The 72,089-nt window shown below is 40.0% G+C and overlaps 1 protein-coding gene, 1 long non-coding RNA gene and 1 other non-coding gene across 3 annotated transcripts; 1 reads left to right on the top strand and 2 right to left on the bottom strand.

The window, feature by feature from the left end:
- Positions 1-37,157: 37,157 nt before the first annotated feature.
- LOC141616157 (small nucleolar RNA R71) lies at positions 37,158-37,265 on the bottom strand. The gene has a single exon (XR_012530525.1). It is a non-coding gene; the product is annotated as a small nucleolar RNA R71 (small nucleolar RNA).
- A 7,252-nt stretch (positions 37,266-44,517) lies between these two features.
- Positions 44,518-46,612, top strand: LOC141614899 (uncharacterized). Its single transcript, XR_012529452.1, has 2 exons — positions 44,518-45,929; positions 46,411-46,612. It is a non-coding gene; the product is annotated as an uncharacterized LOC141614899 (long non-coding RNA).
- An 18,339-nt stretch (positions 46,613-64,951) lies between these two features.
- Positions 64,952-67,330, bottom strand: LOC141613498 (uncharacterized). Its single transcript, XM_074432238.1, has one exon. The coding sequence runs from the start codon at positions 67,328-67,330 to the stop codon at positions 64,952-64,954; it is 2,379 nt and encodes a 792-aa protein (XP_074288339.1).
- Between the last annotated feature and the right edge of the window lie 4,759 nt (positions 67,331-72,089).

Below are 72,089 nucleotides of genomic sequence, written 5' to 3'. Positions count from 1 at the left end.
GCCATTGGACGGGTCTCGTGGTGAGACGACTCATAAGTAAAGACCCATAAGTACGTTTGCTTCGACTCGATAGACACGAGGCGGAATTGGAATTGTGGACTGAAGTTTTCGAAAATAGAAATTTTCAAAAAGATTCATTTGTCGCTTTGTGGACGGCTTCCGAAGATAGAGATCCCCGCAAGTCGGTTAATTGAAAAGGGTTGTCTTAAATTTATTTGCAAAAGACGGTTTTGAGTTTGAGTCGGCTCGGCAAACAGTGTATTGTTTCCGAAGACGGTTTTTGAAATTCAAAATTGTATGTTTTGAAAATCGGGTTTAAAATGTTTGAAGAGGTCTCGGGGACGGTGTATGGTCCTCGGGATCTCAAAAGTGTCTCGAGAAAAGGGCGTGTGCTTTTCTCGGGTTTTGAAAGAGCCATTGTCGGCGCGAAACGGGTTAAAATCCGTGTCTAGACGCGGCGATTATAACGGCGTGAAAAGTTGATTTGAAATGGTTGTGAAAAAAAGCGGGTTTGAAAATCGTCATTACGACGGCCTAGAAAGGCGTGTTGAAATGGTTATAAAAGCCGAGTTTGAAAATCGTCATTACGACGGCCTAGAAAGGCGTGTTGAAATGGTTATAAAAACCGAGTTTGAAAATCGTCATTACGACGGCCTAGAAAGGCGTGTTGAAATGGTTATAAAAACCGGGTTTGAAAATTGTCATTACGACGGCCTAGAAAGGCGTGTTGAAATGGTTATAAAAACCGGGTTTGAAAATCGTCATTACGACGGCCTAGAAAGGCGTGTTGAAAAGCAACGGCCGGCAAAAGACCGAGGTTTGAGACGGCCATTATTACGGCGTAAAAAGGTGTTTTTGAAAGTTTGAAAATGACACGGAAGGACTTATGATCAAGTAGCACATAAGTACTTACAGTTCATTATATTATGCATTATGCTGACACGGGTTTTGGCTTAAGAGGGTGGGTTACACACCAAGCAATCAAACCCCGATTTGCGAGATGGATACCAATCCAAACAAAATGTGTAAGGAGGGTGCCCTAGCCTCGTGCTCGAAAGTGATGAAAGCTCTTTGACGAAACAGAAATGTGTAACGTCAATAGTATGCTTGACTCAATCGGGATTCAAAACGCGGGGATGAGAAAACTCACGCCGACGAGACGAGCCAATTGGTCGAAAAGGGTTAGGTTGTGGGTCCGGACAAGGAACCCGACCGTGACCGTAATATCAATTAATGCAATCCAACCAATACCTCGTTTGAGTCTCACCATCTAGGGATCACAAAGACGTAAGTGTCCTAGTTCTCCCCAGCGGAGTCGCCAATCTGTGGACATGGCCCACCTGCAAGCCCAGCCGATCTGTGGACATACAGCGGTCTTTTGAAAGCCACGCTCGGCGGCGTAAAAATGCTTTCGACCGGATCGTTTTAGATCGGTCGGTTTCGTCTCGGTAAGGGTCTCGAAACGATTACAGATGTTCGGAGTCGCCACCAAGCATTTGTGGGATGCTTGGAACCCGTTCGAATTCCACTTTATACCTCGGTCAAATCGAAGCACAAAGCAGCGTTTGACATAGGTACTAAAGATAAGGAAATCGTCCCTCTTTAGCATCCTATCTCTAGAATGACTGTCGTACGCCCTAGATAAGGTCGTCCACTATCCAAATTTTCTGAGTAAGAGGTGAATATACGTATTGGGAAGCCCTTTAATCAGACACCCAATCCCGCCCGCGGTAGCGGCCTCTCCTGATCGATCTTGGTTGGTTGAATGCAAAAGTTGATAAGACGGTTTAAATGCATGAATGCGCATCCAATAATTTAAACCTAACATGTGAGAACTTTCTAAGTCGGTTGATTTAATCCAAGTATCAAGTATAAGATGTCGAGTTGGATTAATGGTTGATTTGCATGCAAGACGGAAATTAAACATCCATATACCGTATTAGGTTTAGGGTGCATAACGTGATCCATTTGTCTTAGTAAGACATTTTTCAAACGTGATTTTGAATAATCAAATAGTCGTCTGATCCGTCCTATATCCGGGCTAGTCGGAGTCGGGATCGTCCTTGACTAATGCTGGAAAGGGAACAGGCCCTGCACCAGACGGCTACATGAGGCGCGAGCCAGCCGGCGATACAAAGGGCCTCCCCCTGGTTTTGAAAATGAGAAAGAAAAGGCCTGCTTGAGGCGCGAGTCAACCAACGGTTATATGCCGTGTTCTGACTGTTTAGAAAACGTTATAAAACGTGTTGACAAATGGGTATTTGGACCCGGTTTGGTTTGAAAGGGTCGTTTAGACCGCATTTGTCGATTTGAAGAACTAGACTCGAATAATCATCATTATTTTGATAATATTCGATGTCGGGTTCGACTTGACAAACTTGACATGAATAGTTTTGAGAATGATTATGAACTAATTGTCTTAAGTTCATTTGAATATAATTAGCCGATACTCATCATCGTACCCGGGTTAAAATCCGGCATGGTATGTAGAACCAAGGATGACTTTGTGTTGGTGACTAATACATTTATTAGAAAATGTAAAGAAATGATAAAAGGCTTTAAAATACCTTCCAAAATGTAAAGAAATGAAATAAAAAGGTTTTAAATGCCTTTTAAATGTCATTAACCAAATATTATCACCGAAACACGGATTTAACCGTCATGGTATGAGGAACCAAGGGTGAAAAATGCTTTATGGTTAAAACAAGATAAAATGAAATAAAAGGGTTCAAAAATATTTGAAATGGTAAAAACCGATTACAAATATGAAAATGGATTAAAGGGGAAAGACGAGAACAAACACGGTTGATCTCTGGCCTGAACACCCCATTTAGGCGCGGGTAAGCCTGCAACCTAAGGGGCTTCTGTCTCAGGCCGAAAATCAGTTTTGGCTCGTTTATCCCATGTTTCGGTTCATGTTATGCACGTTTTAACATGTTATAGTCATGAAACAAATGAAAGCATGATAAAAAAGAGGATTTATACACCCTCATACTTACATGTTTGGTTATGGCGAGTGACCGACGTAAGTGTAACAACTCGTTTGGTCGGAAAAAACTCGGTTTAAAACCGTTTTGGTAAGTAAAAAGAGTGTTTTAAGATTAGTGACGGTGTAGTGGTCGAAGTGGTCGGTCAAGTGATTTAATGCACGATGACGGTTCTAAACAATGTGTAAGGCTTGTATTTACGATCGGTAGGTCGTAAATACACGTCGGATTGTGACTTAAGAAGTCGAGTCGAGAATTTTAAGAGAGAAAAGAGGGGGCGGAGGCATTTGAGGGGTATTTATAGGGAAATGAGTGGTTGTGTGAGTTTTGAGCGACGTGGCCACCTGGGCTGCTCAAAGAGGCGCGAGCCACGTCGCGGTTCTTCGAGGTGTCTTGTCGCTTTCACAACAAACGCAATCATGATTTGTTCTATCCTAGGTTTTTTAGTCACATGTTTGGTACTTGACCATTCATGAATCCGGGAAAACTTAAGATAGAAGGTTTGAAATGTTTGTTTTTTGTGTTTGACTCGGTTTGACTCGTTGTTGGAGTCGGGATTTGAATTTTTGAGTCGGTTTTTGGTCCGGTGTCGGTTTTGACTCTAGTTAGTGTCATTGCGACCCCGTCGTCGTGCATTAAACACTCCAGGTATTTTGAAATGTTTTATTTTCGAAATCGTTTTAAGTTTTCCGACGTAAAGTTGTACACAAACTGTCGATCGAACGCCGCGATTCAAAAACATGATATAGTCCGATAATCATCGGGTGTTTGTTAGAGTCTCAGAAGATACTGGGTATCTACAAATATGCCGGATACTATGATAGAAATGCCTTTATGAATCGAACGACGGTTAGAACCGGCTTATGTGCACCAAATCACAGATGAAGAAGAAATCACAGAGGAACCTTGGTTCCAAGCAATCCTGAACTTCAAACTCAACGGCACCTATCCACCGGATATGGACAAGAGGGGACAACGCGCTATACGCTTACTAGCTTCCCAATACGTCCTCATGCAAGGAGAGTTATACAAAAGAACACCTCTTGGTGTAATCCTGCGTTGCCTTGATCATTCACAGGCACGGAAAGTGATGTAAGAAGTCCATGATGGAGAAAGTGGTCCCCACATGAGTGTGTTGGAATATGTGTCCTCCGACAATAATGCGATCACAACTGTTGATCATGATGATCACATGTTTAAATCTCATTTTAAAAGAATACGATTGGGAAGTATTTATACTGTCAACTGGTCCACACATATCGGTAATGATTGGCTGACTAGAGTTTGACATTACTGTCGTGCGACGGTGGTGATCAGTTGATCCCCTAGGTCATACCTAAAGGATATTACTCTTAATTGATCATTTAATTAATCGTATAACGTTACGAGTTAATTAAATTACTTGAAAAATTGACGGACGATTTTGGAAGTAAAATTTACGTATTTCATTATAATCTGATTAAATGAGATACGGTCTGAGTAATCGAATTGTTTCATTACTCAGATGAAATTATTGTTTAAGGAAACAATTGAAATTGAATGAATTATTATAAATACAAGTTATTGTGATTTATAATTGGTAAAATATTTTGGTACAAGTAATTATGAATTACTAAGTCGATTTTTGTATATGACGTATTTTTAATTAATACGTTGATTTTTAATATGATAAAAATACATAACAATTTTATGTGACATGTGACATGTGACATATTGACAAATTGACAAAGATAAAATGGAATCCATTTTATCTCATTTTGGCCGAAATATTGGGAGGAATTAACATATATATTATGTTGATTAAAGTTAATGGTAAGCATAATGATGTTAACCTATTGCTAGCCATGCACACCTACACATTCTTAAAAAGAACACATTGTGCATGCATTGGCCACACTTCCCCCACCCTACCCGGTTTTTGGACAAAAGAGGAGCCAAGGGTTTTCTCTTATTTTCTCCAATATACACTACATGATATCTAGTGTAAAGATAATTCATTCTAACAACACACAAATATTTTTAGTGAGATAAAAATATTCTCTTCCTCCTTCTTCCTCCTCTTGACCGAAAATTAGAGAGGACCAAATATTTTTGGGTCATTTTATTTAAAAGATTAATGTTATTCTAGTATTAATAATATTAATTTTATTAAGGGTATATCTTGGGTATCATTCCTTGGGAGGGATTCTACATTTGAGTCCTTATTCATCCATTGAGGAAAGCACAAGAACAAAAGAGAAGGAGATCTCTTTTGTGCCCATATAAACCGAAAATCCAATGTAAGATAAAGATTTCTTTCTTAAATTGTTTATAGTTTGCATGCATAAGATCACTATTTAATTTTATGAGTAAATTAACAAAAACATATATGAATATGTTAGTATATAGATCTACTTTTCCTTCAATCGGTATCAAGAGCCTTGGTTGTTTGCATGCAAATCGGTTAAAAGTTTTTCCGAGTTATACGATTTACATATAAAACTTGTTTAATTTGTGTTATTATGATATATCACGAAAATCATTATGCATGTTAAAATTTCTGGTCCTAAAATGTTTTTAGGATATTTTGGTTAATTTATGAATTTTTTATTGTTCATATTACATTATAATGGCATTAAAAATATGATTTTATGAATAAAATGTCATTTTCGGACTAAAATTAGCTAAACTTCGAATTTTTCAGTGATTTTTGGATATGATGTCACATATATTATTTTGAGATGACCTGTAAAGTTTCATAATTTTTGGACTTCTTATGCTCGAAAAATGGATTTTACATTATTAAAATCGGATTTAGATGAAAAATAGGTTAATATGAGATAAATTTAGAATCTGGTCATAGAAATTTAGTATGTTGTCACATGAAATTTTATAAGATGTGTGTAAAATAATAGGCTATATTTAAGTCTTTATGCATGATTTATGATTTTTTGAAGAAAAATAGCATAAATAGTGACTTAATTAGTGAAATATTAATAAAACATACTCTATGACTAAGAAAAAACATCATATGTTGCATTTTATTATCTTTTTCAGATCTAAAATTGAAAAGTTAATGAATATAATTTTTCTCATGTTTTTATGATTATTTTTTGTTAAAAACCGATAAACCGCAACATTGTTTTTCCGGATAAATTTCGAAATTTTCAACCTAAGTTTTTGAACATTATGAGTGTCATGGTATTTTTCCAGAATGTTCATGAGTTTAAATTTCAAATTTCAAATTTATTTGAAATTTTGTGATTTATTTGAAGTTTATAGCATTTTATTATAATTTTAAGTCCATTAATGAACAAATTTTAGAAATATGAGTTAATTATGGTCAAATAATTAGTGAAGACTAAATTTTAAGTCCTAAGAGGTTAGGGTAATTAACTTATGCATAAATATGAATTTATGTAATTTTTTGTGATTATAAAATGTTGAATCACGCAAATCCGTAAAAACCGAGTAATATACGATATTGGCTAGTTAAAGGCGATTTAGCATAAAATTGGGCATGTTCATACATATTATAATGCTGCATTTTCTTTATGATTATCATAAATTTTATTTTATGTAATTTTGAATTATGTAATTTTACTTAGTATGGCCTTAGTTTTTAATTGGTATTACCCGAAATGTATGGGAATATCGATTCGGTTGTAATTTATTGTGATCTCGTATCACCGTTTTGTAATTTAATAGATTTATTTTATTTTAGTTACAAATGTATAATAGGAAATTGTGTAATCTATTATGTAATTTTATTCATTTCGGAGTTCCCAAAGACGGATTTCTTCAAGATGGCGATACATAAAGACGGTGTTACCTCGAGATGCGTGCCTCAACTGAAGTTCAAGGGCCCAATGGAGTTGGTTTCCGAATATGTAATAGTTAAATAGTTTTTCTATTTTAGGAAGGCCATACTAGGATTTTTATTATGCTTTGCATTTTATTTATATGTTGCATGCATCGCTAAATCGCCATAACTAAAACATGCATTATCATTATATCGAGTTTATCGACCGTGTCAATTACAATTATCGTAGTTCACCGCTTTAGTTCACTTAAAACGTGATAGATAATAAATTGACATGACCTCTCGCTAAAAAAATAATCAATTGAGACATAGCCTTACCAAAGAGTAGAAACCATGAAAACCTATTTCGTGAGGGAGTGCACTCGGCCACACCGGGGTACAAACCTTGTTACGTAGGGGAAGTGGGTGATAAATGTCTATCCACCGAATTCATGTTGATAAGGGATGAATCGGCCACACCGTGCCCAAGTTAATGTGGGTTTGGATCATGGACACATTTATTCGAAATTTGGATTGAACTAAACAAAAGTTTTTCGATAAGGGTTTTATCGGCCACACCGTCCCCTTGTTGAATGTGTTTTGGGCTAAAGATAAATGTTAATGTAATATTATCGACCAAGAGTTCTAAAAGTAGAATCGATTAAACGTTAATCCACCGAGTTATATTGATAAAGGATGAATCGGCCCCACCGTGCCTAAGTCGATATGAATTTGGGTCTTGGAATCATTTATAATAGTTGGGTAGAGGTCACTATATTAATGCTCATATCTTGTTAATTATTTAAAAGTATGATATTAAAAGACAAATGTTAATATTTCCTTTTCCTCCATATTTGTAGTTCATTACAATGAATCCATCAAATGCTACCGCACCGATAACTATTGAGTCTTACCACAATGTTTTTGACGACGTTTGCTCCAACAATGATTTCGACACTACTAGAGAACTTCATTTTGGGATAGGTTAGGATGGAAACCTTAACTTCATCACTTCTTCTAAACCACCTACTACTACTAGATCTCGTGTGAGCCCGTCTCAGGAAGACTACCTCATACAATCTATAGGGTCTTTGTCTCTGGAAGATAAAGATGCCAAAACTAGTGGGAGCTCAAGCAATCAATTTGCTTCAAAGGGCAAAAAGTTCAAGAAGAAGGGAAAGAAAATCAAAAACTTCAAGCAAGTTAATGATGAGTGCCATTATTGCTATGGCATGGGACATTGGCTTAGGAATTGTCCCGTATATTTGCGAAATATAAGGGAAGGAATCATCGTTCCAAAAGGTAAAATTCCTAAAGAAATTTATGTTATTGATATAAATTATACTTCCACTACGACATGAGTACTAGATACCGGTTGTGGTTCTCACCTTTGTAATCATTTACAGGGTTTAAGAGATATGGAGAGGCTTAGCAAGGGAGATGTGGATCTACGCCTTGGAAATGGAGCTCGAGTAGCGGCCGAATCCAAAGGAACTTATGTTCTAGCTTTGCCTAATGGATTTGAGTTGTATTTACATAATTGTTTTTATGTGCCTACACTCTCTAAAAACATTATTTCAATCTCCATGCTAGACATGGACGGTTTTTGTTTTGTCATTAAGAACAATCGTTGTACTATTTCAAAGAATGATTTGGTTATAGGCCAAGCTTCTTCCATCAATGGCATTTACATTTTAGAGACCTCAAATCCGACTAATGATATTTATAACATTCAATCAAAGAAACTCAAATCAAGTGACCCAAGTGAAGCGTTCATTTGGCATTGTCGATTAGGTCACATAAACGAGAATCGCATCAAAAGATTAATTTCGACTAATGTGATTACACCATTTGATTATCAATCATATGGTACATGCGAATATTGGCTACTTGGCAAAATGACTCGTAATCCTTTTAGTGGTAAAGGGACACGAGCTAGTGAACTATTGGGACTCATACACACCGATGTATGTGGACCAATGAGTATCACCGCTCGTGGTAATTATGACTACTTTATAACCTTCACCGATGACTTGAGTAGATATGGGTATATCTATTTAATGAAGCATAAGAGTGAAGCATTTGAGAAATTCAAGGAATTTCAAAATGAAGTAGAGAACCAATTGAACAAAAGGATTAAGGCACTACGATCCGATCGTGGTGGAGAATACCTTAGCCTTGAATTTGATTCACACTTGAAAGGTCGTGGTATTATATCACAACTTACTCCACCCGGAACACCACAACTTAATGGTGTTGCCGAAAGGAGAAATCAAACCCTACTTGATATGGTTCGATCCATGATGAGTCAAACCGAGTTACCAAACTCGTTTTGGGGATTTGCGATTCAAACCGCAATTAGATCTTTAAACAATAGTCCCACAAAGTCCACTGAAAAGACTCCATGTGAGATGTGGATGGGAAGGGTTCCCAATATATCCTATATGAAGATTTGGGGATGTGATGCTTACGTCAAGTCTAAGAGCGACAACAAGCTTGCCCCAAGATCCGAAAAGTGCATCTTTGTAGGTTACCCCTTAACCTCACGAGGTTACTACTTCTACAAACCTCAAGAAAACAAAGTGTTTGTGTCTTGCGAGGCTGTCTTCTTAGAAAGAGAATTTATTTCTAAGAGACAGAGTGGGAGAAATTTTGAACTTGATGAAGTTCAAGAGCCACAAACCGAGGTAGAGACGCAAGAAGATGTTCCTTCGTCGTCTAATGCGGTTGTCCCTCCTCCACTTAGAAGGACGGGCCGAGTTATACGCCATCCCGATCGATATGTGGGACTTATCGAAGAAGATGGAACACTCGATGTATTGCTTATAGAAAGTGACGAGCCCGCGACCTACAAGACTGCAATCTCTAGTCCAAATTCCTCCTTATGGCTTGAAGCCATGAAGTCCGAAATGGATTCTATGCATGAAAACCAAGTTTGGGACTTGGTAGATTTGCCTAAAGGGGCAAGACCCCTTTAATGCAAATGGATATTCAAAGTCAAGAATGGCAGAGAAGGACATGACGATGTCTACAAAGCTAGGCTAGTGGCAAAAGGATTTACCCAAGTCCAAGGTCTCCATTATGATGAGACCTTCGCCCCCGTAGCCATGCTAAGATCCATACGGATTTTGTTAGCGATTGCCGCATTTCATGATTATGAAATATGGCAAATGGATGTCAAAACCGCTTTTCTAAATGGGCATTTAGAAGAGGAGGTGTACATGATACAACCCGAAGGTTTTGTTGATTCTAAAAATCCTAACAAAGTGTGCAAGCTTAAGAGATCCATTTATAGTCTTAAGCAAGCATCTAGAAGTTGGAATCATCGATTCAATCATGTTATAAAGGAAAATGGTTTCACTCGAAGTGTTGAGGAACCATGTTTATACATGAAATTTAGTGGGAGCAATGTTGTGTTCCTAATCTTGTATGTCGATGACATACTACTCATTGGAAATGATATTCCGATGTTGTCTTCTTTTAAGAAGTGGTTAGGTAACCACTTCCAAATGAAGGATTTAGGAGAAGCACAACGCATATTAGGTATCCGGATCCATAGAGATAGATCCAAGAGGATATTGGCACTAAGTCAAGAGTCTTATGTTGATAAGATTCTTCGACGGTTCAGCATGGACAAATCCAAAAGGGGATTGGTACCTATGGTAACCGGGACGATATTGAGCAAGACTCAATCTCCCTCCGAACCCCATGATGTTGAACGCGTGAAGACGATCCCTTATGCTTCCGCTGTTGGATCAATCATGTATGCCATGATATGCACACGTCCTGATGTCTCGTATGCCTTGAGCATGACGAGTAGATATCAAGGAAATCCAGGTGAGAGTCACTGGATAGCCGTCAAGAACATCCTTAAGTACTTGAGAAGAACTAAGGAATCTATCCTAGTGTTTGGAGGAGACACTGAGCCGCGTGTTAATGGATACACGGACTCAAGTTTTCAAACAGATAGAGATGACATGAAATCACAAGCTGGTTTCGTTTTCATGCTCAATGGTGGTGCCATAAGCTGGAGAAGCTTCAAGGAAGTCAGAATCAGCGGATTCTACAACGGAGGCTGAGTACATTGCAGATCGGAAGGCGCTAAGGAAGATGTTTGGATCGAGGCAATTCACGGAAGGTCTAAGAGTAGTACCTACCGCCAATGATCCCATCACTCTCTATTGTGATAATAGTGGGACGATCTTCCAAGCTAAGGAGCCGAAGTCTAGTAATAGATCTAGACATGTACTTAGAAAATATCATGTAATAAGAGATTTCATTGAAAGAAAGGAAATTGCGATTTGTAAGGTTGGGACGGATGACAATATAGCCGATCCGCTCACCAAGCCTTTATCGCAGGCTAAACATGATGGACATATGGCGTCCATGGGACTTAAACGTGTACCAAGTCTATGTTAGATTTTGAAATGAAATAAAAGTGTTGTTGTTGTTCATGTTCATAATCACATTTGTCTTTTATCTTTAATTTATACATTGTTACATCCAAACGGGTTGTGGTGACAATTGAACCCCGTTAAAGTGAACACGGATTAACATAGTATTTACCCATAGTCACTTGTATGAGGTGACGTCTCGAAGTGACTAGAGTGTGATGCGATTGATGGCAAGTTCAAGTGCCATAGAGTCATGTGAGATGACTAGTCGATCACATAGGCAGACTGTTTGGAACATTTTGTCGGGCCTAATGACTGCTTATAGAGTTCTGGCAAATTTATATAGCCTGGTCGTGGCGAGAGCTGCTATAGTATTCAAATGAGTCGATTCTTTTGACTAAAGACTATTCGCCTAAGATGGCACAGTTTCAGATTAACTTTGATTTGTGTTACTACGACCTTCGTAAATGGAATCAAATGGGCATATTTTGGGTTATGATGGCTGTGGCTAGTTGAAAGGAATGAGTGCAATAGGAATTGTCCACCCCTAGTCAGGGTTATGACAATATCTCAGGGCCACTCGAGGAGTAATGAATTGGAAATGCGTGGCCACGCTCGGAATGTATCCATGGTGGATAAATCCGGTCAATCAGTTATTCTCCAGATCGAGGAAACCATTGTCGATATGATCACTTGCAAGTACGACCTGAAAGACACCTTGCATTGAGTGGGAGATAGTAATAGGACAAGAGAATTGGTGACGCACACTTGTCGAGGACAAGTGGGAGATTGTTGGAATATGTGTCCTCCGACAATAATGCGATCACAACTGTTGATCATGATGATCACATGTTTAAATCTCATTTTAAAAGAATACGATTGGGAAGTATTTATACTGTCAACTGGTCCACACATATCGGTAATGATTGGCTGACTAGAGTTTGACATTACTGTCGTGCGACGGTGGTGATCAGTTGATCCCCTAGGTCATACCTAAAGGATATTACTCTTAATTGATCATTTAATTAATCGTATAACGTTACGAGTTAATTAAATTACTTGAAAAATTGACGGACGATTTTGGAAGTAAAATTTACGTATTTCATTATAATCGATTAAATGAGATACGATGCGAGTAATCGAATTGTTTCATTACTCAGATGAAATTATTGTTTAAGGAAACAATTGAAATTGAATGAATTATTATAAATACAAGTTATTGTGATTTATAATTGGTAAAATATTTTGGTACAAGTAATTATGAATTACTAAGTCGATTTTTGTATATGACGTATTTTTAATTAATACGTTGATTTTTAATATGATAAAAATACGTAACAATTTTATGTGACATGTGACATGTGACATATTGACAAATTGACAAAGATAAAATGGAATCCATTTTATCTCATTTTGGCCGAAATATTGGGAGGAATTAACATATATATTATGTTGATTAAAGTTAATGGAAAGCATAATGATGTTAACCTATTGCTAGCCATGCACATCTACACATTCTTAAAAAGAACACATTGTGCATGCATTGGCCACACTTCCCCCACCCTACCCGGTTTTTGCACAAAAGAGGAGCCAAGGGTTTTCTCTTATTTTCTCCAATATACACTACATGATATCTAGTGTAAAGATAATTCATTCTAACAACACACAAATATTTTTAATGAGATAAAAATATTCTCTTCCTCCTTCTTCCTCCTCTTGACCGAAAATTAGAGAGGACCAAATATTTTTGGGTCATTTTATTTAAAAGATTAATGTTATTCTAGTATTAATAATATTAATTTTATTAAGGGTATATCTTGGGTATCATTCCTTGGGAGGGATTCTACATTTGAGTCCTTGTTCATCCATTGAGGAAAGCACAAGAACAAAAGAGAAGGAGATCTCTTTTGTGCCCATATAAACCGAAAATCCAATGTAAGATAAAGATTTCTTCCTTAAATTGTTTATAGTTTGCATGCATAAGATCACTATTTAATTTTATGAGTAAATTAACAAAAACATATATGAATATGTTAGTATATAGATCTACTTTTCTTTCAGAATGGACCAATAATGGCAAAGAAAATCACACGTTTGGGGTATTATTGGACCACAATGGAATCCGATTGCATCAAATATGTAAGACATTGCCACAACTGTCAAATCTTCGGGAATGTGCAACACGTCCCACCTTCATTACTCTATACCATGACATCTCCTTGGCCATTTTACGGTTGGGGAATTGACATCATCGGAAAAATCACTCCAGCGGGAACAGGAGGTCACTGTTTTATCCTGGTGGCAATCGATTATTTCACCAAATGGGTAGAAGCGGCTTCCTACACTAGTCTCACAGCCAAGAACGTGGCAAAGTTCATACAAACCAATATCATCTGTCGATACGGTTGCCCACATGAGATCATTAGTGACAATGGGTCACATTTCCAAGCTGAGACTGAGTAATTGCTAGCCAAATACAATATCAAGCATCACACCTCCTCGCCTTATAGACCACAAACTAATGGCGCGGTAGAGGCGGCAAACAAGAACGTGGTCACAATCCTCAAGAAAATGATTGATAACTATAGAGATTGGCCAAGCAAGATACCTTTTGCTTTATGGGGATACCGTACATCTGTTAGGACGCCCACTGGGGCCACCCCTTTCTATTTGACCTACGGCATGGAAGCCGTACAACCAGTCGAGCTAGAAATACCATCCTTGCGTATTTTACTCGAAAGTCAGATCCCAGAAACCGATTGGAAGAGAGATATATATGAAGAACTCATCCTCCTGGATGAACGAAGATTGCGCGCATTACATAATGTGCACACATATCAGGCACGTATCAAACGAGCCTTTAACAAAAGGGTTAAGCCAAGGAACATCAAAGAAGGAGACTTGGTCCTAAAATCAATTAGAGCTCTTTTACCTGTCGATCCACGAGGAAAATTCAAACCCAACTGGGCCGGACCATTTCTAGTCAAGTCCATACTTCCAGGGGGCGCGGTTAGAATAACAGACTTAGATGGGAATGAATTTGCCAACCCAACAAACCTCGACCAATTGAAACGTTACTATGCCTAGAATAGGACCAAAACGCGCCTCGCGTAACCTCACGTGTCGCTCTTGTGGCACGAAATAAACGGCCCCTGGCCAAGCTAAAATAAAGCTAAATGTCACCTTGCTCTTGCATTTTGACAAATTGTCATCCTCGTATCATCAAATAAACTGAATTGCACTTTAGGAGTAAGTAAAAAGCTCATGCTTATTTTTTAGTTCATTATAAGCTCTTGCTTAGAACAATTATTCTTTTACATTTACTTGAACTACGCACAAGGGTTTGATTTCATTTCTAAAATGAATACGTAGGCAATCCTTCACAGGATACAACCCATTATTTTAAATGTAAATAGAAGGACGTTTGCATATGCATTTGGAATTTAACAAGAATAATAATAGAAAATCACAACGGTTTCATAACCAATCAACAGTTTCATAGGCTAGGATTCTAAAAACCCCACCTTATTACAAACAATAATAATAATAATAAAGACTTAGGCTATTCTTCCATTTTCCCTTTGCCTTTGTCATTTTTATCATATTTCTTGTCTCGACCTCGAGCTGGGCGCTCCTGCGCCACCTCTGACCTAATCACCAACGGTCTCTCTCGTGGTCTAGCCTTGCCATTCTTATCAACCACCTTTTCAACGGCAGGAGAAGTCTTCGGTTTGTTCGAAGGATGAACAACTCGAAACCCGACTTCTTCCTCTCCCTCAGTCAGATGCTCCTCTTTCTCCTTTTCTACATCACGAACCTTGTAGTCAACAGGCTCGCGCTTCCTCAATCTCTCGCGCTCCTTCGGAGTATTAGCTTTCCTCCACCGCAAGTAGGAATCCGACACCCATAGAGCACTAACAGAAGAATTCAGGAACCACACGTTTCTTTGAGCCCATTTGATGGCCCAATCTCTTCGCCTCTCAGTGATAAGCGCCATAGCAGTCTGCGGGACGGTATCAAGCTTCGGAATCGTCTGCTTCAATCCCACCTGCCTCATCAACCTCTCCGGAAAAATGCATATCATAAACTCCAAGCCAGGAATGCGCACCGATCGGGTAGGATCCAAGGACGATACTCCAGTGACAGATTTGAGATGCCACCATGGTACGATCCATCTAATCAGGGGACCAACATCACTCTTCAGTTTGTTCTCCCAATAGTTGCCGACTCGAGTGAAGTCCACCATGTAAAGTCTAGTCCTCGTTGCAATTGAGCGATCATGATAAGCAGAAACATTAACTGGGGGCTCGATCAATCGAAGACGCTCCATAAGCCAGACCTACCAAAAGCGGGTTGGCTTCGTTCTTTTACCTGTAAGATGATGGGACTTCCCAAAAAAGGAAGATCGCGGTTGGCTTTCCTGTTATCTAACCCCAACAAGATCTCTCCTAAACACAGGCAAGCTGGGCTCCTGCGCAGCTCCATTTGCTCAATTAAGCTCAAGTAGCGAGGGTCACCCCTCAGATCCTCATCAACATGCCCTTGAAGGACATATACATGCAGTAGGCAAAACCCGAATGCCCTACGCCTTGCAACATAAGATATAGTGGGATCTGCCCTATTGATGAATCGATCAATGAAATCCAGCATTCGAACTCCTTTTGAGGTCACGAGACGGTCAACCTCGGCCCGTGTTAATCCAAGCAAATCTCTGAACTTGTTCTTATACCCTTGAGAAGTGGAGGGTATAACAGGCAAATGTTCCGGGTCCCAACCAACAATCGCAGCAATTTCTTCGGGAAATGGGCAAATATCGCCTCCAGGAAAATAAAAAACGTGATAGTTCGGGTCCCAATACTCAAGACAAGCATCTAGGAACGGTTTGACTACCTTGATCAGCTTCAAACTCAAGATCGATCCAAAATTATAGGCACCCATGTCGTGTTTCTCCACATTCGAGAACTTATTTGTCCACTCTTTCAGACGGATTTCGAGAGTATTCATAATGTATGATTAGAGAGTTTTTATGTAATAAGACGGAAGAAAGACGGAAGAATTATGTGAATAAAACCTCCCTCGACGTCTCTATTTATACTAAAAGCTGTTTCCTAAAATCACAGACGGACACATCGGGAACAGCGCGGCACTGCCGCGCCTCTTCAAAGGGACGCAGCTCCTGCTGCGCCTCTTCCTCAGCCTTCTTTCTGTGATTTTCCGCGTTGGATCTTTCCTAAATTCTCAAAGAATAATTTCCTATTCATACGGGTTATTATTTTGGTAAATTCGTCCAATTACCATGTTTCGTGTTTCCTAATCCCACAGGCACGCATTTCGAGACGATATCGACATTTTCGTCATTCCAGCACACTTATACATTTCATTTTAATTTTATTTTTTGGGGAATCATTTCACTCCCATTCCATATTACATTTCAAACTTACATGTTTCTATTTTTTTTTTGAGGGGGTAACCCTCCCTACCGTCCGGTCATTTTGAGTCATTTTCAGTAAATTGTTTGCTTTTTTTGCATTTTCGAGTCATTGTCTTGCGCTAATTTAGGCCATATGTACAAATGTATTTTCTATGTGAATTTCTGTGTAAATTTCGGCAGCATGACGGCATAGACCGTCATCTACCAAACCTGTTCAAAGCAAACCTGCAGGTACAAACAAAGCAACCCAGCAGCAAAGGCACTCAGGCCGTCGTATATAAAACCAAAAAAGGGAATATGTACACCAAACTGGGGGCTCAAGCCCAAAACAAAGTCCGAAAGTCCAAAATGAAGGTCCTAAAAATGTACAAAATGTATTAAATACAGCCAACAACAAAAAAACAACAAACAGACTACTGCTGGTCGCCGCCTAGCTCAGCAACTCTCGCCTCAAGAGCAGCAATCTCGGCGTCGCGGACCTCTAGCTCCCTCAGCAGGCGAGCCGTCTCCTCCCGGGACTGGCCTAGCTCTTGCTCCAGGTCGCTCTCTCCCTGCAAATGCAAAATCGGCTCATGTCAATCATTTCAAGCAATAAAGGAAGTTCGAAAATTCAAAAATGAAATAAACGGAAGGTTCATACCTGACGTCCTCGACCGCCAACAAGTGCCTCGATGGCAGTAGCCCGCAACCGGTTGGCTACCCTCCACAAAGCCAGGAACCGGGATGGCACAACCTGCATTTCAATAAACAAGAATTCTCAATGATTGGGCAAATTCAAACAAATGTGTTCTTACACAGAAATGTATACAAATCGGGGAACTTAGTCTCCGAATCAGATGCTGCCACTCGTCCAAGCCAGCATCTGTCACCGCCACACCAAAGTCGCGCAGCTTGGAGATCGTCGTCCTCCCCGTCGCGTCAGTGTACTCAAGGGTCGCGGGGTACCCTGGGGGCTCGATGCCCGCCACCTCGACCTCCTGCAAAGTCAAATGGTTTCCATTAACCGATGATCATTCATCGTGTTTTCAAGTTAATCAAAAGAAGAGTAAAACACTTACCACGACTGGCCAGTACGCCAACCTCCCGTAGAGGAACGCCGAGTAGTCGTCGCCAGGAAGGAGGAGGGCGTCACCGCCAACGTCAGCCTCTCTCTCAGCATCGGAAGGCTCCCTGAACATCGTCCGAGGAGGATCGATAGGAACCGTCAAGACGTCTCGGGAGCACTGACGAGCCAAACGCTCGCCCAAGTACCACACAGGACCCATCGACGTCCTCAAAAGCAACCGGCTCGAGCTCTTAGGTCGAAGGACCTCAGCCACAAAAGGAGGAGCGCCAGCGTAGTCCACCCAAGGCCTGGGCACCCACTATGAAAAGCAAACAAGAGGTCATTCTTATGATCAATTCTGAAAGAAAGCAATGAAAAAGTGAACAAAGAAAAGTGGCTCGAAGGTACTCACGCCGTCCAGCTGCAGAGCGTTCACATCCCGTCGACAGACGTCGTGAAAGGAACGCTGGCTCTTCGTGCGGCACATCACCCAATCCCTCACGACGGGATAGGCCCTTGCCACCGGCTCTGTCCTCTTGGGCGCAAGACTCGGAAAGTAGGAGTACACCCACGCCTATAAAACAATATAGTCAATAACGATCTTTCTTGATTCGATAAGAAAGGAAGTGATCTTTCATGGAACGAAATGGAGGTTCATACCTCAAGCAACAGTCCAGGACCAACGGTAGCAGGAGAAGTCCCCTTCTCCATCAGCTCCGGACGAACCATGGCCCTCATATAGCGAATGAGGACCGCAAAACCAGCAGTGACCCAGTCCCAACGGCCTAGGTCACCCAGGTCAGAAAGAAAGGGAAGAAGCTTTGTCGACAACCTCTCTCCCTTGTCTCCGAGGTAGATCGAAGACAAGAACCACCAGAGCCACAAACGGACTCTCTGCTCTGCAGTACAGGGAGGAGGAGCCATCTCCCTTCCATCGATCACCACCAACGTCGGTGTCTTCCCGGCAAAGTAATCCCGAACGTAGGTACTAGGCACTAACCCGGGCACCGCGGCAGCTTTCGGCATCAAGTTCCAGCCGATCAATCTCCTAGCCTTGACCGAGTCCACCCTCATGGCTTTCTCCGGCCACTCCGCCACCTCGGTCCCGTACGGCAAGCCAGAAATCATGCCGTAGTCCTCCAACGTGACCCCAACCTCACCAAAAGGCATGTGAAAGGTAGAGGTCGTGTCCCAAAACCGGTCCAGGAAAGCTCGAACCAGGCTAAGGTTAGCCCGAAGCTTCCTCCTCAGTTTCCCTCCAAACCAATTTTTGAAGATTCGTTATAAGTTCGTTATTTGTGGGCCCATCTTTGGTGCGCCTCTTCCTCGATACCATATGATACGTGCAAATTCTATACACTTTATTTGCAGTTTTGGCACGTATTTCTATGCTTATTTGTTAGCTTAAAGCTACTATTTCTCCCGAAACGGTTTACTTTGGAATTTCTATGATTTATTGTAGGAATGAGTGGAAGTAAGCTAAATCAAGCTTAAATCGTCCTCCGGAAGCAACTTTATGGAAACTTGGAAGATGGGAGTTCGGACTTGTTCACCTCGGGATGCGTGCATGGAGTGAAGAGGCTATTTGGAAGAGAAAAGAAGCTATTGCACAGTGTAGATGGTCGATCGACCAGCATCTGCAGTCGATCGACCGTGGAAATTCAGCAGAAGAGCATCACTATACTGGCTGGTCGATCGACCGTCCCACTTGGTCGATCGACCAAGCCGCGACCTGTGATTTATTTTTACGCATTAGACTTTTGAAAGCCCATTTGTAATGAACTTTTGGGGAGAACGTTTATCAGTAGTACGCAGCAATAATTTAGGTTATGCTTTTCATTACTCAAGAACGGAAGTTTAGATCTAGTTTTAGAGACAAGAAAGTGAGACGACGGATTCCAATTTCAATTACTTTGTTCATCAATTCTTTAGTAAGCTTTAATACAATTTCCTTCTCCTCTTATTTCTTATCAATTTAATTCTTGTTTATATTCAAGCAATTCCGTTTTAATCTCTTGTCTTAAATTAAATTTCAATCATGTCAATCTTATTCCTTGCCTTTAATTTTGCAACTGCTATAGTTTTAATCATGCATAGCTAATTATCTTGGTTGGGAACTAGGTGAGCCATGGCATAAATTGTTGGGAAATGTGTCCTCAACAATAATGCGATCACATGATTTAAATATCATTATTAAATCTCATATAAAGAATACGTAAGGGATGATTAAATTATATAGTCAACTGATCAACATTAATCGGTAACGATTGGCTTGCTAGAGTTTGACGTTACTGTCGTGGGACGGTGGTGGTCAGTTAATCCCTTAAGGTCACACCTAAAGGATGATGCCCTTATCTATAAAGTTGATTAATTGTATGACGATACAAGTTGATCAATTCCTTAAAATTGAACAATTCAATTGTGAGAGAGAATAATATTATCTTATTATAATGGGATTAAATAAGATTTATTTTAGTAATAAAATGCATTGTTACTAAAATTATTTATTGTTTGAGAAACAATAGAGATAAGAATGAATGGTTAATTATAATTACAAGATGTTGTAATTATAATTATATGACCCATTTTATTTATGTGATCAAGTATCACTAGTCAATTTATTGTATGTAAGTTTAATTAATTCATGAAATGATATTTATGTGATTAATATGCATTAAATTAATAAATAACATGTATCATACTACATGTGACATATTGTGTGACAAATGACAAATTGACAAAATAAAATGGTAGTCCATTTTATGTAAATGGACCGAAAATGGAGGGTGAGTTATTGGGTTATGGTTGTTTTATTTTATTTGATAAAATGACATAATGATGCCTACCTACAACTAGTCTTACACATCTTACACATCTATTTTTCTTGTGAAGACAAAAAGAAAAAGTAAGATGCTCTATACTACTACCCAAACCGTCCACCCTCTCATCTATCATGATTATTGAGAGTTTTTCTTCTTATTATGATTCATTCACATGCAAAAAGCTCTCTCTCTCATATATTCATCCTCTTCTTCATCAAAAAGATGAGTTTTTGATTTCAAATTGTTCTAAAAGATTACTAAAATTATTAATGTAATATATGAGTGTTAGTAATCAATTTTAAGGTAAACTACTAAACTAATATCTAGCTAATATTATTTAGTGGGGATAAGGGATAGTCTTGGGTGCAATCAAGAGGAGAATCTCTACTTTGGGATTTTTGGAGGATCATCCTTATATATGGAAAGCTCAAGAACTAATAAGAAGGAGATCTTGTTGGTGCCCATAAAACCGAAATCATGTAGTAAGGACAACGATTTCTTCACTTATCTATTTTAGTTTGCATGCATAAGATTTGTAATTAATTTTATGACTAAATTAATTTGAAACATATATGAATATGTTAAATGATGAGATATAGATTTGTAACAAGTGGTATCAGAGCACAAGGTTGTTTGCATGCAAATCGGTTATAGTTTTTCCGAGTTATACGATTAACATATAAAACTTGTAAATTTGTGTTATTATGATATATCACGAAAATAATTTATGCATGTTAAAGTTTCTGATCCTAAAATGTTTTTAGGATATTTTGGTTTATTTATGGATTTTTATTGTTCATTTTATTTAATAATGGCATTAAAATGTGATTTTATGATAAAAAATGTCATTTTCGGACTAAAATTAGCTAAACTTCGAATTTTCTAGTGGTTTTTGGATATGTTTTCACATATATTATTTTTAGATGATCTGGAAATTTTTAGATTTTTTGGAGTTTTTATGCTCGAAATATGGATTTTTCATGATAAAAATCGAATTTAAATGAAAAATAGGTTAATATGAGATATATTTCGAATCTGGTGATAAAAATTTAGTATCTTGTCACATGAAATTTTACAAGATGCGTGTAAAATAATAGGCTATAATGAAGTCTTCATGCATGATTTATGAATTTTTGATGAAAAATAGCATAAATAGTGACTTAATTAGTGAATAATTGCGAAAACATACTTCATGACTAAGGAAAAAACGTCACATGTTGCATTTTATTATCTTTTTCAGATCTAAAATTGAAAAGTTGATGTATATAATTTTTCTCATGTTTTTATGATTTTAATTGATAAATCCGATAAACCGCAACATAGTTTTTCCGATAAATTTCGAAATTTTTAACCTAAGTTTTTGAACATTATGAGTGTCATGGTATTTTTCCAGAATGTTCATGAGTTTAAATTTCAAATTTCAAATTTATTTGAAATTTTTGTGATTTATTTCAAGTTTATGGCTTTATTTTGTAATTTTAAGTCCTTTTATGAACAATATTAAGAAATATAAGTTAATTATTGTCATAAGTTAGTGGAGACTAATTTTGAGTCCTAAGTTGGTTAGGGTAATTAACTTGTGCATAAATATGAATTTATGTAATTTTTGTGATTTTAAAAGATTGAATCACGCAAATCCGTAAAAACCGATTTATATACGATATTGGCTCCTTAAAGGCGATTTAGCATAAAATTGGGCATGTTCATATATATTATAATGCTGCATTTTATTTATGATTGTCATAATTTTATTTTATGTAATTTTGAATTATGTAATTTTTACTTAGTATGGCCTTAGTTTTTAATTGGTATTACCCGAAATGTATGGGAATATCGATTCGGTTGTAATTTATTGTGATCTCGTATCACCGTTTTTTAATTTAATAGATTTATTTTATTTTAATTACAAATGTATAATAGGAAATTATGTAATTTGTTATGTAATTTATTTATTCCGGAGTTCCTTGAAGACGGTGTCACTCAAGAAGGCGATACATAAAGACGGTGTTACCTCGAGATGCGTGCCAAAAACCGAAGTTCAAGGGACTAATGGAGTTGGTTTCCGAATATGTAATAGTTAATTAGTTTTTCTATTTAAGGAAGGTCATACTAGGATTTAATTTATGCTTTGTATTTTATTTATATGTCGCATGCATCGCTAAATCGCCATAACTAAAACATGCATTGTCATTTTAATCGAGTTTATCGACCGTGTCAATTATAATTATCGTAGTTCACCGCTTTGGTTCACTTAAAACGTGATAGATAATAAATTGACATGACCTCTCGCTAAAAATAATCAATTGAGACTTAGCCTTACCAAAAATTAGAAACCATGAAGTACCAGTTTCGCAAGGAGTTGAGAGTTGAGCTTTTACCGTAAGACAAACCTTGTTACGTTGGTGAAGTGGGTGATAAATGTCTATCCACCGAATTCATGTTGATGAGGGATGAATCGGCCCTACCGTGCCCAAGTTGATGTGGATTTGGATCATGGACACATTTATTCGAAATTTGGATTGAGCTCAACGGAAGTATTCGTGACCGTAGTCGCATGTGTTCCGGGCTAAAGATAAATGTTAATATAATTTTATCGACCAAGAGTTCTAAAAGTAGAATCGATTAAAGTGTTAATCCACCGAGTTATATTTATAAGGGATGAATCGGCCCTACCATGCCCAAGTTAATATGAATTTGGATCTTGGAATCATTTATCATAGTTGGGTAGAGGTCACTATGTAAATGCTTTACTTGTAATTTACAAGTATTAATATAACGATGAATGTTTTAATTTGTTTTCATTATTCCGTTACCATATTGTTCTATTTCTTTACCACAATTCATATACGATATCATTTCGGTTTTTGATTCAAATCTCCATTAAAACATCGTAACTAAAGACAAATATGAATTTGCTTCTAAAACCTCAAATGAACCATTGCTAAGGATCTCTTGTAAAGAGTATAGATAAAAGTTATTCATTATCAAACAGGTTTTTGATTCTTGACTAACACATCTACTTACAATGGATTTTTATTCATATACTTAATTGAATTAAGTACCTTGAAGCGATAAATTGTTTTGGTAATTAGATTTGTCAGAATTCGTAATTGACCAAAATAACGCAACCACTTCAATGAAAGTTTTAAGACTAAACGAACAAATGAAGAGTAATCTTCATAAATTCAATTTTGCTTCTCAAAGCAAAGACTCATTGAAATGAGTGGGAGCATTCTCTTAAACCGTTAAGAAAAGGACGAGGTTCAAGAAGTAAATGGAATTGATACAAGGTAATGTTAAAAGTAAAGTTATTGAGAATGACGATACTAAACCTATCAATCCCGACCAATAAAGTTTCCATTGTCATAAATGTTGGACACTAGAAAGGAAACTACCCTAAATTATTGAAGAATCAACAAGTTAGTTGTGGGACATCTAATGGGATCTTCTTCTTTAAATGTTTATTTGATTCACATAAATTTTGCTAGTACCATTTCGTCAATATTAGAAACCGATGGTGGTTTTCATCATTGTATGCGATACATAGAATGATTAGAATATGACGACTAGCAACAATAATATTGAGAGATAGAGTCATTGTGTACTAAATCTAGCTTTTGGGTTTAGAGTTGTACTTAATTGTGACTATTAAGTGAATAAACTCTAAATAAGAATATGAACTTGTTAAGATACAAAAAGACGTTTCACTTTTGTGACCCTATACACCATGATTTGATGTATGGCTAGCCCATTATCAAGGTGATCATATTCTAAACCAAACTAGAATAATATATCATGAAGATGATGCAAGACTCAAATTGGTAACCCAAGATCAAACCTAAGATTCTGGAATGATGAACGCAAAGAGTTATCGAGTACTCTTGAAACCATTAGATCTTATGGTATATGTGTATCTTGTATTCAAAGCAAGATGTCTCGTGCCTTTTGGTTGAAAAGGAGATCGAGGTTGTAAATCATTGATCCAAAATAGGTTGATCATTTTCTTTTACCAACGATTTAAGTTGACGCTAATATGTTCACTTAATAAGGTAAATAGAGAAATCTTTGAAGAAGTTCAAAGTGTTCAAAGAATCACGATTTAGTCGTGATGGGATTATCAAAGTGAAGACTTTGATATAAGCCAAAGGAAATGTGATTTAGAATCACAAGTTAATCTCACTTAGCACACATTATGGAATAATGTGTGGTTGGATAAGAAATCAAACGCTATTCGATATGGTTTGGACTTCGATCAAATTACTTTGAGTTACTTGATCCTTTGGGGATTTTATCATTTTGTCTAAATTATTTTTCCACTAAATCTAAAACGAATCATATGAGATATGAAATGGTAGAGTACCATATTTGTAAGTTTTCACAAGAAACAAATGCTCATTTTTTCTTTCAATTATCACGAGTACGACGGGTTTGCGGCTCGTGAAGCTGTCTTTCTAAAATACAAGTTTATTTCTAGAAGACAGAGTGGGAGAAATTATTCAAGAGCCACAAAGAACGCCACAATGCCACAGAGAATGTTATGTCGCAAGAAACTGGTCTTTCTTGACTACATGACACGTTTTGTGTAAGATGTTGTTTCTTTAAAACCTAGGAGGTTAAATTCGTCACTTGTTGAAGATGATGAATTCATGCTACTTTTAAGAAAGTAAAGAGCTTATAACTTACAAAAGAAATCGTTTGATTCAAGTTGAAAGAAATCGTTTGATTCAAGTTGATTACTTCTAGAATGTAATGAACATATGACTTACATGAGAGTGTTTAAAGTCACAACTCAATACAAGGCTTAGAGCCATGAAAATCCGAAATAAAAAGGCTTGATTAGTGACAAAGGGTTTTGCACTAATAAAGAGAGATTTCAAAGCAAGATTGGTGGCAAAGAGTTTTGCACTGGTTGAAATGCTTAAGTCTATTTGGATCTTCTTAGGGATTGTGTTTCATTATTATGAAATACATAGCGAGTGAATCTAAAACCCACTTCTTCAATTAGAAGGAATGTATTAAATACATGTCTTGAGTTTTGTAGATTCTTGCAATCCTAAGATAATGTGAAACTTAAGAGGGAATCTTAAGTAGGACATCAATGAGTTGGAATCAATGTTTTTGATCATGTTATAAAACTTTTCTCGATAAGTCGAGAAGTTGTGTTTATACATGGAGTTTAGTGGGAGTTACGGAAATTTTTAATTAGTCTTATATGTGGATGACATATTGATCATTGCGAATGATTTAAGACTTATGGAGTATTATAATACATCTTTAATATCCAGATTTATGGAAATAAATCCACATGATATTAGCGTCAAATAAGAAGTCTTATGTTGATAAGATTCATGACTAGGTCAATCAAGTTGAACATATTTGATTGATTCCATTTGCTTCCGCTGTCGGATCAATTAAATAGGAAATGATGTATAACACTTCATATACTTTGAGTATGATGAATTGTTTCAAATCGAATTTAAGTAATAGTTACCAAGTAAGCCATAAAGATTACCCTTAAGTGCTTGCAGAAGCATTATGGAAGTAAAGCAAAGTGTTTATGATGCAATTTTATGTAAGGGTGTTACACAAGTGACAATTGACAATTGAGATTGCGCATGGTTTCTGACAAAACCATAATCAAAACACATTAGGATGGTTAAGATACCATTGCGGCTATGTTATTTAAGAAATATATTTTCTAGAATCGTTCTAGGCAATAAAGAACAATGAGAAATATTTACAACGGAAATTGAGTACACTTGCAATCATGGGATGTGCAAGAAGGATGAGTCCCGCACACTGTGAAAACAGTGGGAGATATTCTAAGGCTAGAGGGCCTATGTCTTGATTGGATCTCGACACGTACTCAGAAAGTTTAGTAATGCAAATGTATACATTACAAAGGAAAACGAGTACGTAGTGAGGTTGAGTAAGGTACAAGAAGTTGATAAAACCTACTAACCAAAGCCTTCACATAGGCTTAACATGATGAGTCATGTCATTCAATTAAATTGAGATGAACAACTACATTCAAGATCAAACTGGATTATAGAATATGAAGTAGTAATCAGGCATTGATTATTCATATGTGATAATCGCATTTGTCGTTCGAGTTTTACTTTAAAACTCTTTTATTATACTTTGTTACATCCAAATGGGTTGTAGAGACAACATTGAACCCCGTTAAAGTGAACCCGGATTAACATGGTATTCGCCCATAGTCACTTGTATGAGGTGACGTCTCGAAGTGACTAGAGTGTGATGCGATTGATGGCAAGTTCAAGTGCCATAGAGTCATATGAGATGACTAGTCGATCACATAGGCAGACTGTTAGGAACACTTTGTCGGGCAGTGACCGCTTATAGAGTTCTGGCAAATTTATATAGCCTGGTCGTGGCGAGAGCTACTATAGTATTTTAATGAGTCAATTCTTTTGACTAAAGACTATTCGCCTAAGGTGGCACAGTTTCAGATTAACTTTGATTTGTGTTAATACGACCTTCGTAAATGGGGTCAAATGGGCATATTTTGGGTTATGATGGCTGTGGCTAGTCGAAGGGAATAAGTGCGATAGGAATTGTCCACCCCCTTGTCAGGGTTAAAACAATATCTCAGGGCCACTCGAGGAGTAATGAATTGGAAATGCGTGGCCACGCTCAGAAGGTATCTATGATAGATAAATCCGGTCAATCAGTTATTCTCCAGATCGAGGAAACCACTCTCGATATGATCACTTGCAAGTACGACCCGAAAGACACCTTGCATTGAGTGGGAGATAGTAATAGGACAAGAGAATTGGTGACGCACACTTGTTGAGGACAAGTGGGAGATTGTTGGGAAATGTGTCCTCAACAATAGTGCGATCACATAATTTAAATATCATTATTAAATCTCATATAAAGAATATGTAAGGGATGATTCAATTATATAGTCAACTGATCAACATTAATCGGTAACGATTGGCTTGCTAGAGTTTGACGTTACTGTCGTGGGACGGTGGTGGTCAGTTGATCCCTTAAGGTCACACCTAAAGGATGATGCCCTTATCTATAAAGTTGATTAATTGTATGACGATACAAGTTGATCAATTCCTTAAAATTGAACAATTCAATTGTGAGAGAGAATAATATTATCTTATTATAATGGGCTTAAATAAGATTTATTTTAGTAATAAAATGCATTGTTACTAAAATTATTTATTGTTTGAGAAACAATAGAGATAAGAATGAATGGTTAATTATAATTACAAGATGTTGTGAATTATAATTATATGACCCATTTTATTTATGTGATCAAGTATCACTAGTCAATTTATTGTATGTAATTTTAATTAATTCATGAAATGATATTTATGTGATAAATATGCATTAAATTAATAAATAACATGTATCATACTACATGTGACATATTGTGTGACAAATGACAAATTAACAAAATAAAATGGTAGTCCATTTTATGTAAATGGACCGAAAATGGAGGGTGAGTTAGTGGGTTATGGTTGTTTTATTTTATTTGATAAAATGACATAATGATGCCTACCTACAACTAGTCTTACACATCTTACACACCTATTTTTCTTGTGAAGACAAAAAGAAAAAGTAAGACGCTCTATACTACTACCCAAACCGTCCACCCTCTCATCTATCATGATTATTGAGAGTTTTTCTTCTTATTATGATTCATTCACATGCAAAAAGCTCTCTCTCTCTCTCATATATTCATCCTCTTCTTCATAAAAAAAGATGAGTTTTTGATTTCAAATTGTTCTAAAAGATTACTAAAATTATTAATGTAATATATGAGTGTTAGTAATCAATTTTAAGGTAAACTACTAAACTAATATCTAGCTAATATTATTTAGTGGGGATAAGGGATAGTCTTGGGTGCAATCAAGAGGAGAATCTCTACTTTGGGATTTTTGGAGGATCATCCTTATATATGGAAAGCTCAAGAACTAACAAGAAGGAGATCTTGTTGGTGCCCATAAAACCGAAATCATGTAGTAAGGACAACGATTTCTTCACTTATCTATTTTAGTTTACATGCATAAGATTTGTAATTAATTTTATGACTAAATTAATTTGAAACATATATGAATATGTTAAATGATGAGATATAGATTTCTAACATAAATTAGGGTCAATTTTATTAGTATAATTTTCTTCCATATCGATCTTGTTTTCTTTTGATAAACCCATCTTGCTAGATTGAAAGATTAGTAGGTTAGGTCATCATTAGATTTGGAATTTCCTTTGAGCGAAAGCTTTGATAAATTCTAGGGAATTAGAAGACCGTAAGGTTAATTTTGAGCTTTGATCGAAAGGCTTGCTCATATTTTCTTAAACCGTATTACAGGACCTCTGCTACCTTTTTGACCTGACCTTAGCCATGGTAAACCGAAGTTCCTGATCTTCTTTTTTTCTTGTTTGAGAAATTTCTTACTTTAGCAATTAGTCACTAGAATCAACAAATTCAAAACCCCCATTTAATCGTTACTCTTATAGACTGAAAATAGCAAATAGAATTGATCTTGTCTCTCTGTGGTTCGACCCTTACTATCACTAGCTATAGTTTTAGTTCGGATTTATAAATTTAATTTTGATACAAAACGACGGTATCAAATTTTGGCGCCGTTGCCGGGGAGATGGTGTAATTCTGTTTGCTTTATTTTTAGTTTATTTCTCTTGTCTCAAGGAACTTTGGTTCCTTGAGGCCGTTGCTTACTCCTGCTTCTAGTTTTGCTTTTGGACAGTTAGAAGGCAGATTTTTGAGAGGAAGGCTTGAGTACTCTCCGTTTCGCGATCATGACTACGATACATGATAATCTTCAGCCACAAGTGCAGCATGTTCCAAAGGGATACGAAGTACCCACTCCTACTACTGGTCGCTTCGAATTTCGTTCCTCCTATATCGATTTAGTGGAGCGAAATCAGTTTGCTGGTCTACCGGACGAGGATCCTTTGAAGCATATGGAAATTTTAACAGACTACTGCTGTTCCATACCTGTACCGGCTGGGGTGACCCAGGATGAAGTAAAGGGGATGATGTTCTTATACTCCTTGAAGGATTCTGCGCGAGATTGGTACCGCTACCTTGATAGGGTAGCAGCTGGAGTCACAGATTGGACATCTCTAGCATTAGCTTTCTACAAAAAATACTTCCCACTTGCAAAGACTGATGCCTTGATGATGTGAACATTATTTGCGCACATTTAGTCCCCTAATTGAGCCTATTTTGCATACTATTATAGCATTTTATGGCCATTTTATCCGTCAAAACCTTCCTATTTGCTTTTCTATCGCATTTCATATGTTTTGTAGAAAAGGAGATAATAAGGCGGAAATTCCCGTCTTTTCGTGCATATTTGGAAGCTTATTGATGATATTAGATGGACTAGTATGAAGAGGAGGCAAGAATGATGACCAATGATGTAGGAATAAAGAGTTTATAGAAGACTCATAAGGGTTAAAAGCAAGGATGACGAGAAGGAAGCCATCTATGAAGAAATTGCTCGGAAACTGAACTAAGGGTTGCTCATTTGGCTCTGAAAGTATGCTAGATAGAACGGCATCGAAAAATCAAGTGATCTAGGCTTTTGAATCACTCCAATAGGAGTCCGGATGAGAAAATAACGTCCGTTTTACAATCCGAGCTCAAACAAAGAAGCTGTTCGGGAATCCGCGCGTCCCGAGACAGAATCCGCTCGTCTCCTACAATCCGCTCGGATTGTCCACAATCCGCCCGTCTTCTGGCTAGGAAAAAAAAGAAATTTCACTGTAAGAGAATCCGCCCGGATTCCCTACAATCCGCTCGGATTCCCCCTCACCAATCCGAGCGTCTTGCCCAAGGATCCGCTCGGATTCTTCAGCCCAGATCCGGCCGTCCCGACTCCAATCCGCTCGGATTCTTCTCCAGAGATTTTCGTGTTCTTCAAGCTCAAAGAAAGACGCCCTTCTCTCGGAGAATCCCGGAGTCTCCTTGCTCAACTTAAAAAGTGTAATTACTAGTTTAGCCCTTAGTTAACCCTAATGCATCCTCCCTAATTTCCACTATAAATACCCCATTTGTAAATAATCAAAGGGGGCTCCTTTTATCAAGTTTTATTACATCAAGTTTTTGAGATTAGAAAACTCTCTTAGATTAGATTAGGAGTAGATTAGAATAGATTACTCTTTAATCTTTCCACAAATTACACATTAATCTCTCTTTAATTATTGTTCAAGTTTATTATTCAAGTTTATTATTGGGTTATTGAAGATTATTGGGTTATTATTGGGAGATTGACAACCTCCCATCAATCATCAAGTTCTTCTATTATTCTTTGCATTATTATTTTGGAATCTCCATAGGTATAATTCTCTTAATCCTTGTTTTAATTATTGTTAATCTTTCTTACTTGTTCATCATGTTTAGCTTTGTTAGTATGATTGACAACCTTATTAACATGTTAAACTTAATTATGAGTGAGTAGTTACTTAGCTAGGATTAATGGGTAATTAGGGGAAACCAACATGGGGATGATTCATGCTTAAATCAATATGCTTTCATATCTCATTTGCTTGCTTGTTTTGATCTTAATACATGCACATGTTATGTTTGATGAAATGCTAAGCCTATGAATCCTTGCATTTACTATCATCTCTTATCTTTTCAATGAGACTTGTAAGACATAACCCAACTCGAGTGTCATTAGACCATGCATGTTGTTGAGTAGGGAAGATTAAGTCGACTTGTAGGTGTTGTACAATCTAATCGATTCGGCTCCGGGACCCAAACTTTCCTAGGATTGTAAGATATAACCCAACTCAATCCATCACAACAATAATTGCTTGCTTATAATTTGAGAACATGTTTGTATGATCAATTCCCATGAATCCCCTATGACCCCATGATATCCTAGCACTCTTAATCATTTGTTTACATCCTTCCTTTTATTGCTTATTTTACTATATTGCATGCATTAGTTTAGACACAACTACAAACCCAACCAAATTGTGACGCTAGCATAAATTGATATAGATAGACTTAGAACCCAAAGCACACCGTCCCATGGATCGACCTCGACTTACCGCTAACTAGTTGTTTGTTGAGTATTACAAATGTGTTTGATTGGATGAGCGACGACATCAACCCACATCAAAATGGCGCCGTTGCCGGGGATGGTGCTATGTGATTAAGTTCTTACTTGTTTGTCTATTTTGATTTTGCTTTCACCTTGAGGAACTTGTTCCTCAAGGATTGTTCTTACTATTTTTGTGTAGTTTCCATGCTTGTAGTTGTTTCCTTGTCTTAGTTATGATGACTCAAGACTTGACACATGGAGTATGTGGTGGATCTTTTGAGTATGACTATGGGTATGGGGAGTTTGAGGAGCAAGTCAACACAAACCTACCTTATTATTCGTACAACGAAAATCCTAACCACTACCCCAATTTTTCCCACCAAAATCACCACACCCAATATCAACAACAACCATCCACCCAAAACTCACTTTACAATGAATTCCAAATGTCACAATACAACCACTTTCACACCTACCCACAACAAGAAGATGAACCCATTGAAAATGTGATTCTCCAAATGATGGGAGACCAACAAAACTTCTTCAAACAAATTCTAGAGGAGAGCCAAAAGGGGGACAATGTTCTTCAAGGCATTGTTGCCCAATGTGAGGAGTTGGAGATTCAAATTGCCCAAGTGAAAGAATCCCAAGCAATCACCCCCACCACTCCTTGGACATTGACCATGAATGTGAGTTTGAAGGAGTTACCTTTGATGAGAAGTGGGAAGAGCCAACCTCCTTGAGCTCTTGTGAGTATGAAAGTGTGGTATTTGATGATGAAGACATGAGGTTGAGTAAGCCAAATACTCTTAGCCTTTGTGAGTATGAGGGCGTGTCATTTGAAGTAAATGTTGAGGTGTTGGAGAAAGAGTTGGTGAAGAGGAGTGAAGCCCCCATTTATGATTCTTATGGAGATAGCGACGATGACAAGCCTATGGAAGAAGCTTGTGCGGAATATATGTCTTGCATTGAAGAAGAGGGATGGACTTGTAATATCACCTTCCTTGAGGAACCTATCCTTGAGACCTTTGAGATATCCTATGATGAAGGTGAATGTCCTTTCCTTATATCCCATGAAGACTACTTGACACCTACCATGGAGCCAATGATTGTTGAAGAGGATATGGTGGACCTTCTTCACAAGGTCAAAGCATCATACAAAAGCTACTTGGTGGAAAAGCTCAAGGAGAAACTTGCACGTGAAGCTACTTGTGGAAATTTGGCATCCACAATGCCAACTTCTAAGGAGCTCGATCATCAATGTTATGAGAATTCTCCTTCCACCTTGGAAGGATTGAAAAATCAAAATGCTATCACCGTCACCGAAATTGAAAGAGAAGGTGGTAAGTGGAAGTCTCCGGATGAAAATGAGCCATACTTCATATCTAGTGTTGACAAGAATCATGGGCTTATTGGTTTAAAGTATTGGGAAAGCTCTAGTGCCAAGGACAAGGTGAAAGAAAGGACATATGACAAACTTCCTTGGCCAAATTTCATCTTCAAGTGGAGCAACCCATACTTATGCTTATTCGGAGCTTGTTCACAAGCTTTCGATCTCCTTCTAAGAGCCTTGAGCTCTATGGACAAGAATCTCTACCATTTGAACTAGTTTGGTGGAGTCCTATCTCAAACCACCATTTGTAAGATACCCTTTTCTTTAACTTTGCATTACATTTACACGTTCATTTAGTTATATACATATACATTTAGCATGCATTTATTTCATATTGCATTTACATTATTTAGTTCATATAGTATAGTTTGCATTGTAAATATAATTCATGTAGTTAGTTGCATATAGACTAGAGTTCATGCATAGTCGCTAATGGCCAAACCTATTCATTTCTACACTAGAGATAGTGTTTAAATCGGTTTGGGGAGGTTTGATCATAAGTGACCATAGTTTAAGCCATGCATCATCTAGTATAGTTTAGATTGCATTCATTTGTTATATATGTCATATAGAATTGCATTTAGTTAGAGCATGCATTCATTCATATCATATCATTGCATTTGTACTTTATTTCAAAAAAATCAAAATTCCAAAAACATGTTTTTCTTTTTATTCCTACTCCTACATGTACATTGAGGACAATGTCCAAAATAAAGTGGGGGATGGGAATTTATATTCCAAAAAATGATAAAAATTGAAAATTTCGAAAAATCACAAAAATATGTCCTTTAATTTCATAAAAACAAAACCCATAAAAATTTGAAAAATTGAAAAATCCAAAAACATGTTCATTTCCTTTGTAGTGTAGACTTGTATATATTGTTTTGTATATATTATGTTTGTTCATCCTTGTTCACATTGATTGACTACGCCACATCCGAGACATGAGGATATTGAAGACCGCATGGTATGATCTTTCCAATCTCCTTTTTCCTCTTTATGTTAATGACTATGTGGCTTTATTTTGATTGATGCGGTATAAACAATGTGAATTTAGGACTTGCATTTAGTTTATATGACATATTAGTTGGTAGAAACATATGCATTAGGATGTATAAATGCTAGTTGCATCATGGCATGTAGTTGCATGTTAGAAAAATTTTGCGAAACCGTCTACTTGGGAAGCTTGACAAATGTATATAGGCCCTAGTAGATGCTTTTTCTTCTTAAGACTTTGCTTGTTAGAATACTTGTAAAACACCCTAGGATGTGTCATGCTAGTATCCTTTGACCCATGGTTTAAGGCCGAGTCAAGAGTACCTTGTGGTGTGATAACTCCTTGGCTACCGTTTATTCCAAGGCGACCCTTGAAACCATGCATACTTCTATCATTCATCCATATTCTACCACATTTTTGTCATCAAAGGGAATGGGCACAAAAAGAAATCAATTTGAGTTCAATGAAATGAAAATGAAAGAAAGTTTGCAAAAATGCATCAAATGAAAAGAGGAGCAAAAATAGGACTCCTAAGCTTCAAATACAAGGCACCCTCGTTACTAATTGGGGTGACTTTGAAAATGTTCAAAAAGAAATGCAAAAAGTTGTCAAGTATTGAAATGCCAAAAATCAAAAAGAAATGGCAAAGAAAGTGTTCTCAAATGTCAAATGCCATAAGAAATTGGGGGGAAAACAAAAAAAAAACAAAAGCAAACTCCCAAAGTGAAACTCATATTCTATCGATCCCTTTATCCATCGTATCCATTTTTGTGCATGGTAGAGAGGGGACGACCCTTCTTCTTGTCTAGGCAAGAGGGGGAATTCCGCGATCCTCCAGTGTTTCTAACACCATAGGGAGTCTACTCTTGACAAAAGCATTTAACGATTGAGGACAAGGGTACCCTAGCTTGACACAACTTGGAGGTGATTTATTGGTATCCTTCTAGGCTTAGTAGTTTGAAGAAATTGCATCTATGAAGGAGTGTGTACCCTTGAATTGCTTCCCTTGTAGATAATTTCCGCCACTTAGATGAGGAAAGTGGCTATTCTTTTGTAGATGCATCCATTACTTGTTTTGTGTGCTTAATGATTGGATGTGTCGCCATTTTGGCAAGACCCACCTTGCCTTGCAAGAAGGCATCCTACCTCATGGTTGTCTTGTTGTGAGTTGAAGGGGCGGAGTGAGACCCGCTAATTGTCTCATATCGGTTATATTAGTAGGTTAGTTTAAATAAAGGTCTAGTTTTTGTCACCTCTTTACTCGGGACGAGTAAAGGTTCGGTTTGGGGATATTTGATGTGAACATTATTTGCGCACATTTAGTCCCCTAATTGAGCCTATTTTGCATACTATTATAGCATTTTATGGCCATTTTATCCGTCAAAACCTTCCTATTTGCTTTTCTATCGCATTTCATATGTTTTGTAGAAAAGGAGATAATAAGGCGGAAATTCCCGTCTTTTCGTGCATATTTGGAAGCTTATTGATGATATTAGATGGACTAGTATGAAGAGGAGGCAAGAATGATGACCAATGATGTAGGAATAAAGAGTTTATAGAAGACTCATAAGGGTTAAAAGCAAGGATGACGAGAAGGAAGCCATCTATGAAGAAATTGCTCGGAAACTGAACTAAGGGTTGCTCATTTGGCTCTGAAAGTATGCTAGATAGAACGGCATCGAAAAATCAAGTGATCTAGGCTTTTGAATCACTCCAATAGGAGTCCGGATGAGAAAATAACGTCCGTTTTACAATCCGAGGTCAAACAAAGAAGTCGTTCGGGAATCCGCGCGTCCCGAGACGTAATCCGCTCGTCTCCTACAATCCGCTCGGATTGTCCACAATCCGCCCGTCTTCTGGCTAGGAAAAACAAGAAATTTCACTGTAAGAGAATCCGCCCGGATTCCCTACAATCCGCTCGGATTCCCCCTCACCAATCCGAGCGTCTTGCCCAAGGATCCGCTCGGATTCTTCAGCCCAGATCCGGCCGTCCCGACTCCAATCCGCTCGGATTCTTCTCCAGAGATTTTCGTGTTCTTCAAGCTCAAAGAAAGACGCCCTTCTCTCGGAGAATCCCGGAGTCTCCTTGCTCAACTTAAAAAGTGTAATTACTAGTTTAGCCCTTAGTTAACCCTAATGCATCCTCCCTAATTTCCACTATAAATACCCCATTTGTAAATAATCAAAGGGGGCTCCTTTTATCAAGTTTTATTACATCAAGTTTTTGAGATTAGAAAACTCTCTTAGATTAGATTAGGAGTAGATTAGAATAGATTACTCTTTAATCTTTCCACAAATTACACATTAATCTCTCTTTAATTATTGTTCAAGTTTATTATTCAAGTTTATTATTGGGTTATTGAAGATTATTGGGTTATTATTGGGAGATTGACAACCTCCCATCAATCATCAAGTTCTTCTATTATTCTTTGCATTATTATTTTGGAATCTCCATAGGTATAATTCTCTTAATCCTTGTTTTAATTATTGTTAATCTTTCTTACTTGTTCATCATGTTTAGCTTTGTTAGTATGATTGACAACCTTATTAACATGTTAAACTTAATTATGAGTGAGTAGTTACTTAGCTAGGATTAATGGGTAATTAGGGGAAACCAACATGGGGATGATTCATGCTTAAATCAATATGCTTTCATATCTCATTTGCTTGCTTGTTTTGATCTTAATACATGCACATGTTATGTTTGATGAAATGCTAAGCCTATGAATCCTTGCATTTACTATCATCTCTTATCTTTTCAATGAGACTTGTAAGACATAACCCAACTCGAGTGTCATTAGACCATGCATGTTGTTGAGTAGGGAAGATTAAGTCGACTTGTAGGTGTTGTACAATCTAATCGATTCGGCTCCGGGACCCAAACTTTCCTAGGATTGTAAGATATAACCCAACTCAATCCATCACAACAATAATTGCTTGCTTATAATTTGAGAACATGTTTGTATGATCAATTCCCATGAATCCCCTATGACCCCATGATATCCTAGCACTCTTAATCATTTGTTTACATCCTTCCTTTTATTGCTTATTTTACTATATTGCATGCATTAGTTTAGACACAACTACAAACCCAACCAAATTGTGACGCTAGCATAAATTGATATAGATAGACTTAGAACCCAAAGCACACCGTCCCATGGATCGACCTCGACTTACCGCTAACTAGTTGTTTGTTGAGTATTACAAATGTGTTTGATTGGATGAGCGACGACATCAACCCACATCACTTGAGAAGCAAAATTACAAATTTCCAGCAAGGACCTGATGAGGAATTTTGCGAAGCATGGGGACGTTTCAAGAGTTTGGTTCGGTCCGTCCCTCACCACGGTTTCCAGCAGTGGTACCTTTGCAACTTATTCTACAACTCTTTATATGATGACTACAAGGTTATCCTGGATGCAGCTGCGAATGGTAGGTTCCAAAATAATACTGGTCAGAATAAAGGTTGGAACATTATTGAGGAGATGACAGTCCATAGAGCTGAGTTTGGAAGTTCGCGTGGAAACTCGCGAAAGCAAAGTGATGAAATGAGTGCCGTTACGACACTCATAGCTTCTATTACAGCCCGTCTCGAGAAGCTCGAGACCTCTGAAGCTTCCAATGAAAGAGTTGAAATTCCTATCCATAACTCAGATGAGACCGCGGAATTGAGAGAAATAATCCGAGCTCTTTTGGTTCAAGTCACGAAAATAGAAGAAGCTGGGATTGAATCTGCAAAGAATTTTGTGAAGCAGTTGGAGAATTTAGAGGCTAAGCAAGTCGCCAAATCTTCAAGCAAATGTGAGGGGCCAATTGAAACCATTAATGCCATTAATCTCCGAAGTGGCCTTTCTTATGATGGTCCCGATAAGCCAAGAGAAGACTCGGGAAAGGATGAAAAGAAAATTTTAATTTCTGGTGCGAAAACGAACTTTATTGCCAGTACCAGCGGTCGATCGACCAACAACAACAGTCGATCGACCGGAATCCCTAATGAAAAAGTTTCTGACCAGAAACTAATTGAGCCTAGCACATGTGGTCGATCGACCATCACTATCAGTCGATCGACTGAAGTTCCTGACGAAGGAGTTTCTGACCAGAAACTGTTCATACCCAGTGTAACTGGTCGATCGACCGAACCCAATGGTCGATCGACTGGGTCTCCAGCGCAGGACGCAAATCCGTCAACTAACTTGCATGATTCTATACTTATTGATGATTTGACGGAGGTATTAAACCTACGGAAGCCGAAGGTCGCTGATCCTACGGCCACTGTTGCAATCCCGTATCTGGAGCGTTTAAAGAATACTAAGCTGGAGCGCAAGTTTGGTAAGTTTTTGGAGATGGTCAAGAATCTTGAGGTAACCATTCCTTTCACTGATCTAATTACCCAGGTACCCTCTTACGCTAAATTTATGAAAGACATTTTGAATCGTAAGAGAAATTTTCACGATGATGGTGTTGTTGCTTTTGTGGAAGTGTAATACTCCGTATTTATGGTCTTGGGGGTACTCTATCGAGTAGCCCTTACTCTGTCGAGTAAGGGTATGTTGCAGAATAAAATAGTTTCTGACCTGTTGGGCACTCGATCGAGTAGTCAGGGCACTCGATCGAGTAGGGGTACTCGATCGAGTACCTTGGGTACTCGATCGAGTGTCCGGTTTACGGGGAGTTTTTCGCGGGTTTTGTTAATTATGCGATTAGGGTATTTAAACTTAATCGTCGTTGTTTTAATTCACTTTTACCAAAACCTAAAACCTGTTTAAGAGAGAAAGCAGTCAGTCATCTTCCTAATCGCATCCTTAACAATTTCCAGAGTTCAGACGGTCAGTTGTATCGTAGTTCGTGTCGTTGGATTCCTTGCGTCGAGGGTAAGCTTTTAATATAATTTATATAATGTTTTGCTAGGTTTGGTCGAACCCTAATTTAGGATTTGGGGGTTTTATGAATAGTAAGTAATTGGTAGTCTTCATATGTTATATGTTAGGAGGAGAATTCATAGAAGAGGCGTTTTGAGACAGCTGTAGATACCGTCTGCGTGTTGTGCTTTCCAGGTAGGATTTCCTACTCAGTATTAGTCCCATAATGGGATATTGGTGATGTGCTGTAGTTAGTTGCTTGATATGATGATTGTATTTGTAATTGTGCTTGTGGTTGTGTTGTTGATGGCTCTCGAGATGGGTTCTCGGCTGAGTGGGGTCACTTGCGGGAGTGATCTCACGCCCTAGTTTCGCCCTTCGTGGAACCCGCCACGAAAGGGGATGTGCACATTAATGGACAGGGTTATCGCTCGTACGATGAGCGGGGCTTAGGTGGGAACGGCTGCGGTCCCCCATCGGCGGGCTGGTCCAAAGGACGATCGGTATTGAGATGATGGGAGTTGGCGGTGTGTGTGTGTGTGTGTGTGTGACAGTTCAGCTGTCTGTTTGTCTTATTGTTGTTATCTATATTGATTGTGTGATTAGTACTGACCCCGATGTTGTTTTGTAAAACCTGCGGTGATCCATTCGGGGATGGTGAGCGATATTGAACAGTATAGAGATGATCTTTGGGATAGGCCGGGATGGCCATGACATGACGATAGAGTCTTCCGCTGTAGTTTAGCATTTATTTACATTTCAGTTGAGAACAGATAGTTTGGAATAATGTATTGTACTTTCAGTTTGGTTTCGAGGATTGTACTTATTCATTAAATTACTTATAATAAATGTTGTTTCTGTTTTGTCTATTTGATTATCATGCCTCGGGCAACCGAGATGGTGATGTCTTCATACCTGAGTGGTCCTGGTAAGGCACTCGGAGTATGGGGGTGTTACAAATGGTATCAGAGCGACGATCCTGAAACCTGTAACCAATGAACTTAATGAACATAGGGAGTCAATTAAAATGAACCCGGGGTAAAAGTTGTAGGAGCTAGTGCAAAGGCTTGGGAGACGTCCTAAAGTCGCGGGGGTCGCCCTACAACTTTGAACCGGTCACATGGGGAAAGTGATTGTCGAATCATATGTGTGCTTGGTTAACTTGTTAACAATGTGATGAAGTGTGTGATTGTTGGATGTTGAAGGAGAAGTTGAGAATGTGAAAGAAAAGTAATATATGTGTAGACTTGATGTTGGAATAACATGTTGGATGTTTACAATGTGGCTTTAATAGCATGATGAATTGATCTTGTTGATAGTAGAATAGATGCGTAGCATATTTATTATGATGTAATATGGTTTTATAAAGTTTAGCATGTTAGTATATGACGTAACATGCGGGTAGCTCTTACGAGTTAGTGTTACTCGATCGAGTGAGACTGACTCGATCGGGTGGGTTTTTGGCGATTTTGAGTCCAGAATCGAGTTTTGGGGCACTCGATCGAGTAACTAGGGGTACTCGATCGAGTAGGGGGTCACTCGATCGAGTAGCCTAGATACTCGATCGAGTAGGTAAGAGATCAGAAGGTCTGTTTGGTTCTGGAGTTTGGGTACTCGATCGAGTACGTGGAGCACTCGATCGAGTAGCCCGTTACTCGATCGAGTGTGTTTGGGAACTCGATCGAGTAGGTTCTGGGGGTCGCGTCTTCGTGTTTTGAAGTTTAGTACGTATGTTCATATCTACCCCTTCTTTTCTTATATATGTATAGTTTCAAGATGCCGCCCAAGAGAACTGCTTTGTATGCGAGAGCTGAGCTTATGACCACGGATGACATCGTTAAGATGTTAGAGCACCAGGATGCTCTTACTGAGACCTTGAAAAGAGTGAATGAGGACAAGGATAAGAGTAAGGAGAAGGAGGTTGATCATTCTAAAATCAGCCTCTATATTGCGAGGTTTAACCCGAAAGAATACAAGGGAGTTGGGGAGCCTAATCTGCTTGATAGTTGGCTGAGAGAGATGGAGAACATCTTAGACTTGGTTTACTGTCCTGATGAGATGACAGTGGAACAGGCTGCGTTCTATCTGAGGGAGGCAACAGGCAAGTGGTGGGATTCAGTGAAGGTGAGTGCTAAGGAGATATATACCAACCAAGGCTTACCTGCTATACCTTGGGAGGAGTTTCGTAGGGCTGTGAGGAAGGAGTTCGTACCGGAGCATGTGAGGAGTAAGTTGAGGGAAGAGTTTGATAAGTTTAAGATGATCACGAGATGTCCGTAGTCGAGTACTACGGACAGTTCAATGAGAAGTCCAGGTATCTTTGAGGATATGGGTTTGAGTGAGGAGAACCTGGCATTGAGGTTTGAGAGAGGGTTGACTACCACGATTATGGATAAGTTACCCGTGGGAATCCTTACCGATGTTAAGGAAGCTTATGAGAGGGCTGGAAGAGCGGAGAGGCTGGTGGAGATGGCTCAGGAGAGGTCTGGTGGTGAGAAGAGGAAGTCTGAGAGCGAGGGTGGTGGCCAATCTAATTACAAGAGAGGCAACCACAATCAGTCTAAGGGGTTTTCTTAAGGTCGGGGTTCGATCTTGGAGCTTCCTTTGGGCGTGGCCGTGGGAGTGTGAGTAATGGTTGGGGAGTGACCTGCTTTGGTTGTGGTGGTGTAGGCCACAAGAGACATGAGTGCACGAGTGCACCGGATCTTTTCGAGACCCGCACGAGCTTCGCGAGCAACAGACCGGGCTGGATCATGGCCAAACCGGGAAGTCGAGTTACCAGAGTGGAGGCAACCGCAACGGCGGTAATTCTTATGCGAAGACACCGATGAACAACAACAACAATCAAGGGTCGGGTGCTAAGCCGACCGCATCGGCTAGTCTTGTCCGGGAGGTGGGCGGAAGACCGATGGCAAGTTGTTCATGATGGACAAGAAGGCAGCTGAGGAGGATGCGTACGTTATCACCGGTACATTCCTTGTTAATGGTGTTCCTACCTTTGTTTTGTTTGATTCGGGGGCTTCTCAGTCGTTTGTGTCTTCGAGTCATGTTAAACAGTTGGGTTTGAGAGTATACGAGTCCAATCGGTGAGCAAGTTTTCATACCTTCGGGTGAGTCTGTATCGTGTGGGAGGTTGTTTAGAGATATATCTTTGATAGTTGGGCAAGTCGATTTCCCTGTAGACTTGCTAGAGTTTCCTTTTAACGGTTTTGAGATGATAGTTGGGATGGATTGGTTAGGAAAGTATAAAGCTAAGATAGACTGTCATCAAAAGAAAGTGTCCTTAAGAGGTCCAAAGGGTGTTAGTGTGTCTTACCGTGGGTTTCTAGTCAAACCCAAAGTTAAGTTGATTGCAGCTGTCACCTTGAAGTCTTATCTGAGGAAGGGGTGTCCTTTGATCCTGTGCCATGTGAGAGATGACCGGATAGAGATTCCGGCAGTTGATGAGATACCAGTGGTGGGAGAGTTTGCAGATGTTTTTCCAGAGGAGATTCCGGTTGCCACCGAAGAGGGAGATAGATTTCACCGTCGAGTTGAAGCCAGGGACGGGGCCAATCTCTAAGGCACCGTACCGTATGGGTCCTAAAGAGATGGAGGAGCTTAGGAAGCAGTTGGATGATTTGATAGAGAAGGGATACATTAGACCAAGTGTATCGCCTTGGGGAGCACAAGTTCTTTTCGTGAAGAAGAAGGATGGAACTTTGAGGTTATGCATAGATTACCGGGAGCTGAACCGTGTGACGATAAAGAACAAGTATCCTTTGCCAAGGATAGATGACCTGTTTGATCAGTTGAGTGGTGCAACAGTCTTTTCTAAGATCGATTTGAGGTCGGGGTACCATCAGGTGAAAATTAGAGATGTGGACATACCGAAGACAGCTTTCACGTCGAGGTATGGCCATTATGAGTATGTGGTGATGCCATTTGGGTTGTCTAATGCGCCGGCAGTGTTTATGGATTTGATGAATAAGATCTTCAGACAGTTCTTGGACCAGTTTGTGGTGGTGTTTATCGATGACATCTTAGTCTACTCTAAGACTAAGGAGGAGCATGAGGAGCATCTGAGGATCGTGTTGTAGACTTTGAGGGATCATGAGTTGTATGCTAAGCTGTCCAAGTGTGAGTTCTGGTTAGAGAAAGTTGCTTTTCTGGGGCATGTAATCTCTAAAGATGGGGTAGCTGTGGATCCGGCGAAGATTGAGGCAGTGACAAAGTGGGAAGCACCAAAGAATGTTGCTGAGGTGAGGAGTTTCTTGGGTTTAGCTGGATACTACAGACGGTTCGTGAAAGATTTCTCCAAGATAGCTAGACCGATGACAGCGTTGATGAGGAAAGAGAACAGGTTTCGTTGGGATGAGAGTTGTGAGACGGCGTTACAAACCTTAAAGGAGCGTTTGACCACAGCTCCTGTCTTGGCATTACCCGAAGGGAGCGAGAATTTCGAGGTCTATCGGATGCCTCGAAGAATGGGTTGGGATGTGTTGATGCGAGAATGGTAAGGTAATTGCCTATGCTTCTAGGCAGTTGAAGCCTTATGAGGAGAACTACCCTACTCATGACCTGGAGTTAGGTGCAGTGGTGTTTGCTCTCAAGATTTGGAGGCACTACCTTTATGGAGCAATCTTTAAGGTATTTTCTGATCACAAGAGTCTCAAGTACATCTTCACGCAGAAGGAGTTGAACATGAGATAGAGGAGGTGGATGGAGCTGATTGGTGATTATGACATGGAAATCATCTACCATGAAGGAAAGGCCAATGTTGTTCCTGATGCTTTGAGTAGAAAGAGTGTACATTCCTTGTGTACAGCTCTATCTTTGATGAGGCTGAGGGATGAGGTAGCGAGCTTTGGGATTCATATGATGCGAAAAAGAGATGCTATGGGTGATATGACAAGTACACATGGAGTTTTATGATGAGATTCGGGATAAGCGGCTTTGGATCCTAAGATAGTGGAGTGGAGAGTCGGAGTAGAGAAAGGGACACAGTGTCCCTGGTTTTCTATTCATACGGATGGTAGTTTGAGGTTTGATGGTAGGTGGTGTGTTCCTAATGATGAGGAGTTGAAAAAGACGATCATGACAGAGGCTCATTGCACACCATATTCAGTTCATCCAGGTGGAGACAAGTTATACAAGGATTTGAAGAAAACGTTTTGGTGGCACTGGGATGAAGAAAGAGACAAACAGTTTGTGTCCCGTTGTTTGACATGCCAGAGAGTTAAAGGGGAACAGAGAAGACCACAAGGTAAGATTCAGTCTTTAGAGGTGCCTGAGTGGAAGTGGGAATCCATTTCCATGGATTTCATTGTGGGTTTGCCAAAGAGTCAACAAGGTAACAACATGATTTGGGTGATAGTGGATCGTCTGACCAAGTCAGCTCACTTTGTTCCAATGAAAGATACATGGACTAAGGCACAATTGGCTATGGCCTATCGAAAGAACGTGCTTAAGTTACATGGAGTCCCTAAGGACATAGTGTCCGACAGAGATGCGAGGTTTATATCAAGGTTTTGGAAGGAGTTGCGGGAATCGTTGGGAAACACTTTGAAGATGAGTACAGCATTTCATCCTGCGACAGACGGGCAGACTGAGAGAACAATCAAGACTCTTGAGGATATGTTGCGAGCTTGTGTGATGGATTTTGGTGGTAGCTGGGAGCAGAGGTTGGACTTGATAGAGTTTTCTTACAACAACAGCTATCACACCAGTATTGGTATGGCACCATTTGAGGCTTTGTATGGGAGGAGATGTAGGAGTCCAATCTGTTGGGACGATAGTGCTGAGGCAGTGGTTTTAGGACCAGAGATGGTGCATGAGATGGTAGAACAGATTAAGATGATCAGGGAACGGATGAGAGCAGCCCAGGATCGACAAAAGAGTTATGCAGATCTACATCGTCGGGACATAGAGTTTCAAGTTGGGGACAAGGTTCTTCTGAAGGTGTCTCCTATGCGAGGAGTTATGAGATTTGGGAAGAAAGGCAAGCTAAGCCAGAAGTTTATAGGGCCTTATGAGATCTTAGAGCGAGTTGGGGAAGTGGCTTATCGTTTGGCTTTACCGGCTGCTTTGGAGAGAGTGCATAATGTGTTTCATGTATCGCAGCTGCGGAAGTATGTGAGTGACCCGTCACATGTGTTGGAGGCAGAGAACTTAGAGCTTGATGAGTCTTTATCATACCTTGAGGTGGCTAAGCAGATCCTAGACCGAAAAGTTAGAAATACCAGGAGTGGTGAGACAGTTTTGCTTAAGATCCTTTGGTCTAACCATGAGACTGAGGAAGCTACATGGGAGGCAGAGGATATCATGAAAGAGCGTTACCCTTTCCTTTTTGATCAGGTATGTATGGTTACGGGGACGTAACCTTGTTTCTTTTAGGGGGGTAGGAGATGATCGCGAGAGTTTTTAAGAGTTCTATATACCCCTTTTATATGTTGTGTCGGTATGTTTGTCGGGATAAGTTGGGTTAGTAGCATGTTTTACGTTGTGTTTATTGTGACCTTCGAGTCGGGAAGCTTATGGGAGTACCTTTGTTTAGTAGTGGTTTGAACTTCGGGGACGAAGTTCCTTTTAAGGAGGGAAGACTGTAATACTCCGTATTTATGGTCTTGGGGGTACTCTATCGAGTAGCCCTTACTCTGTCGAGTAAGGGTATGTTGCAGAATAAAATAGTTTCTAACCTGTTGGGCACTCGATCGAGTAGCTGGGGCACTCGATCGAGTAGGGGGGTACGATCGAGTACCTTGGGTACTCGATCGAGTGTCCGGTTTACGGGGAGTTTTTCGCGGGTTTTGTTAATTATGCGATTAGGGTATTTAAACTTAATCGTCGTTGTTTTAATTCACTTTTACCAAAACCTAAAACCTGTTTAAGAGAGAAAGCAGTCAGTCATCTTCCTAATCGCATCCTTAACAATTTCCGGAGTTCAGACGGTCAGTTGTATCGTAGTTCGTGTCGTTGGATTCCTTGCGTCGAGGGTAAGCTTTTAATATAATTTATATAATGTTTTGCTAGGTTTGGTCGAACCCTAATTTAGGATTTGGGGGTTTTATGAATAGTAAGTAATTGGTAGTCTTTATATGTTATATGTTAGGAGGAGAATTCATAGAAGAGGCGTTTTGAGACAGCTGTAGATACCGTCTGCGTGTTGTGCTTTCCAGGTAGGATTTCCTACTCAGTATTAGTCCCATAATGGGATATTGGTGATGTGCTGTAGTTAGTTGCTTGATATGATGATTGTATTTGTAATTGTGCTTGTGGTTGTGTTGTTGATGGCTCTGGAGATGCGTTCTCGGCTGAGTGGGGTCACTTGCGGGAGTGATCTCACGCCCTAGTTTCGCCCTTCGTGGAACCCGCCACGAAAGGGGATGTGCACATTAATGGACAGGGTTATCGCTCGTACGATGAGCGGGGCTTAGGTGGGAACGGCTGCGGTCCCCCACTGGCAGGGCTGGTCCAGTGGACAGTCAGTATTGAGATGATGGGAGTTGGCGGTGTGTGTGTGTGTGTGTGTGTGTGTGTGTGTGACAGTTCAGCTGTCTGTTTGTCTTATTGTTGTTATCTATATTGATTGTGTGATTAGTACTGACCCCGGTGTTGTTTTGTAAAACCTGCGGTGATCCATTCGGGGATGGTGAGCAGATATTGAACAGGTATAGAGATGATACTGGGATAGATGGGATGGCCATGACATGACGATAGAGTCTTCCGCTGTAGTTTAGTATTTATTTACATTTCAGTTGAGAACAGATAGTTTGGAATAATGTATTGTACTTTCAGTTTGGTTTCGAGGATTGTACTTATTCATTAAATTACTTATAATAAATGTTGTTTCTGTTTTGTCTATTTGATTATCATGCCTCGGGCAACCGAGATGGTGATGTCTTCATACCTGAGTGGTCCTGGTAAGGCACTCGGAGTATGGGGGTGTTACAGGAAGAATGTAATGCTCTTTCGCAAATTAACATACCACCTAAATTAAAAGACCCGGGTAGCTTTTCAATTCCTTGTACTATAGGTAATCACGAAATTGGAAAGGCCCTTTGCGATTTAGGGGCCAGTGTCAGTGTCATGCCATATTCCGTTTGCGAAAGGCTAAATATTGGTAGACTTAAGGTGACCGATATTACCCTTCAGATGGCAAATAGATCGACTTAGAGACCTTTAGGAGTCTTAGAGGATGTACCCGTTCGAGTGGGTAAGTTTTTTATTCCTGTCGATTTCATTGTTTTGGACATTGCAGAGGACAGTCAGATACCTATTATCTTAGGTAGACCATTTTTACATACAGCTGGGGCTGTAATAGATGTCAAACGCGGAATTATAACCTTAGAGGTAGGGGATGACACCATTGAGTTCAGTCTTGCTCGTAAGGCTACTGAATCTGATGATGATGATACGTGTTATTCCATTGATATTGTTGACAGGACTGTTACTTATAACTGGAGGGAATCCTTAGCCAAGGATCCCTTAGCTGATCTAAACCGTTTAGATGAGTGTGCAGATAATACAGCGGTGAATGCTGAGGAGCTAGATGTTTTGGTAGCCTCAATAGAAAGCTACGAGCTCACAGAGGAAGAAGATGAGATGCTCATAAGCCTGGCCAACGAAAACTCGGTAAACACTTGATATACCATTGAAGCTGATTCTGCCTATGCTGTAGAGGTAAAGGTGCCAGAGCGTAAGCCACTTCCTCCTAATCTTAAGTATGTTTTTCTAGATGATACGGAGCAGTACCCAGCTATTGTTAGTGCTAAGCTTAATGATGACCAGCTTTCTGCTTTGATGTGTGTGCTTAAGAAAAACAGGAAGGCTTTAGGTTACTCTTTGGATGATATTAAGGGCATCACCACGATATTTGTATGCACGGGATAGAGTCGGAGGAAGGCCACAAGCCTTACGAGACGTGGTCAACGCAAGTTGAACCCGAAAATGCAGGAAATTGTTATGGACGAGGTGATGAAACTACTCGATGCAGGTATTATTTATACAGTTGGCAACTCCAAGTGGGTTAGCCCAGTTCAGGTAGTTCTGAAGAAAGGAGGGACTACCGTGGTTAAAAATGAGAAAAATGAATTAATACCAACTCGAGTTGTGACAGGGTGGCGGATGTGCATTGATTATAGATAGTTGAATGCCTCCACCAAGAAAGACCACTTCCCCCTCCATTTTGTTGACCAAATGACTGAAAGACTTGCTTCTAACAAATTTTTCTGTTTTCTAGACGGATATTCAGGGTTCTTTCAGATCCCTATTCATCCGGATGATCAGAGTAAGACCACTTTTACCTGTCCACAGGGTGTTTTTGCATACCGCAGATTGCCTTTCGGATTGTGTAACGCCCCAGCTACCTTTCAGAGGTGCATGATGGGGATTTTTTATGATTATATAGAGAACATTATGGAGGTATTTATGAATGATTTCTCAGTTTATGGTAATGACTTTGATCGTTGTTTAGCTAATCTTGATAAAGTCATGCAGCGTTGTATTGATGTTAATCTTGTTTTAAACTGGGAAAAATGTCAGTTCATGGTCAATGAGGGAGTTGTGTTAGGGCATCTGATTTCCGATAAGGGCATACATGTTGATAAGGCAAAAGTGCAGGTGATTGAGCAATTGCCTCCTCCCGTGAATGTTAAAGGAGTGAGGAGTTTCCTTGGTCACGCTGGTTTTTATCGGCGTTTCATTAAGGATTTTTCAAAAATTGCTAAACCACTTACACAATTGCTCCTTAAGGAGGCTGTCTTTGAGTTTACTGACGAGTGCCTTTTAGCTTTTAACAGGTTAAAGGAGGCTCTAGTTTCTGCACCAATCATTCAGCCGCCTGATTGGGACCTCCCCTTCGAGATTATGTGTGATGCCAGCGATTATGCGATTGGTGCAGTTTTGGGACAGCGGAAGAATAAAGTTTTGAATGCCATATATTATGCGAGCCGAACTCTGGATGAGGCTCAAGTCAACTATTACACCACTGAGAAGGAGTTTCTAGCTTTAGTTTTTGCCTTAGATAAATTTCGGTCTTATTTGTTAGGTTCTAAGGTTGTTGTTTATACTGACCATGCAGCGCTGAAGACTCTCTTTCTTAAGAAGGATGCGAAGCCGAGGCTTTTGAGGTGGATACTCCTTTTGCAGGAGTTTGATTTGGAGATCAAAGATAAGAAAGGTGCGAGAGAATGTGGTGGTGACCATTTATCTCGTCTCGTAGGCGACGAAAGGGAGGACTCGTTACCCATTAATGATTCTTTTCCTGATGAGAGTCTGTTAGCTATTACTAATTCGGGGTCTTATCCACCTCCGTGGTTTGCTGATTATGCTAATTTTGCTGTGACAGGTAAGATACCACCGGAGCTTTCATGGCGTGAAAGAAGCGGTTCGCTTATGATGCTAGACAATACTTTTGGGATGATCCTTATGTTTTCAAGGAATGCGCAGACGGTCTTATCCGGAGATGTGTGCCTCAATGGGAGGTGAAGGATATCCTAGAAGCTTGCCACTCTTCTGCCTATGTTGGTCACCATGGTCCGTCCCGGACTGTGGCTAAGGTACTCCAATCTGGTTTCTATTGGCCAACTTTGCATGCAGATATACGCAATTTTGTTGCTGAGTGCGATGCTTGTCAAAGATCGGGGAATATTTCAAAGAGACATGAGATGCCACAGGTAGGTATTCTAGAGGTTGAGATTTTTGATGTCTGCGGCATTGATTATCAAGGACCTTTTCCGAGTAGTCAAGGTAATAAATATATCCTCGTAGCTGTAGATTATGTGTCCAAATGGGTAGAAGCTATCGCTACTCCCCATTGCGATGCAAAAGCCGTGATTAAGCTATTTAAGATTATTTTCCCTCGTTTTGGTGTCCCTAGGGTTGTCATTAGCGATGGTGGAATGCATTTTAAAGAGAAACAACTTAGTGATTTATTGACTAAATTCGGTGTCCAACATCGTAGAGGTTTGGGGTATCATCCCCAAACTAGTGGTCAGGTTGAGATTTCTAACCGGGAATTGAAAGAAGTGTTAGCTAAAGTTGTTTCTAAATCACGGAAAGATTGGAGTCTTATGTTAGATGATGTCTTATGGGCTTATAGGACCGCGTTTAAAACGCCAATTGGGATGTCACCATTCCGATTGATTTATGGTAAGACATGTCATTTACCTGTTGAGTTGGAGCGTAAGTCTTGGTGGGCTATTTGTGATTTGAATTTGGATCCTAACCTCTCTCGTGAGAAACGTATGACACAGCTGAATGAGCTGGAGGAATTTAGGCTGCTCGCCTATGATAATGCTAGGATCTAGAAAGAGAAAACGAAGCGCTGGCACGACAAGAGAATCATTAAGCGCGAGTTCCATATTGGCGATAAGGTACTTCTTTTTAATGCTCGTATCCGTTTATTTCCTGGTAAGCTGAAATTCAGGTGGACTGGCCCTTATACGGTCATAGCAGTTACAAAATTTGGATCAGTTGAATTGGAGACCTCATCTGGAGACCGATTCAAAGTGAACGGTCAATACGTGAAACACTATCACGGTGCAGACGAATTTGTTGGGCAGGTCGAAGTACTGTACTTTGACCCTATTTTAGAAGCTGCAAATTGAGGTAAGAAGGTCGTGTGGGACCTCTTAAACCAGCGCTAACCGGGAGGCAACCCGGCTTGTAATTTTTTTTGTAATTAGGAACTTTACAGCTTTATTTCATTTAATTTGCATTAGGAGCTTTAGTTATTTCATTTTAATTAGCATTCACTTTTATGGATAGACGTGCGCCTTTGAGAATTTTTGCAGGTGATTATTTTATGCAAAGTGCGTAGGGTGATTTACTGATTGTTCATGAGAGAAAGACGGGAAATTTAAGTTGGCAAAGCAATTTTAACGAAAATAAGATTAGTTGCCAGTACCTGCAGTCGATCGACCAAGCACATCAGTCGATCGACTGAGGAGAAAAAGGCAGAAGCTGTTTCCTAGGGAGATTGGTCGATCGACTGGGTCAGATAGTCGATCGACCACCACGCGACATCAGAGAGCTGTATAAGGGAGGAATGGTCGATCGACTGGGCCTGATAGTCGATCGACCCTCGCGCGAAACCAGTGGGCAATTTAATAGGGAAGTTATAATTCTTCTTTCATTCATTCATTATATTCATTTGATAAAAAATCAGAGAAACCCTAGTTTTCTTCCCCTTTTCGCGATTCTTGCTACTCTACCCTTAATCTCGATTTTTCTTGCTCAAATTCCCGAGTTCTCATCAAAGGTATGTTTCTAATCCTATTTTCGCCCTTTAAATTCGATTCTAGCTGAATTTTTATGCCCAAATTTCGAGCATTGTTACCTTGTGTCGGAAAAATCCATTTGGGGAAAATCGATTTGGGGTTGATTTCTTGTCGAATTTATGCTTTAATTGCACTTTGCTATCCTTTCTCCTTGATTTTCTAGACATCTCAGCAACTAGAAGACGCTTAAGTCCGTTTTCCCCAAATTTTTGAAACCCTAATTTCATTTTCAATTTCTGATTTTTGTTTAGGGTTTTATAAATTGTCATTGTTAAAGGTTCTAGGAAGCTAGTTGTTGATTTGTTCGTTTTATAGGAAGCAACAATGACAAAAGGAATGCAGCCGATGTTCAGTGGGCAATCCAGTCAAGGAGCAGCTAAACGGCCGCGGGGTCCGCCGTTAATGATCGAGGACACTACGGATAGTCTACCTGACTATCCGCAGGTTACTTTCTATACCTCTACTCAGCGTGCTAAATTCATTAACATGGTAAAAAAAATGAAAGTTCAGGCCACTCGTTTTCATCATAGGCCAACTTTAGAGAAACTAGGGTGTCTTGAATCTGTCGTGTCTCTGCTAAATGGGACAGGGATGTCGGGACTGGTGGAGATGGCTGAGTTCACCTACTACACTCTTACCCTTGAGTTTTTCTCGTCTTTTGCTTTTGACCAGGCTTCTTTTGAAGCCAATAGGAGTAGCCCTTGCATTTCTTTTCGGCTGTTCAATGTCACCTACTCCTTGACATTAGCTGATTTTGCTGGTTATTTGGGTCTTTATTTCGAGGGTAACACCTCGGAAACTTCTGATGTGCACAGGGTAATGTGGTCGTGTATCTCTGACTGGAACGGCCCTAAGAGGACGGGCACTTCCGTCCACTTACCCCCTTTTCGTTATTTTTTCCGGCTGATGGGTAATACCATTTTCGGCCGCAAGGAGTCAAATAATGTGAATACCATTGAATTGTCTATCTTGGCGGGCTATCTGAACATTGAAAGTCGGGTAGCCCGTATTTATAACATAGCTTATTTGACTGCCTCTCACTTTCACACTATAAGTGAGGGCACTTTGGCCACTATTGTTTGTGGTGGGTTGGTGACGCGTATCGCCAACCGTTTAGTTCTTCTTTTCCCTCGAGAGGAGGCCCCTCTTGACCCTGACGCACGCTTCATAGACCTTGCCTACGCCAGGTCTGTGAAGTGGGTCGATAGGCGGAGTCGGTGGAAGATAGATTCTTTCATTTGCGACCCCCTCCCTATCCCAGGCCTCCCTCCTATCTTGCCCCTTACCACTGTTTTGGGGGCAACTCGGCCGCCCTTGCCTAGCTACAGGCTCCCTATTGGGGCGGGCACCGCTACTGCTAGTACCTCGAGGAGAGCTCGTGCCTCCTCTTCACAGGCCCCCTCCTCCTCCACTCCTGCTCCCACGGGCTTCCCGGCCACTTTTCGTCCTCCTACACCTATGGTTATCCCAGCGGTCATGGACCAAAGGGCGGTTTCACGTGTGTTGGGTGACCTGTGCAGGAGTTTTGATCAGCACAGATTAGACACGGCTCTGGCCCTGTACCCAGTTTACGAGGAGTACGCTCGGACAGGGATGCTCCCACGAGGTCCCTGGACTCACCCGTCCTTCTTTGTTCCCCCGGTGGGCGGATACCCTCCGCCTGCTATGAGGTCTACTCCCACGACTACTACTGCCGCTGCTGCTGAGGCGGAAGAGGAGGACGACTCGGAGTCCGAGGAGGAGAGTGGTTCTGAGTATGATGGTGGGGATTAGGCGCATTCTGACCTCCCCCATTTTTGGCTGGTTTGGGGAGGTCGTCTTTTGTGAGTTTCCTATCCTTTTTTGTTAGTTTCCTTTTCTTTTGTTGTTGCTTATATTCTTCCCAATATTGCTGTTGATGCTGGTGATTTGCTGCTGAGCACAATGAGGGCATTGTGCGTTTTGGTTTGGGGAGGGTATTTGCATATGTCTATTGCATCTGCATTTGTTTTTTATTGCATTTCAGTCACACGTTTATTGCATTTCAGCTTGCATTTGTTTTAATTTAGTTTAAAAAAAATGAAAAAAACCACCAAATATTCAAAAAAAAAAAATCACGTTTATTTTAGCATATAGGTCGAGTCGGAACGGAAGGATTTCAATGATGAGTTTGCATTACATATTGTCTCATTGCCCTTTCCTTGCACTTTGAACATTTCCAAGTATGTCACTTGCATAGTCTACGAGTTTTTGTTGGAATTTTGCTAAACGAATAGACTTGACTCAATATTGGCAAGCTACTTAAATTTCTAAGGATAGAGCTTAATAAATCGGTGACATTCATGACCGATTTCATGTAGAAATGAGAGTAGTTTCTCCTTATAAGGCATGTCACATCAATTTGCATAAGCATGAGTCTAGCCTACTTGATACCTATATGCATTCGGGTCCGTGGTTTGTTGACACATGTGGTAGAGGTTCCCCTTTCTCATTTTGCCCATAAACATCCCAAAGCCAAATTTGCCCTTTTTGTCCCATTTAGCTACATACTAAATTTAGGCACCCTAGCCGAGCTAGTAAAGGTAGTAAATCGGGAATGTTGTCTTGTGATTTTGTTTTATTATCTTATTGGATGAACTGAGGGAAAGGGAAGTTATGTCCTCTAAAAAAAAATGAAAAAAAAGTGAACTGAACTGGGCAGAGAGTAGCAGTCCAGCAGAGGTGGTCGATCGATTGGGTCTGTTGGTCGATCGACTGCCCGTCCAGGATTTGAAAGAAAAAAAAAAGAGGTCAGGAAAGAAAAGAAAGGAAATGAAAAAGAGAGGGAGATCACATGTTCAAAGCAATTTTCAGATGGTGATTTCTTAATTCCCATGTGCTATTCATTTTATTTGGGGAATTGTATTTTGGAGAATTGCGAGTTCTATGCTCATGATATTTGAGCATTGGTTTTATTTTTGGTAAGTGAAAGTAAGAAGTGGATTTGCTTATAATTGGGTTTAGTGGTTATTAGCTCGGCCTAACCCCTCTTTCCCAAATTCATTTTAGCCTCTTTTTACCTCTAGCCTCACAATTCCAAAATTGCCTCGGCGTGTATCATGGTCATTAAATGGTTGGAATGCATATGCACGGTTGTAGAGACTTAATTCATGTTAGATTGCAGGCATGTTCTTATGGGTCGTAGATAGGTGAGAGTCTTATTTCTATCACTCTTCTGTCTTGCACAATACATCTTACCATGTACTTAAATGAGCGAATGAGTGACCCGTGAGAGTCCGATATATACGAGTCTTGCAAGGTCGAAGGTTTAGCGAATTCTTTAACATGGTTAACTCGTTTGCATTTGACAAAATACTTGGATGTTAATAGTTGCATTAAATTGGTTGGGTATGATGGATTGTATTAGCTCTGAGCATGAAATCCGTTCCATTAGAAGTTTTTAGTTGGGTCATAGTGCTTGCTTGGGGACAAGCAAGGTTTGGTTTGGGGAGATTTAATACGTGCATATTCTATACACTTTATTTGCAGTTTTGGCACGTATTTCTATGCTTATTTGTTAGCTTAAAGCTACTATTTCTCCCGAAACGGTTTACTTTGGAATTTCTATGATTTATTGTAGGAATGAGTGGAAGTAAGCTAAATCAAGCTTAAATCGTCCTCCGGAAGCAACTTTATGGAAACTTGGAAGATGGGAGTTCGGACTTGTTCACCTCGGGATGCGTGCATGGAGTGAAGAGGCTATTTGGAAGAGAAAAGAAGCTACTGCACAGCGTAGATGGTCGATCGACCAGCATATGCAGTCGATCGACCGTGGAAATTCAGCAGAAGAGCATCACTGTACTGGCTGGTCGATCGACCGTGCCACTTGGTCGATCGACCAAGCCGCGACCTGTGATTTATTTTTACGCATTAGACTTTTGAAAGCCCATTTGTAATGAACTTTTGGGGAGAACGTTTATCAGTAGTACGCAGCAATAATTTAGGTTATGCTTTTCATTATTCAAGAACGGAAGTTTAGATCTAGTTTTAGAGACAAGAAAGTGAGACGACGGATTCCAATTTCAATTACTTTGTTCATCAATTCTTTAGTAAGCTTTAATACAATTTCTTTCTCCTCTTATTTCTTATCAATTTAATTCTTGTTGTTACTAGTTTATATTCAAGCAATTCAGTTTTAATCTCTTGTCTTAAATTCATTTTCAATCATGTCAATCTTATTCCTTGCCTTTAATTTTGCAACTGCTATAGTTTTAATCATGCATAGCTAATTATCTTGGTTGGGAACTAGGTGAGCCATGGCATAAATTAGGGTCAATTTTATTAGTATGATTTTCTTCCATATCGATCTTGTTTTCTTTTGATAAACCCATCTTGCTAGATTGAAAGATTAGTAGGTTAGGTCATCATTAGATTTGGAATTTCCTTTGAGCGAAAGCTTTGAGAAATTCTAGGGAATTAGAAGACCGTAAGGTTAATTTTGAGCTTTGATCGAAAGGCTTGCTCATATTTCCTTAAACCGTATTACAGGACCTCTACTACCTTTTTGACCTGGCCTTAGCCATGGTGAACCGAAGTTCCTGATCTTCTTTTTTTTTTATTGTTTGAGAAATTTCTTACTTTAGCAATTAGTCACTAGAATCAACAAATTCAAAACCCCCATTTAATCGTTACTCTTATAGACTGAAAATAGCAAATAGAATTGATCTTGTCTCTCTGTGGTTCGACCCTTACTATCACTAGCTATAGTTTTAGTTCGGATTTATAAATTTAATTTTGATACAAAACGACGGTATCACCATATATCGTATATTTGGTCCATTTAATGTTTATTCTTCGCCCGGACCCGCATTCCCAAGACAACTGCGAACTGTCGCAATATTTTATCACAACTTTGCTTGCCACAACGAGCGTATATTTTCTGACAGGTGTTTCGACACACCTTTATTCTGTTCCCCCAGCGAGAGTACACGGACAACCAATCGTCCCTCTCGAGACATGAAGATCAGTTCCCGATTATGTTCCCCCAACGAGAGTACACGGACAGAAATTTGTCCCTCTCAACACGTGGAGATCAACATCGACCCCATGCTCTTCCGAAGTTTGTTTGAAAGCCGACCCAAGCAGATTTCTCCCAGCAGTTCCTGACTACGTCCTGCTGCCTCTTCCAATATCACGTTTTGTTTCCCCTTGGAGTCCGACAGAGTAATGAGTTTCAAGGATTTTCAGGTATGACCTCTTCTTATGGCTGGCGAGCCTCCTTACGTAGTCTAATGGACTTTAAACGACCCTCCCCGATAGTCGACAGACTCTTAAATGTTCCCGACGACAGGTCCTTGGTTCAGACCCCTTGAGCCGCCTCGCGTCGCCGTAGTCGTTAGGTTGTAATCTTCGATTGACCTGATGGCTATACTTTGACTTTCGCCTTGTCCAAGCCTCAGTCAAAGTGGGGGCTCTGTAGATACCTCATTTCTGCACCTCCCGCAAACCACCCGGTGATGATTGGGCCGCATTTTTGGTACACGGAATGATTTATGATAGTTCATAAGTTTATCGTCAAGTGATAGCTCAAACACTAGTGTCTACCTCATAGTCGTCATCTACGCGCCGATACGGTCGTTTTCACAGTAATTAGAGTACATTTGGAGTCCGGGTCAAAAACTGTCTTCATTTTCTAATAACCGTTTAAAATGCCGAGTCAGAATGTTCTGGAATGTTCCGGATATTTCTATTCCATATTTTTTCCAATCTTTTAATCTTTGGAAAAATATATCCCGGAATAATCATATAAAATATTAAGGAAATAAGATTAATTCGCTATTCCATAATAGAAACACGGAAATCTTTCTTCCGCAGGAGGAAACCACTGAGGAAAAGACGCAGCAGGTGCTACGCCTCTTCCAAGAGACACAGTGCCTGCTGCGCCTCTTCCTCAGTCCTTTTCTGCGTATTTTTTGTATCTTTTCGAGATTCACTTCCAAAGTTTCTCCGAAAACCATATTTCCTCCGTGTGAATAGTATAAATAGAGACCTTCGGTCTCACATATTTCTCACGCGAGTGTCCGCCCTTCTCTTCTCCCTTTGCATTCTAGACCACGTCCTTACTTTTTGGCGTCTACGTGCTTGAACTTTCGACCACGTAAGCTCGAATCTTTCTGAGTACCAGCCTCGTTTTACATGACCGACCAATTTGACCAACTCCACAATCAATCAACTTAATCAATCTGTTATATTCCTCCTAGAGGGCACTTTCGTCGTACATTCGAGTCAAGCATCACTAAACGTTAACTTAGTCAATCTCGTTTCGTCAAACATGTAAGTCTGAGGGTGTAAATCCTTCTTTTGTTTATTGTTCTTTATTTTTGTAATCACAATTGTAAGATTTATGTCGAAAATACTCTTAAAACCGATTTGTAAAACCTTGTTTTAAACCCTTTTTGCGGATTATCAGGAGACAAACGTGGAGAAAGGACGCAGCAACTGCTGCGTCTCTTCGAAGGTACGCAGCACCTGCTGCGCCTCTTCGTGAGGCTGCCGCAGTTCCTGCTTCCTTTCTTCTTCCTTCGTCTTTTGTTCGTCTGTTTGTTTTCTTTTGTTTTCAATTGTTCTTTGTTCGTTAACACGGTAATTTCTAACATAATAATTTGACATGTAAATCATTCATCATTAATTTATCGTCATTAAATCCCGACTTAAATCCCTTATAATTCATATTTGCGGGTTTTCGTCATTATAATCAATTCGGGTTTTTTAGAGGTTCGATTCATTAATATTGAGTCTCTGGAATTCATCCTTTGATATATTTTCATCTGTTATTTATCGTCACCATCATTAGTTCGTCATTAATAATCTGTTTAATCTAATTAATTTGATTAGTTTGTTAGTTTGTATTTGTACTAATCTTATTAATCTTGTAAATATTCGTTCTAATTAGTTTTGCTCATGTTTTATTGTTTTTATGACCCAATCACATGTAAATAACATATTAAATCACTTCCATCCGAGTCATATGTCATTAATCAAGCATTAAATTTACCAATGAATGTTAACGAGATGCAATTCCGGCTTCACAGCCAGAACTGAGCTAAGGAACAGACGCAGCGACTGCTGCGCCTCTTCCCAGGGACGCAGCTCTGCTGCGCCTGTTCCTGGTTGAGTTCTGTCTCTGAACTTCCGTTTTTGCTTCGACTTAGTTTATTAATTACATATTTAATTAACTATTACTCGTATTATCACCCTAATAATCTGTTCGTTAATTTGTTTATTCTTTTCTAAAATCATCCTTTTTAAATGTATTTTCGACATAAATCAATAAATCCAATGTAATTGTTGTAATTTTCATTCATTGTATTTTTATTGTATTCCTTTTATCGTATTGCTTGTATGCTCACACATGTAATCAATCCTTAAATTCCTACTTTGACCCAATTGTATGATTAAATTACATGATAACTGACTTAGTCTATTTCTCACATGTTAGGATTAAAACATTGGATGTTGCATTGCATGCATATAAATTGACAACACATCAAGTATAGATAATTTCCCTAATCATTAGTAGAGGCCGCTATCGAGGCGGGCGGGATTAGGTGTTCGATCAAAAGAGCTTCCTAATACGTACCCTCACCCCTTACTCCAGATCTCTGTGAACATCCGTGTTCATTGGCATCCACGAGAGTCATTCTAGACATAGAATGCTAAGGGTAACGAGTTCTTGGTGTTCATATCACTACTTTGTTTTTTGACATGACACGAGGTATTCGAACGGTTTCCAATTTTCCACAATAAATTGGTGGCGACTCCACAAATGCACAGAAAAGCTTGCTCGCTTTTCGCCCCCGTGGGCCCGCGTCCACACTCGCTTTTGAGGAGGTGTTAGAGGAGGCCTTTGGTGAGCAGGCTGCTTAGGAGGAGGTTGCTGAGGAGGAGGCCCCGAGGCGGGCCAACGTCGGACGGGGCGGTCAACAGCTAGCGAGGGCACCCCAGTGGGCTGAGAAATGGGATGGCCGACATCTCATTTGGGCTGCGGAGAGTCACATGTCTTATAGGACAGTGAAGAGCATGGTAAATCTCAAATTCGTCGTTCTCTCACCATCTTTCTTTACTTATTTGCTTGCCATTTCATTTCTCTTTCATTTTGAGCTAAAGATAGCTTTGCGTTGAATCGATATAGGAGGCCGGGAACTTGAGGTCCTTCTCTGGCTACACGACGATGATGGAGGCTTACGGGACACTGTCGGAGGAGGAGCAGGCCATCATCGAGCTTGGAGCTTTCGAAGCTTTGGTGGGAGCGTTGAGGGAGATCAAGGGAAGGAAGATTCGGGCTAACCTTTGCCTAATTCGAGCCTTCCTTGATCGGTACTGGGACACGACCTCGACCTTTCACATGCCTTTTGGCGAGGTCGGGGTCACGTTGGAGGACTACGACATGATTTATGGTCTGCCGTGTGGAGAGGAGGCTGTGGTGTGGCCGTCGACGGCCATGAGGGTGGACTCGGCCGATGCCAGGAGGCTGATCGGCTGGAACCTAGTGACGAGTGCTGCTACGGTTCCTGGGTTAGTGCCGAGCTCCTACGTCAGGGATTACTTTGCCGGTAAGATCCCGACGGTGGTGACGATAGACGGGAGGGAGGTGGCTCCTCCTCCTTGTACTGCGGAGTAGAGGGCTCGTCTGTCGCTCTGGTGGTTCTTGTCTTCACTCTACCTTAGAGACAAGGGGGAGAGGTTATCGACGAAGCTTCTTCACTTCCTTTCTGACCTGAGTGACCTAGGTGGTTGGGACTGGGTCACTCCTGGCTTTGTGGTCCTCACTCGCTACATGAGGGCCATGGTTCGTCCTGAGCTGCTGGAGAAGGGGACTTCTCCTACTACTGTCGGTCCTGGACTGCTGTTGGAGGTATGAACCTTCATTTCGTATCATGAAAGATCATTTCTTCTTCTCATCAAATCATGAAAGATCGTCATCGATTATCTTGTTTTGCAGGCGTGGGTGTACTCCTACTTTCCGGGCTTCGCGCCCAAGTGGACAGAGCCTAGGCCGAGAGCTTATCCCGTTGTGAAGGATTGGGTGATGTGTCGTAGGAAGAGCCAACGCTCTTCTTTCGAAGTCTGTCGACGGGGCGTGAATGCCCTGAAACTGAGTGACGTAAGTATTTCTTAATCACTTTTCCTTCATTTGTTTATTCATTACTTCTTTAGAAGCGATCATAAGAATGACCTCTTGTTTGCTTATCTTAGTGGGTGCCCAGGCCCTGGGTGGACTACCCTGACGCCCCTCCTTTCGTGGCTGAGGTTCTTCGACCTAGGAGTTCGAGTCGGTTGCTGTTGAGGACGTCGATGGGTCCAGTGTGGTATCTGGGCGAGCGCTTGACTTGTCAGTGCTCTCGTGATGCTTTCACGGTTCCCATCGATCCTCCTCGGACAATGTTTAGGGAGCCTTCTGACGCTGAGAGGGAGGCTGACTTGGCAGACGTCGGTGGCGACACTCTTCTTCTTCCTGGTAAGAGTACTCTGTGTTCATTCGCCAGAGGCTGGCGTACTGGCCGGTCGTGGTAAGTGCTTCATTTTCCCTTTTTGAGTTGACTTGATAAAATGATGAATGATCATCAAATAAAGAATTCATTTGAATTTTCAGGAGGTTGAGGAGGCGGGCGTCGAGCCCCCAGCATACCCTGAGACCCTCGAGTACACTAGCGCGGCGGGGATGATGACGATCTCCGAGCTTCGCGACTTTGGCGAGGCGGTGACAGATGCTGGCCTAGAGGAGTGGCAGCACTTGGTTAGGAGGGTAAGCTCCCGATTCAGTCAGCTTTTGCTGTTGTATAAGAATACATTTGTCCATTTCATTGAAAACCTTTTGTTTATTAAAATGTAGGTGGCGCCGTCTCGGCATGTGGCGCTGTGGAGGGTGGCCAACCGGCTACGGGCTACAGCCATCGAGGCACTTGCTGGTGGCCGAGGACGACATGTATGAACCTATCATTCACTTCATTTTGAATTTTGTAACTTTCTCGCATTTGAAATGATCAAAATAAGGCATTTCTTTGTCATTTGCAGAGGGAGCGCTGATGCGGTCGTTTTCACACCAAAAATAAATTCCTAAGAACTACTAGCAGAAGCTAGCGGCAAGTAGGGTCGATCTCCTCAGGGAAGCAGAATAGTGTATAGTCTAATCTAAGTCTGTTGGTTTAACGGGGGTTTTGGATGTTTTGTCACTAAAACTAATAAGTTAAGGAAAGAGGAATAACAATAAGAAATAAAGGATGTAAACAATAAGGAGAGAGATATGCTAGGATAGTCGGTCCACCATGGTATTTCTGCAATCAACTAAAGGTAAAGGTCGGTCAAATTACTGTGAGAAGGGTAGCAATTATCTCCTTTCGGTCTCAATGCGAGTATCTCCTTTCGGTCTCAACTCACCCTAAATTACTTCTAGTTTGACTTTCGCCCTCACTAGGTTAATCTATTGATCATGACAAGTCCGCTCTTTCCAATCTTTCGATCCAGGTCAAAGCTTAACTAACCTAATTAAATCCTCGCATGTATTCAATTCATTAATTATCAATACAAAAAGTCTGGGGTCAATTCTCACATTAATCCTTCCTACCCTAATTATCAATTAATTGCAATATACCATGGCTTCCCTATAATCCTAGCATAAAGGAGATTAGCTATTCATAATAACGATTGCGATAACAATAGGATACGAATAAACTAAATGAATAGGCATAATAAGGGAATTAATAAGATCTACTAGCATAAGAGAAATAAATAACAGTAGAGAAATTAAGGGCAATAAGAAAGGAATTGAGAATCAAACTAAATAGAATTAAAGTCTAAGAGAAGAGAAGAAGTTACAAAGGGATCCGACGCAGAAGCGAAAGACGCCGCCCAAAACAATGTAACGTGATACTAAGTAACAGGAAATGTAATTTTATCCCCCCTATTAGGTCTAGGTAGTCTCTTATTTATAATAAGAGAACTTATTATCTAGGATAAAATAAATATAACATAACATAAATAAAGTCTCGACATAAGCCTTCTCGATCGAGTGACAATGGGCTCTCGATCGAGCATTCTTGCGTTAACTCTTCTCGATCGAACAGACACCGAGACTGTTCGATCGAGCATCTCCATTAGAAGCTCCTTCGATCGAACAGACACGGAGACTGTTCGATCGAGCATTCCAGTAGCAGCTTCCTTTCGATCGACCTGTTTGAACACTCGATCGAACATACTCTTCAACGCAGCTACTAGATTGACTTTAACGCCTTAAGTACGACTTCACGCACTCCAATGCAGCGACATTTCCACTCCAAATCTACTCATCTCTTAAATGCAAGCTTGTGGGACGGTTTTAGGCTCAAATACCGCTCCTTTGGGTACATTCCTGCAAATGACACAAGAAACACCAAAGTACGCAATACGGGGCATATTCGTAGAAAATGACTATAAATAAAGACAGAAATGCGTGCTAAAAGGGTCCTAAAACACTGTGTAAATAGCACGCATCAAACTTCCCCAAACCGAACCTTTGCTTGTCCTCAAGCAAACTCATGCAACTATCTAAGACTAAATAAAAAGGAGTAAACATGGACAAGCCGTAAACCGTCAACTCAAACCATTTTAATGCATACAAATCAACTACTCAAAGCTCAATGTCAAAGCGAACGAATTTATGCATATTTCAAAAAGATGTTGAACTTTCAACCTTGCAAGACTCTCAAAATCGGACTCTCACGGGTCGCTCAATCACACAATTAAGCACAAGGTGATATATAATGTAAGATAGAAGGAATAAAGAACACTCACCTAACTGCAACCTATAAGAACATGCATGCAATCTAACATGAATAAAGTCTCTACAACCGTACATATGCATTCCAACCAAACTGATAACCAAGACACATGCCGAGGACTTACATATGGGTAAGTGAGGTAATGGGTAAGAAGGGGCTAAAATGAATTTGGATATGTGGGGTTAATAGCCAGGCTAGCAACAACGGATCCAAATTATAAAACTTCCCAACTTCATACTCAACTAATCAAGACAAAACAGTTCAAAATGAATGCACACAACTCACTAAACACCATAAAATTATCAACTCCCCATAAGATATAGATTAAACATGGGAGTATAAATCACAACATACAGTCTTTCATTTTCCGCATATGATTTTTTTCCTTCTTTGTCTTTCATATTTCTTTTCGGATTTTTCTTTTCTTTTTCATTTTTCTTCAATTCTTTTTCAATATTCCTCCTTCATTTCCTTCACCCATCCATCTCATGAAAAGATATAATAACCAACTGCAAATCAACACATTCCCAACATTGCTACCATTACTAGCTCGGCTAGGGTAGGAAAAATGTGGATTGTAGCTAAATAGGGACAAAATAGGCAATTTGGCTATGTGGAGCTCATGGGTAAAATGAAATAAAGGGGTTGCCTCTCCAAACATGTGTCACCAACCACAGACCCGAATGCATACAGGTACTAAGTAGACTAAACTCATGCTTATGCAATTTGATGTTACATGCCTTATAAGGAGTAACTACTCACATCCTACATGAACTGGTCATGAATGACACCAGTTATAAACTCTAAACCTCAGAAAACGATGTAGTTTGCCAAAATTTCAAGTCAAGTCTACTAGTTCAACAAATTTTGAAACAAAATTCGAGAAATTGCAAAAACTTTTGCTGAAAGAAGTGATAAAATGCAAGGCTTAAGCAAAAGACAATTTACGGCAATGAAAAACTCCAATCAGACTCAACCTTTCCTGCAAAATTAAAATTAAACATAATTATTTTGGATTTTTCGAAAATTTTAAGTTTTTATGGATTATAATTTTTTTGAAATGCATGAAGAAATGCAAGAAATAAATGCAGACTCAAGGATGCATTATCCTCCCCAAACCAAATCGTACAATGTCCTCATTGTACACACAGCTAACAGCAGCATAAAAGGACTGTAAAGATGCAAACTCAAATGCAAACTGAATGAAACTAAACTAAAGGAGAGAAAAGGAAATGGAGTAGGAAACTAACAAGATATAACCTCCCCAAACCAGCTAGGAAGCTGGGGAGAGAGTAGCAATCGTGATATCAGCAGGGATCACGAACAGACATCGTCGCGGCAACAGCAGGGGCCACAACAAAAGAGGAGTAACAGCAGTGAGTCGCGTCAATCAGATTCTGCAAACAACTTGAGTTCTTATTAGATATTAGTCCACGAAACAAACCTCCCCAAACCAATTCCCAACAAAAGGGAATTGCAATAAAACAGATAAAAATAGGGGAGAAAGAACTCAGTAAAATTACCCAACAGAAAATAATTAAACCAAAATAAACAGCCGAATTTGGTTTAATTAAAACTTGAAAAATATTTGGGTAATAAGATGGTAAATTTGGTTGCAAAAATTTGTGAAATATAGATAGGGGATGAAGCATATAAAATTAAAAACAAAGGGAAAAGAAGATAAATAGACGAGAAATAAAAGAAGAAAAACTCCCTCTAACTCGTCAGCAGCAAGCACTCGATCGAGAGACATGAGTCCTCGATCGAGTGATTCTTCCAGTTGAGATGCTCGATCGAGAGAGTAGGCTTCTCGATCGAGTGACTCCGTATGTGTGCCCAGCTAGTTGCTCGAACGAGAATCTGCAGGGCTCGATCGAGGTCTTTCTTTACATCATATCTTCTCGATCGAAGGGACAAAGTACTCGATCGAGTTGATATTCTTCGGCATGCTTCCCTAAGCTTTTTCAACTCCACATATACCTGAAAATTTTCACAAATTGCAAAACACAAAAATACCAATACCAAAAACCTGTCCATAGTCAACTAAACTGAACTAACTAATTCTAATCGTCCTAATAAAAGCAATAAATAGTTCAACAAAATCCGAAATTACAAAATAAATACAAGCCGAATAGCACTACGGCTTCAAGTTCCAAAACAAGCAAGCAAACCCGCAAAGGGCTTCTGGCTCAAGGAAATGCCCTCCACGTCCTTCGTCTTGGACTTCGGTCTCCAAATCGACTTTACGAAAGACTTCTTCTTTTTCGGCTCAGCTCCAACTTCCGTCTTTAACTTGACCTTCTTCCTTTTCTTATGCCCATGAACATCAGCTTTGTCACCAACCTCGGATTCCTCATCCGTAGCACTGCCTCCAATGACATCTCCAGCATCCACTATACTTAAACCTGCAACAACAGAAATAGCAGAGTGGTCCTCCAAATTGCTCCCAAGCCGGGGCGGAGGTATAAACATGGCAAACGGACGGTCCAAAACAGGGTCAATAGAAGATATGGCATTGCAAGACTCAAATGACATAGGTGCCTTACTAATGCCAGACTTATAGAAGGTCAAAACCTCCTCCCCAACCCGAAAAGTCATGCTCCCTTCCCCGACATCTATCACTGCTTTAGCAGTGAAGAGAAACGGTCGCCCTAAAATAATAGGGGTACGTGTATCTTCGGGGATATCGAGGACTACAAAATCAACGGGAATATAAAACTTCCCGATCTTAACAGGAAGGTCCTCTATGACTCCTAAGGGTCGTGATGTACTACGGTCAGCCATTTGGACTGTCATGTTCGCGCAATTAAACTTGGTCAACCCCAATTTCATAGCAAGTGAAAGTGGTAAAACACTTACGCCCGCACCCAAGTCACACAGAGCATTGTCAATTAAATAATTCCCTAAATGACACGGAATCGAAAAGCTACCTGGGTCAAACCTTTTCGACGGTGTCCTATTTTGAAGAAGGGCGGAACCTTCCTCGGTCAAAGCAACCGTCTCATAATCATTTATGTGTCTCCTACGAATTAAGATTTCTTTCATAAATTTACGGTAGGAGGGTACCTGAGTAAGTAGTTCCGTGAACGGTACAGTGACGTCCAGCATCCGTAGCATCTCGACAAATTTGCCAAAATCCTTCTCCAGCTTCTTGTCCTGTAGTCTACTCGGGAATGGGACTTGATTAGACGGGTCATCGGTTGGATTATTCACGCTTCCCAAAGGATTTTGAGGCACTGCACTGTTCATGGGCTTTCGATCGAGTGGATCTTCAGCATAATTGCTCGATCGAACAAGAGATGGCGTTCGATCGAATGGAAATTCAGCATAATTGCTCGATCGAGGAATGTATCCCTCTCGATCGAGCTCTGGCATAGCTGCAGACAATGTTTCCTGTACTGTTCCAGCGTGAACAGTACCAGGGGATTCCGAGGTGTCAGTTTCAGCATTTTTCTTCACCAAATCGGGTCCGTCATAAGACAACCCACTGCGCAAATTAATGGTATTGACTGGGTCGGGTGAATTTTCCTTTTCTTGCGCATACAATTTAGACACAAGCATATCAACTTTCCGCTCATTCTCAGCACACCGGGTCACCATAATTTTAAACATATTTTTCAATTCTTCCATCTCCGCATTAGAGGAAGAAATAACTTGTTGCGGTGCCGGATTAGAATGCAAATTACTCGCATTTTGTACCACTTCACAAGACGATACTCGCTTCTTAGCTTGTCTGAACGCTATCACTTGTTCAATTGAAGCCAAACAATCAACAGGTCCGTGACCTACATCTCCGCATCTCCCACACACTTCCTCTTGAATGTTCGAAGAGAAAACTTGCTGCACACTTTCTTTCGCTTCCGTTCTAGCACTTCTTGGACTCCCGTATTCAAAGACATGGGTGGCCATTTGATCAATGAGTTGCCACCCCTTATCATCATCAACATTTTTCGAGAATCCCCCATTTGCAGCGACATCTAGCACAGATCTTTGCTCATCATACAACCCATTGTAAAATTGGTTGCATAAGTACCACTGTTGAAAACCGTGATGGGGAATAGAACGGACCAACTTCTTGAACCTAGTCCAAGCTTGGTGCAAATCTTCTTCATCTAATTGAGTGAAGTTGGTAATTTGGCTTCTCAAAGCATATGTTCTTTGAGGAGGAAAATACTTCATGTAGAAAGTTAGGGCAAGTGTACTCCAATCAGAAATTTTGGAGACTTCCCTATCCAGATCTCTCAACCACTCCCGGGCTTCTCCAGTCAACGAAAAGGTAAAGAGGAACTCTTTCACCTTATCTTGAGTTACCCCAGCAGTCAATGGGACGGTTGAGCAGTAATCAGTAAACAATTCTACATGCCTTATCGGGTCTTCTCCTTTCACACCTCTAAACTGGTTTCTCTCTACCAGTTGTATGTAAGAGGGATGAATCCCAAAAGCTCCTGTGTCAGAAGTAGAAAACAGGAAACCCTTTGGCAAAGAATCCACAGTCGGATCCGAGTGAGAATCTATCGTCGGCATGATAGAAATAGAATTGTAGAATTAGCAGGTTCACACTCTCTTTCCAGAGCAATTTACCTGCAAGACACTAAACACTAGGAGAGAAATGAGAACAGCCCCAAGGAATAAATTCCTTGAGACTAAAAACAGACCTAAATAAAACAAATAAACACAGTTGCTTCCCCGGCAACGGCGCCAAAATTTGATGCGGTCGTTTTCACACCAAAAATAAATTCCTAAGAACTACTAGCAGAAGCTAGCGGCAAGTAGGGTCGATCTCCTCAGGGAAGCAGAATAGTGTATAGTCTAATCTAAGTCTGTTGGTTTAACGGGGGTTTTGGATGTTTTGTCACTAAAACTAATAAGTTAAGGAAAGAGGAATAACAATAAGAAATAAAGGATGTAAACAATAAGGAGAGAGATATGCTAGGATAGTCGGTCCACCATGGTATTTCTGCAATCAACTAAAGGTAAAGGTCGGTCAAATTACTGTGAGAAGGGTAGCAATTATCTCCTTTCGGTCTCAATGCGAGTATCTCCTTTCGGTCTCAACTCACCCTAAATTACTTCTAGTTTGACTTTCGCCCTCACTAGGTTAATCTATTGATCATGACAAGTCCGCTCTTTCCAATCTTTCGATCCAGGTCAAAGCTTAACTAACCTAATTAAATCCTCGCATGTATTCAATTCATTAATTATCAATACAAAAAGTCTGGGGTCAATTCTCACATTAATCCTTCCTACCCTAATTATCAATTAATTGCAATATACCATGGCTTCCCTATAATCCTAGCATAAAGGAGATTAGCTATTCATAATAACGATTGCGATAACAATAGGATACGAATAAACTAAATGAATAGGCATAATAAGGGAATTAATAAGATCTACTAGCATAAGAGAAATAAATAACAGTAGAGAAATTAAGGGCAATAAGAAAGGAATTGAGAATCAAACTAAATAGAATTAAAGTCTAAGAGAAGAGAAGAAGTTACAAAGGGATCCGACGGAGAAGCGAAAGACGCCGCCCAAAACAATGTAACGTGATACTAAGTAACAGGAAATGTAATTTTATCCCCCCTATTAGGTCTAGGTAGTCTCTTATTTATAATAAGAGAACTTATTATCTAGGATAAAATAAATATAACATAACATAAATAAAGTCTCGACATAAGCCTTCTCGATCGAGTGACAATGGGCTCTCGATCGAGCATTCTTGCGTTAACTCTTCTCGATCGAACAGACACCGAGACTGTTCGATCGAGCATCTCCATTAGAAGCTCCTTCGATCGAACAGACACGGAGACTGTTCGATCGAGCATTCCAGTAGCAGCTTCCTTTCGATCGACCTGTTTGAACACTCGATCGAACATACTCTTCAACGCAGCTACTAGATTGACTTTAACGCCTTAAGTACGACTTCACGCACTCCAATGCAGCGACATTTCCACTCCAAATCTACTCATCTCTTAAATGCAAGCTTGTGGGACTGTTTTAGGCTCAAATACCGCTCCTTTGGGTACATTCCTGCAAATGACACAAGAAACACCAAAGTACGCAATACGGGGCATATTCGTAGAAAATGACTATAAATAAAGACATAAATGCGTGCTAAAAGGGTCCTAAAACACTGTGTAAATAGCACGCATCAAGCGCGAACTGGAGCGGGAGCTGGCACAGTCCCAGGAGGAGACGGCTAGCCTGTTGAGGGAGTTGGAGGTCCGAGACCCCGAGATTGCCGCTCTCGAGGCCAGGGTCACCGAGCGAGGTGGCGGCCAGGAGTAGTTGCCTTTGTTTTTTTGTTGCTTCTGTTGTTGTCGTTGGCTGTATCGCACACATTTTGTACATTTAGGACTTCATTTTTGGACTTGTTTTGAGTAAGAGCCCCCAGTTTGATGTACATGACATTTTGGTTATATATATGATGGCCTGAGTGCCTTTGTTGCTGGGGTGTCTCGTTCATTCCTGCAGGTTAGCTTAGAACAGGTTTGGTAGATGACGGTTTACGCCGTCATGCTGCCGAAATTTACATAGAAATTTCACATAGAACACGTATTGTACATATGGCTTAAACTAGCGCAAAACAAAGAAAAGACCTAAAAATTGCGAAAAATTGCCCAGAAAAAATGAGCAGAAATGGCGAAAATGCCAAAAAACGACCAGACGGTAGGGAGGGCTACCCCCTAAAAAAAACGTAAAAAGAAATGTATAAGTTTGAAATGAATGGTGAAACGAGAGTGAAATGATTTCCCAAAAAATAAAATAAAATGAAATGGGTATGTGTGCTTATTTGAAGAAAATGTCGAATTCGTCTCAAAAAGCGTGTCCGGAAAATTAGGGAACATAAAATATGGCAATTTTGATGGAATTACCAAAATAATAACCTATTAGGAATAGGAAATTATATCAAGAGGAATTAGGAAAGATCCAACGCGGAAAAAACACAAAAAACCTCTGAGGAAGAGGCGCAGCATGAGCTGCGACCCTTCGAAGAGGCGCAGCAAGTGCTGCGCCATTTCCCCAGTTCGCCAGTTCTTACGGATTTTAGGAAACAACTTTTAGTATAAATATAGACGTCGAGGGAGCTTTTATTCACATAATTATTCCGTCCTTCTTCCGTCTATTATATAAAACTCTCCTATTACATAGAAAAATTTACACATCATGGATGCCTTGGAAAACCGTCTCAAAGAATGGACAAACGAATTTACAAATTTCGAGAAGCATGATATGGGTGCTTTTAATTGGGGTCAATCTTGAGTTTGAAACTGGTGAAGGTTGTAAAACCATTCTTGGATGGTTGTCTCGAATATTGAGACCCTAATTTCCTTGTCTTTGCCTTCCCTGGAGGTGACATCTGTCCTTTTCCTGAGGAAATTGCTGCAATTGGAGGATGGGACCCAGAAAATATGCCTGCTATACCCTCTAGCTCTCAAGGGTATAAAAACAAGTTTAGAGATTTCCTTGGGGTGAGTAAAGCTGATGTTGACCGTCTTGTAACCTCAAAAGGAGTCCGTATGCTCGATTTTATTGATCGATTTATAAAGAGGGAAGACCCTTCTATCTCTTATGTGGCGAGGCGTAGGGCATTCGGGTTTTGCCTACTGCATGATTATGTCCTCCAAGGGCATGTTGATAAGGAAATGAGAGGGGATCCTCGTTACTTGAGTTTGATTGAGCAAATGGAGCTGCGCAGGAGCCCAGCTTGTCTGTGCCTAGGAGAGATCATTTTGGGGCTGGATAATAGGAAAGCGAACCACGAGCTTCCTTATTTGGGAAGTCCTGCCATTCTGCAGGTAAGAACGCAACTTTTTTTTTCTTTTTTTTTTTCCTTTTTTTTTTCTTTGGTTGGACATTAATTCCTGTCTTTGGTAGGTTTGGCTTATGAAGCGCATGCGGTTGATCGAGCCTTCAGCTAATGTACCCGGATACCATGCTCGGTCGATTGCGATGAGGACCAGGCTCTATATGGTGGACTTCAGTCGGGTTTATAACTATTGGGGGAACAAACTGAAGAATGAAGGTGGTCCCTTGATCAGATGGGTTGTGCCATGGTGGCATCTCAAGTCAGTTACTGGAGTGTCATCTTTAGATTCTACTCGATCGGTACGCATTCACTACTACGAAAACGCGGGATACCGACGGAAAAAATCAGGCCATACTGACGGTTTTTCCGTCGGTATTTCCATTTCCTGACGGAAATTCCGTCAGGAACCAGGGTCAGCTTATTTCGTCACTAAAAAACCTATCCTGACGGAATTTCCGTCAGTAAATATAAATACTGACGGATCACTGACGGGAAAACCGTCCTTATTTCTAGCTGGCAAGTGACGGAAATTCCGTCAGGAAATGGAAATACTGACGGAAATTCCGTCACAAAATGACACGTGGCATTTTTTTGGCACCCAATTGAAACACATAAAAAAGATGGAAGTGACGGAAATTCCGTCAGTTTTTTGGCATTACTGACAGAAATTTCGTCGGTTGTGTGGACACGTGGCATGTTCTGCTTATTTCTGGAAAAATGGGGGGAAAAAGCAGTGACGGAAATTCCGTCGGTACTTTTGCCATTACTGACGGAATTTCCGTCAGTTTTATTAAAAAACAAGCCAGGAAACAGCAGCTTGCAGCCCAGCCACGATTCGTTTTTGCATCGTTTCAAATACAGCCACGATGCCTATTTGCATCGTTTCAAAAACAACCAAAACCTGCAAAACACATAAAATCGTCGACTGCCAAGCGGGAATCCATTTTCACGTTGACCGCTATTGCGGGAATCAAGAGAGACAACAAAAGAGAATTGAACGCAAATGTTTTACATAAAAAGATAGTCATATTCGTACATTGTCTAACTAATTAAACACGAATCACCATGTTTTTCATACTCCCTACATAATAGACAATAATACTAACCAAACTAAAGGCTCTAACCTAAAGGCTCTAACTTATAGGCTGAATAAAACTACCACCTCCTCCAAACCCGTGTCCATCATCCGCAAAGTCATCCCGCCTATGTGGAGTAAATTGTGAACACGTGTTTGGGGGTTGAGATGGTTGCATATCAGCCCAAGCCTTTTGCATTGTCGCCATTTGTTCAGCCTGTTCAAGAACGGTTTTTTCAAGAGCAATTCGAGCGGCTCGCTCATCATTCATTTGGGTGGAAAGCTATGAAATCATGCTAGGAGCATAAGAGAAAGACCGTCGACCAGCTTTGTTAGTAGGAGGATCATACCATATTTCGGCTCCTTTATCTCCGGTCCCAAATAACCGTTTCTTCTCG

Source organism: Silene latifolia, chromosome 11 (assembly GCF_048544455.1).
Source record: "Silene latifolia isolate original U9 population chromosome 11, ASM4854445v1, whole genome shotgun sequence".
Taxonomy (NCBI): Eukaryota; Viridiplantae; Streptophyta; class Magnoliopsida; order Caryophyllales; family Caryophyllaceae; genus Silene; species Silene latifolia.
Note: the sequence above shows the minus strand (reverse complement) of the source record. Positions and strands in the feature narration are given on the sequence as shown.

Excerpts from the sequence above, each read along its gene's own strand:
- LOC141613498 (XM_074432238.1), bottom strand. The coding sequence starts at position 67,330 with ATGCCGACGATAGATTCTCACTCGGATCCGACTGTGGATTCTTTGCCA.